Raw genomic sequence first — 72,089 nt, 5'->3', positions numbered from 1 at the left:
GCTATCCACGCCTGGGCCGGACAAAAGCCGGCTCCTCGCTCTAAGCGGCATAAGTCTTTAGGGACTCGCAAAAAACCTCTCGAACAGCGACCAGCTCTCGCCTCATCATGACGGTCAGTTTTAGCTTTCTCCACTGAGGCGCTCGCCCAACTCAACTGGGGTGCAATCGCAGTGGTTCTCCTAGTGCTACCTTAGCCGATACAACAGAACGTAAGGTACCAAAACATGGGAGCCGGGCAAACCCAACTATTGACCCAAGACATGATTCGGAGCCGACGCATATAATGCTATAAGTTCGGGGTGCCACACTTGTGAAAGTGTTCGGACTTATCACACCATGATGCGGGAAACATAAGCCCCTGGTGTATTTAGCCGTACCAAAATGTACGGATGCAACATGTCATAAATGAACATATGTATAAGAAAGAAATGCAATTGGAAGCAAAAAGGTGCTGCATTACTTATTCAAGAAAAACTGTTGTAAATGCAGAACGATACAAATGGTGCGATAAGCAAGGGGTGGGACTATTAAACATGTCCCCCTCCAGGGGTAGGCTGCGGAATGATGCATAAAAAAGATTTAATGCTCGTAATGGAGACCACCTGGATATTCGTTGTAGCCTTTCTCCTTCCCTGGCTGTTGCATCGTGAGTTCGGCAGGTCTGCTGCCGGACAGGGCCTCTGACGAACGGAGTCCTGTGGGTAAAAATAAAAAGGAAAAAGAAAAAAAAGAACGACACACTTGAGAGCCCCTAGTGTGGTTGAGCCGCAGTCTGGGCCTATCGTGGTCGTGCCCCTCTCCCCATGTCCATGGTATCTTCAGAGCATAATGGTGTACGCGAAGGACCTGTCTTAACGTTTTGCAGGGGCTGGGGTTGGGGCCGCACTGCTACACGTGCTCGAAACATGCCAGGTGGTCTTGTTGTAGGTTACTCTGGGCGCGTTTGGCCGTGTCCGGTCGCTTAACGGCCGGACTCGAGAATTGCCTTAAGAGGCTGCACTGTACTTCTGCCGCGAGAGCCGCTGTATGTTCCTCCGTTCGGAGAGAGCGTTCAGTGTTTTCGTTGACCGTGATGACTCCTCGAGGGCCTGGCATCTTGAGCTTGAGGTATGCGTAGTGCGGCACCGCGTTGAACTTTGCGAACGCGGTACGTCCGAGCAGATCATGGTAGCCGCTGCGGAACGGAACTATGTCGAAGATTAACTCTTCGCTTTGGAAGTTATCCGGGGATCCGAAGACCACTTCCAGTGTAACTGAGCCTGTACAATTGGCTTCTACACCTGGTATGACGCCTTTAAAGGTCGTCTTGGTAGGTTTAATCCTTGAGGGGTCTATGCCCATTTTGCGCACTGTATCCTGATAAAGCAGGTTCAGGCTGCTGCCACCGTCCATCAGGACTCTGGTGAGGTGAAATCCATCGACGATTGGCTCTAAAACCAATGCGGCAAATCCGCCGTGGCGGATGCTGGTGGGGTGGTCCCTTCGGTTAAAAGTGATCGGGCAGGAGGACCATGGATTGAACTTCAGGGCAACTGGCTCCATCGCGTATACATCCTGAGTGCATGCTTCTGCTCCCTTTTGGGTATGTGCGTTGCGTATATCATGTTCACCGTCCGCACCTGTGGGGGGAAACCCTTCTGTCCTCTATTGTTCGGTGGTCGGGTCTCTTCCTCGTCATCGCTATGCAGCCCCTTGTCATTGTTTTCAGCAATTAACTTGCCTGCCTGCTTGAATACCCAACAGTCCCTGTTGGTGTGGTTGGCTGGCTTTTCGGGGGTGCCGGTTATCTGGCACGAGCGGTCGAGTATTCGGTCCAAATTGGATGGACCCGGAGTAGTTCTTTTGAATGGCTTTTTCCGCTGACCGGGTTTAGAACCTCTGAACCCGGCATTGACTGTCGTATCTTCACTATTATCGCCGTTAATGCGGCGTTTGTTTTTGTTGCGACGCGACCTGCCATTACGGTCCTTGATATCCGGACTGCTAGAATTTTTGCTGAGGTTGTTGTTGCCTGCTAGCCAGCTGTCCTCACCTGCGCAGAAGCGGGTCATGAGTGATGTGAGGGCTGCCATGGATTTCGGCTTTTCCTGTCCCAGGTGTCGGGCAAGCCACTCGTTGCGTATGTTATGCTTGAAGGCCGTGAGGGCCTCCGCATCTGGACAGTTGACGATTTGGTTTTTCTTGGTTAAGAACCGTGTCCAGAATTGTCTGGTCGATTCGTCTGGCTGCTGAATTATGTGGCTTAGGTCATCAGCATCTGGTGGTCGCACATACGTGCCTTGGAAGTTATCAAGGAATGCGGCTTCCAGGTCTTCCCAACTCCCGATTGACTCTTCTGGCAAGCTGTTAAGCCAATGCCGGGCTGGTCCTTTAAGTTTGAGTGGGAGATATTTGATGGCGTGAAGATCGTCACCGCAGGCCATGTGGATGTGGAGGAGATAGTCTTCGATCCAAACCGCGGGGTCTGTTGTGCCATCGTAAGATTCAATATTCACGGGTTTAAACCCTTCGGGGATTTGATGATCCATTACTTCATCTGTGAAGCATAGTGGTGTGCGGCGCCTCTGTACTGAGCGTTATCACAACGAAGCTCAAAAGAGCTTTGTCTATTTTGTTCGGCCCGGCCGGACTTACTGTGTCCGGCGCGACGGTTGTCGTCGCGTATCATGGGGCACCCACGCGATCCATAGATCGATCTTGATTGTCTTGCCTTATCCTCCAATATATCTCGCAAGTCCGGAGCGTTCCCCTGTGGCCTTGTGCTTTTCGAGCGATGCCGGGGTACGGTTCTAGTGAAGGGCCTAGAGGCCTCTCTGTTGCGACCACGGGGTGGTCGGTCAGCCGTATTGTCTGCTGGTGATGCAGGTTCATACGCATTCTCCTCTAATCGGGGGAGCAGCTTGCGTTTGGGGTAGCTTTTGGGGGGGCGTTCGAGCTCACGCTCTTCGGCCGCGAGGACTTCAGTCCATCTATCGGCTAGTAGGTCTTGATCAGCTCTAAGCTGTTGCTGCTTTTTCTTGAGGTTGTTTGCCGTGGCCATAAGCCTGCGTTTAAAACGCTCTTGTTCGACGGGATCCTCAGGCACGATGAATTCGTCATTGTCGAGGCTTGCCTCATCTCCGGAGGGAGGCATATAATCCTCTACCTCTTCTTCTGCCGCTCTCTCCTGAGGGCTGGCGTCTCCGTCCTCCTGCACTGAATCTTGCTGGAGTGGGTTGTCTTCGGCACTGTCTGGTGTGTTATTATCTCCGGTGCCGGAATCTTCATTCTTGTTGTGGCGGGATTTAGAGCGGCGCCGCTGACGCCGGCGCTTGGGCTGTTTCTTGGAGGGGTCATCCTCCGCTGTTCCTTCGCCATTCCCATCCTTTGGGATATCCACCATGTATATGTCATATGATGAGGTGGCTTTCCAGTGCCCAATAGGTGTTGGTTCTTGGTCGTCTCCGGCATCGTCGTCCATACCGTCGATGTCTTCGGAGTCGAAGTCTAGCATGTCGGTTAGATCGTCGACAGTGGCTACTAAGTGGATGGTGGGTGGGCGTTGAATTTCTTCGTCGTCCGCATCCCAACCGTCCTGACCGCAGTACGGCCAGGGCTCTCCTGATAACAAGAGATACTTTAGCAAACTCAAGATGTCGCCGAAAGGTGAGTGTTGAAAGATGTCCGCTGCGGTGAACTCCATGACCGGCGCCCAATCGGATTCGATTGGAGGGGGCGCGGGAGGTTCGAAGTCCGGCAAGGAGTCCGGCACCTCAGAGTCATGAGCTTCATGAGGGACAAGGTCAGTGTTCAGCTCTATCGCCGTAGAGGTTGCAGCCCCCGAGGCGGTGTCTAGCCATCCGTCCTCGATCTGCACAGCTGGCTCCGAATTGAAGATCGGAGCGGGCTCGAGTGCGGCCTCCAGGGTACTGTCCGGCTGCAGAGCTAAATCATGCCCATCGTGACAGTGCGGCGCGCTTGGCTGTGGCTTGAATCCATCGAAGATCAAGTCCCCGCGGATGTCAGCCATGAAGTTCAAACTTCCAAATCTGACCTGACGGCCAGGGGCGTAGCTTTTGATCTGCTCCAGATGGCCAAGCGAATTGGCCCGCAGTGCAAAGCCGCCGAATACGAAGATCTGTCCGGGGAGGAAGGTCTGACCCTGGACTGTGTCGTTGATGATGATCGAAGAAGCCATCGAGCCTATCGGTGATGACACAAAGGAACTCTCAATGAAAGCACCAATGTCGGTGTCAAAACCAGCGGATCTCGGGTAGGGGGTCCCGAACTGTGCGTCTAGGCGGATGGTAACAGGAGACAAGGGACACGATGTTTTACCCAGGTTCGGGCCCTCTTGATGGAGGTAAAACCCTACGTCCTGCTTGATTAATATTGATGATGTGTGTTACAAGAGTAGATCTACCACGAGATCAAGGAGGCTAAACCCTAGAAGCTAGCCTATGGTATGATTGTTGTTCGTCCTACGGACTAAATCCATCCGGTTTATATAGACACTGGAGAGGGCTAGGGTTACATAGAGTCGGTTACAATGGTAGGAGATCTACATATCTGTATCGCCAAGCTTGCCTTCCACGCTAAGGAAAGTCCCATCCGGACACGGGACAAAGTCTTCAATCTTGTATCTTCATAGTCTTGGAGTCCGGCCGATGATGATAGTTCGGCTATCCGGACACCCCGTAGTCCAGGACTCCCTCAGCTACCAAGGTGTCGTCATAGCTCACCTGGTAAAACACCTTGTCGCCAAGCTCCACAAATATGTCCGGACCCTCTTCGAGTCCGGGGTCAAGGGACCGACTGTGGACCTCTGGCTGTGGAGGCGGGTTGTGGATCTCCCTCATAGCTTTCCGCCATTCCTGTTATGGACTAGCGAGGTAAATATTTGTGATGAAAGACTGCAGGAATGAATAGAGTTGAGTAAGAGATAGCAAATCACCCAGCTAGTGGGTTGTACATTGAAAATTCATCCTGTGGCTTAATGTGGATGAACTCCTCTTCTTCTCCTTTGTATAAATCGAACAGTATTTTCGCCAGAGCGGTGGCGGAGTCCGGACCTTTCCGACCACAACGGGTGCCATCGTCTTCTCCATTGAAGTGCCACATGGGACGCCCTCGATACTGGAGTGGTTGCACCCCCCGCATTATGCATATTGACATAACCTCGATTATTGTCAATCCGGATTGGGCAAGCGTTTTTATCCTGCCCATCAATAGAAGGATCTCTCTGCTATCTTCCTCCTTGGGGCTTCGGGGACGCCAGCTACGGTGCTTCTTCAATGGGGCATTTGTGAACTCAGGAAGACCCATTCGGATGGGGTCAGGAAGGGAGATGTCCTCTATATAAAACCACTCGGAAGGCCAATCTTTGGATGTCTTCTTCGGAGTGCCAGAAAGGTATCCGGTCCCGGCGATGCGCCATATCTCGGCTCCACCCACTTGGAATATTGATCCCTCTTGATTGCGAGGGACGAGGCAGAACAACCTCTTCCATAGCTCGAAATGAGCTTCGCAACCCAGAAATAACTCGCAAAGGGCGACATAACCTGCGATGTGTGGGATGGAGGCAGGGGTGAAATTGTGCAGCTGGAGGCCATAGTACTCCAGGAGCCCACAAAGGAACGGATGAATTGGGAATCTGACACCCCTTAGCAAATAAGGGACAAGGCACACTCGCTCCCCCTGGATGGGTTAGGAAAACTCTCCGCTTGCTCCCCACCTTCAAAGGTGGCTAATCCGGCTCGAACGGGGACAAGATATGCAGGTGGAAGAAACCCCTGGGTCTGCAACTTCACCAATTAGTCGTGGGGTACGGTACACTTCTCCCAATCACCTGACCTAGCGCTATAGGGGCGAGAGGAAGAGCTGCGGTGGCCGGCCATGATGGGATGGTATTTTCGGGCGCACTCTGATGAATCCTCGCTTGGGGAAGATGGTGTGTGAGGATCCCCGTCTCTTTAAAAGACGATTTATTTACATGGTCAGGGTGGCGAGTGTAAAAATGCCCCGGCTTCTCGCATTCGCTCGACACGTGGAGGCTGACACTACTAAGGTACAGAAGCCGATGAGTGTAACATTAAATGGGTAGTCGGACACTGCTCGTTACAACAGGTACTCTGGAGAATTCGGAGAAGGAACCCGCCTTGCAATGCCGAAGACAATCTGCGCGCCGGACTCATCGTCATTGAAGCCTGGTTCGGGGGCTACTGACGGAGTCCTGGATTAAGGGGTCCTCGGACAACCGGACTATATTCTTATGCCGGACTGTTGGACTATGAGGATACAAGATAGAAGACTTCGTCCCTTGACAGGGTGGGACTCTCGTTTGCGTCGGATCCGGAGCAGAGCATGGGAAAACGAACCCAATCTACACATACTCGGGTGGGATTAGGACCTATCTTTACCTATTAGCGTGTAGGTTGCATGGACGTAATAAAACTGACAAACTCCATTAACTGATGGATATGGTTTGCTTAATTATGTATATATTTCTTGTGTGTCCAGTAGGAAGTCAATATGAGTGATCGTGCGTGGATGTACACCGGTTACACTAGTTAGAAAGTTTGTACCGAGGAAAGGTTAACAAAAACCAAGGGGTTTGTTAGAGCCGCATTTGCAAATGGCCAGGAATTAAGCTGGTGCCCCTATGCCCGGTGTGACAACTATAAAAAGAGGGACGAGCTTGAAATGAGTAAAGACCTGTAGAAGTTTGGTTTTACGCCTGATTACACGGTATGGACATTACATGGTGAGTCTCCCCAACGTGCCAGAACCGAGGTGGTTCGTTGTCGCACCGACAAGCATGGTATCGAGACCGCAGACATGGTGCAAGACTCTGATGATGCTCGGGACTCGGACGAGGAGATGGAGGAATCTGCAAAGGCCTTCACTGAAATGTTGGAGTCCTCAAAACGTCCTCTCCACGTGCACACTGAGCTTTGTCAGCTGGATGCCATCTCACGAATAATGGCTTTGAAGCTCAATTCAACTAGGGCATAGAATGCTACAACGCGATTGAGGGAGTCATGGATTAAGGGGTCCTCGGACAGCCGGAGTATATGCTTATGCCGGACTGTTGGACTATGAAGATACAAGATAGAAGACTTTGTCCCGTGTCCGGGTGGGACTCTCCTTTGCGTGGAAGGCAAGCTTGGCAATTTAGATATGTAGATTCCCTTCTCTGTAACCGACTCTGTGTAACCCTAGCCCCCTCTGGTGTCTATATAAACCGGAGGGTTTAGTCCGTAGGACAACAACAATCATAATCATAGGCTAGCTTCTAGGGTTTGGCCTCTACGATCTTGTGGTAGATCAACTCTCGGAATACTCATATCATCAAGATCAATCAAGCAGGAAGTAGGGTATTACCTCCATAGAGAGGGCCCAAACCTGGGTAAACATCGTGTCCCCCGCCTCTTGTTACCATTAGCCTTAGACGCACAGTTCGGGACCCCCTACCCGAGATCTGCCGGTTTTGACACCGACAGCAATGATGACAGTATTTAGACGATTTCTACCCAAAGGCCATGTGCTACCTCCAAACCTGTACCAATCAGACAAAATCCTCCATGCTCTTAAGATGCCCTATGAGAAGATACAAGCCTGTGAGAAAGGATGTGTCTTATTTAGGCTTTAGTATGAGGACTTGAACTATTGTCCCATTTGCAATTCTTCCAGGTATGTTGTGGTAGACAACGGTATGGGTGAGAAGACGCAGACCAAAATACCCGTTAATGTTCTTTGGTATATTCCAATCGTACCAAGACTTCAACGTCTTTTCATGGTCGAAGAGACAGGCAGACAGATGACATGGCACAAAACGGGCAAAAGAACCGAACTAGATGCAGATGGGAATGTGATGATGGTGCACACATCGGATGGTGAAGCATGGAAGCGCTTCGATGCATTACATAAGGAAAAAACGGCAGATCCAAGGCATCCTCGTGTCTCCGTCAGCACAGATGGGTTCGGTGTGTTTGGTCAGATGGCAGCCCCATACAGCTGTTAGCCCGTGTTTGTCATTCCACTCAATCTCCCCCCCCCCTCCCCGGGCAAATTATGCAAAGAAAGAACATTTTCCTGACGTTGATAATTCCAGGGCCCTACTATCCGAGGAAGAATATGAATGTGTACATGCAGCCGCTTAAGGACGAATTGCAAGAAGCTTGGGATAATGGGTTCAAGACATACGACGCCTTTAGCAAAGAGAACTTCATAATGCGTGCCTGGTACATGTACTAGACGCATGACTTGCCGGCGTATGTGCTATTCGTTGGCTGGTGTGTGCATGGAAGGTTCCCGTGCCCCACATGCAAGGGAGCTCTTGAGTTTCGTTGGCTGACAGCAGGGCACAAGTATAGTTGCTTCGACTTGCATAGACCATTTCTATATCCTCGCCATAAGTTCAGGAAAGACAAGAAGAACTTCATCAAAGGTAGATTGTCAAACACTCTGCACCACCTGCATTGATAGGCCAACAGACCCTAGACCAGTTAAACGCTCTCGAGCCAGATCCAGAGCGTCCAGGGTATTTCAAGGGGTATAATAAGGAACACACCTGGACTCACAAGACATGCTTCTGGGATCTGCCTTACTTCAAAGACCTCCTTTGCCCACACAACATCAACGTGATGCACACTGAAAAGAATATCGCCGAAGCCATTTTTTGTACATTGTTCAGCATAGAGGGGAAATCAAAGGATAGTACTAAGGCTAGAGACGATCAAGAGGAGCTATGTGATAGACCATTACAAAACATGCAAGAACCAAAAGGAAAGCGGAACTGGACGAAGCCAAAGGCATGGTTCAATCTTGGAAGGCCAGCTATGAAGGAAATTATTTTGTGGGTGAAAATGCAGTTGATGTTCCCCGACGGGTATGCAACAAATCTAAAGAGGGGAGCGAGTCTTGAAAAATTGAAAATATTTGGTCTAAAAAGTCATGATTGGCACATATGGATTGAGCGGATAATGCCGGTGATGTTGCGTGGCTTCATCCCTGAGGATGAATGGCTAGTACTGGCAGAGATGAGCTACTTCTTCTGTGTTCTTTGTGTGAAAGAACTATCGCCTGGCCTCCTAGAAGAAATGGAACAGTTGGCGCCAGAGTTGATCTACAAGTTAGAGATGATCTTTTCGCCAAGCTTCTTTAATCCAATGCAACACTTGATTTTGCATCCCGACCGAGGCACGATTGGGGGGGGGTGGCGTGCAAAATCGTTGGTGCTACTCAACTGAGAGGATGCATAAGACGCTTTGAGCAAAATGTAAAAATAAACGTAGAATAGAAGCATCAATGGCCGAGGCATTCATCACTGAGGAGGCGGCAAACTTCGTGACAGCACACTACGAAGCCAAAAACTGTCATTTGCATAATCCGAAGCCTTGGTACAATGCTGACGACCCTAAAAAGGGTCAATCCAACCTCAACCTATTCAAAGGGAATCTCGCACCAGCCAGTTGTTCGAAACCAGTATTGTTGGATGTTGAAGAATGGCAGACCATTTCACTGTATCTCTTTAACAACCTAACAGAAGTGCGGCCGTACATCGAGTAAGATCTCGGTACATTGTTTCGAAACTTCTAATTCCTTTGAACTGCTCTTATTCCTGGATATTTGATGCAGTTGATACATCGCCATATTCTCGTATGGAGCGATGATCCAAAAGGATTCCATCAAAGAGTATGAGCTTCTGGCAAAGCAAGGAGCCGAATATCCCGGTTTCATCTCTTGGTTCAAAAAAATGGTAATTTCCATTAGACCCTTTCATTTCTTTGGCTAATTTGCGACTACTGCAACAATCCTTTCATATTAAACTTGTAGGCTAATTTAGAGATTATGGATGTTGAATTGGGACAAGTAGCTAATGGGTTTGACTATAAGGTCCGTTCATTTGACAATTACGACATCAACAGGTGTCGCTTTCGTACCTATGGCAAAGATCTATCTATGGCCGACCGAAAGTCTACAAATTGTTGTGTCTCTGCTATCGGCGAAGGACGTATCGAGTATTATGGAAGAGTTGAAGCAATTTATGAACTTCAATTCTATGGTGAAAACCCACCAAACGTCATAGTCTTCAGATGTTATTGGTTCCAGCCGAGGGAGACTAGAAGGACTCATGAACATATAGGGCTAGTCGAAATCAAACAAAGCACCCATTTGGATGTTCCCGATGTCTATATTATGGCTCAACAGGCAACCCAAGTTTTGTATCTTCCGTGGGCCTGTCAAAGTGATCCAAATCTCAGTGGTTGGGATGTCGATTATGAAGTGCCGCCACGTGTTAGACCACCTCCCCCTAATGAAGAGCATTATGAACCTCACATTAACCAAGACACATATGATGAAGGAGAATTCTTCCAAGAAACACGTCTTTCAAGAACCGCTCTACTCCACCCCAGAATATTGAAGTAGACAACGATAGTGAATCCGACTTCACCCCTAAGCGGGAACAACAAGAGCCGAAAGAAGAAGTTACTACTGCAGATGACCTGTCAATGCTTGAACGATTACGTAAAGGTGGCCTTCCACATGATGATGCATTTATTAATGATGATGATGAGCACGTCATTACCGATAGTGATGATGATGATGATGATGATGCATTTATTAATGATGATGATGAGCATGTCATTACTGATAGTGATTATTAGGTATTCAAATTTTTATGTTGTACTTGATTTATATAGTTATTTGTATGATTGTATGATTCATATAGTTGGTATGTATAATTTTCTTACTTTGTATGATTGTTTCTTATACATAGTGCCATGGTCTTTGATGTCCGTCCCCGTTGGCCCTCGCCCGCTTTATGATTCGGATGTGGTAAATTCTCTTTCATAACTATTTGTTGCATTTCGCATTTATGACAATTATGGCCATCAAGTTGACATAGAGATATTTTAATCTAGGAGGTATGTGAACCGGAATTTGAAACTGACCCTCTTGTCAAGAAGTTAAATTTAGTTGAAAAAGAAAATGAGTAGTTGAAAGAAAAAATTAAAAGAAAGAAGAGAAGATGACATTGGAGTTGTATGTTGCCGATGTCATCGATGATCACAAGATGAAGATGAATGCAATGCGCTTGAAGATGGATGCAATGCGCCTGAAGCTTAAGAAGATTAGAAAATATGCCATTGATAATGAGGCTTGGTATCATTATGCCGTTGGATCAATTGTTACCTTAGTTGCGATCTTCATCATATTTTTTATGATGAGGGTAAGTTTTCTCTAATGTTTTTCTTTACAAATGTATACTTAGCTTATTTTCCTCCTAAATGGCATAATTACCTAAGTTAGATAAAAAAAAATGAGCTATACTTAGCTTATTCAGTTCATTTATGACATACTTAGCATACTTAGGTCAAAAATGGCATGATAATCTTTGTTACCTCCAAAATGATATAGACTTAGCTTATTTTCCTCGAAAATGACATAATAAACTTACTAAGCTCCAAGATGACCTATTTACCTAGCTTAGCTCTAAAATGACCTACACTTAGCATTTTTACCTAGCTTAGCAATAAAATGGCATTTTTACCTACCTTAGTTAGAACAAGAAGAGGATAAAGAAGAGGAGAGGGGAAAAAGAAAGAGAAGAAAAAAATATTCTTCTTCTTCTTCTTCTTCTAACTAGTCTTCTTCTTCTTCTTCTTCTAACTTTCATCTTTCCCAATTTGCAGATTTGCTTTACATGAGGAAGCTTGGATTCATGGAGTGTACTATTCTTCTAGTGCTTCCTTATTGTTTATGAAAACTTGTTTGGATATGTATGTCTATATGGATATGTTGTTGGAAACTTGTTTCTGGTTATGTATATATGGATATGTTGGACTTTGTTGAACTATGTTGTTGGATTTGATGAAATATGTTGTTGGACATGTTGTTGGATATGTTGGATATGTATGCATGTATATCTGTGTTTGAAACCATGTCTAATTAATTGGATTTAAATAAAACAGGGGATGTATAGCCTCTTTGCCGTCCGATCGCCGACGGCAAAGAGGACACGTGGCAGTCACCTGTGCAAACTAGGAACACTGGCTGCCTATTTGGTCATTTTGCCGTCTGCAAGCGGACGACAAAGTGACCAAATAGGCCTAGCAAACAGGGCCATCTATGTCGTCTACAGGCAGACAACATAGCTGACGACGTGGTAGCTTCCCAGTCCTGCCCTAGCTAAGCTCTTTGCCGTCAGTCAGTGGACGGCAAAGAGCGCCGTTAACACCCTAATGGCTCTCACCCCACACTACTGTCGTCCGTTGTCTTTGGCGTACGCTGGACTCGAATGGCGGACGGCACAATCTTTTGCCGTCCGTTTCTCCAAAGCGGACGACAAAGAAGGCCTTTGCTGGCACGTGTTCAGCCGGACAGTTTGCAGTCCGCTGGCTGACAGCAAAGGAGTTTGCCGTCCGGGATCTATGTCTTTGCGTCCGCCATAGCGGACGGCAAGGAATCTGATTCCAGTAGTGTGTGCTTGTATTTGAAATTTGAATTATGCACACAAAGGTGACACATTCCCTCTCAGAACCACAAGCCTTCTTAAGAGAAGCTCCGGTTTGCAAGAAGCTTATACTAGAATTTGTTCCTATTTGGCCAATTTTTTTTACCACAGCATGGTACTACCATGACATGACACCATGCCAAGTTTCATGATTTTCAGGCGTGTTTTGGATTTACAAGAATTTTCAAACCAAGTTTCTCAATGTTCTTGGCCGAGCCACGGTGCCCAGATGTTTGAATTTTATTCCCATTTCTTGCATGGGACCTAGAAATTCACCCAAGGACACACATGTGATTTTTCAACCAACTTTGGTGCATGTGGGCATGTGCTTGTAGTTCAAATTTGAATTATGCACATTAAATGACCAGAAACTCAATTAATGTATAAAAAAGGCCAAACGAACCCGGAATAATTCCAAAATTTAACAGGGCACTCATGTAGTTCGAGGTTCCCTTTGTAAAGAAACTCAAGGGGGGCATCACATATCGTTTCGCACTCAAAATTGGCATGTTCCCTCTCAGAACCACGAGCCTTCTTGAGAGAAGCTTCGGTTTGCAAGAAGCTTATACCAAAATTCGTTCCTATTCGGCCATTTTTTTACCACAGCATGGTAGTACCATGACATGACACCATGCCAAGTTTCATGATTTTCAGACGTGTTTTGGATTTCCAAGAATTTTAAAATCAAGTTTCTCAATCTTCTCGGCCGAGCCACGATGCCCAAATGTTTGAATTTTATTCCCATTTCTTGCATGGGACCTAGAAATTCATCCGAGGACACACATGTGATTTTTCAACCAACTTTGGTGCACGAGAGCATGTGCTTGTAATTCAAATTTGAATTATGCACATTAAATGACCAGAAACTCAATTAATGTATAAAAAACGACAAACGAACCCAGAATAATTCCAAAATTTAATAGGGCACTCATGTAGTTCTATGTTGCCTTTGTAAAGAAACTCAAGGGGGGAAGCGTATATTGTTTCGCACTCAAAGGTGGCACGTTCTCTCTTAGAACCACAAGCTTTCTTGAGAGAAGCTTTGGTTTGCAAGAAGCTTATGGGGTTATTTGGATGGCAACCCCAAGCTGCCCTTCCAAAATTTTGGTCGTTAACCACAGGTTGGGCCAGTGTTTGGGTCACAGCAAAGTTTTTGGCTCATAACCAACTTTTAGGCCAACTGTTGTGATTCCACACTAGCGTATGGGCGAGTTCCCGGTGGCTATTTCCTTCGCAAAATTTTGGCATGCCGGCATTTTGGTCGGGCTGGTGTGGGCATAATCCAAATGGCCCCTATACCCAAACTTGTTCCAAATCGGCCCAATTTTTTACCACAACATGTTAGTGCCATGATATGACACCATGCCAAGTTTCATGATTTCCAGGCGAGTTTTGGATTTACATGAATTTAAAATCCAAGTTTCTCGATGTTCTCGGCCGAGTCACGACGCCCATATGTTTGAATTTCATTCGCATTTCTCCCATGGGACCTAGAAATTAAATCAAGGACACACATGTGATTTTTCAACCAACTTTGGTGCACCGGAGCATGTCATGTAGTTCAAATTTGGATTATGCACATTAAAAGTCCAGAAACTCAATTAATGTATAAAAAGGCCAAACGAACCCGAAATAATTCCAAAATTTAATATGGCACTCAGATAGTTCTATGTTGCCTCTGTAAAGAAAATCAGGGGGGAGGCAGCGTATATCGTTTCGCACACAAAGGTGACACATTCCCTCTCAGAACCACGAGGCTTGTTGAGAGAATCTCCAGTTTTGCAAGAAGCTTATACCAAAACTTGTCCCGATTCAGCCAAAAATTATACATATGAAAACATGGTTTAGATTATCCCGAACATCTCGCTACCTAGACCAATGTACTATGATTTAAATTCAACATAAAATGGATACAAATATTTGAACTGGAGATCGTATGGTACATGTAGTTCATAGTGAAATATGATTACTCATATGCATGTTTTTTGTTATCAAGATAATATTTAAATGATTGTATAACTTGACAACAATCCTATTCAAATAAGGAAAATTGTTTCAAATTTAGTCCATATGGTAGACGACAATATATATGTTCACAGGGTGGAGTAAAATGTTCATATTTGATGGAAGATCAAAATGTACGACTACATCAATTATGAACCGCAAGGTCACCTAACGATATATTCGAATTTAACATAACGTGGATTCAAAAATTGAAATTCAAGATCCTGGCATTTGTAATCATATAAAAAGGGACATTACTCTTTCTTTTGGTGGGAATTGATTTGCTTTTTGTTGTTGTTGAGGGAAGTGTGAATCGATTTGTTACTGTACAGGGTAATCTTGTTCTCCTGATTTTTTTTACATTTTTCTTGTAGTTTTTTCAATGGCATCTATAGCAATATAGTAAAAGGGGACATGAATCTCTTGCGTCTTGTATGAATTGTTTTTTTACATGTTAAGTTTGTTCTGCCGAACAAGGAATCCGCACCTTGTTATCCCGAAATTTTCAAGCTCGAGTATCTTTTGTCTCACCTGCTTTGAAACTCCCACCTCTTCAACCCGCGCCACGCCTTGAAATCCCAAAATTTTACGCGCGCGAAAACTCCCTCCTCATCCAAAATCGGTCCCGCATCCCAGACATGCGAAATCCCCCTTCTACCCCTCAGCCGGAAATGAAGCTCGATGTCGCGGTGCCAAAACCGGTGGGGGTACGCTGGTAACTTACCCTACATTTGAGACAAGCGCATCCCTAAGCCATGGCTCCCCCTCCCTTCCCCTTTGTTCCCCCCATTCATACATCGAGGCCGCCAAAACCCACGAAACCCCATGCTCCTCCGTCGGCCTCCCGACCGCCGCCCAGCTGGAGACTCTTCCCCGACTACATCATCCACCACAACAGCTCGACGTCCCTCATCCATCGCACCGGATGAGGATTCGTCATCGATCTTGTCGTACCGCCGGATCAGCCGCCTCATCCTCCACCTCCAAGGAGCTGCCCCGACGTTCGCCTCGTCTGTCGCACCACCTCCATCCCCACAGCACCGTCTTGACCTGCCCCACTGGAACCGCAACACCCTCACCAATTCCTCAAATGAAGCCTAGGCCAACTCGGTGCCACCAAGGAGGTTCTGCACTCACCGCTGCATTTTATCTTTTATTCGATCTCACGGGGCTGTCGGTGCTCGATACCGAGCAGCCATGGCGGGTCTCCATCGACGACGCCATCGCCGGCCACATCAACCACGGCTTCTCTCCCCCATGTTGTTGCTTCCTCAGCGGCGACTTCCACACCGGTACTAGCTGTAGCTGCTCCAGCTCTCGCTCGCGTTGCGGCTCTGTTCTTGCTATCGGTCGTGCTGCTGCTATGCTCTGCTATTGCTATGGGTCGCCCTGCTGCTTCACTCTTGCTCTAGTTCGTGTTGTTGCTCTGCTCTTGCTCTCGCTCACACTGATGCTGCCGCTGCACGACCTCTGGCAGCTACAAGAGTTGCTGCTTTAGCACTCGCTCGTGGTGCTACTGCACGACTTGCTCTCTGCTAGTGCGTTCCCTGCTCGAGCGTTTGCTGATTTAGATCACTACTTCTCTGCTACTAGTGCTCGAACACCCTAAACATCTATTGCAATGCTCTGCTACTAGTTCAATCAGTTTCGACTGTAAAGTTCAGTTTCTTCAGTTAAGTTCAGAGTGAACAGTACTTACAGCATCTGTCGGAGTGGCCGTGGCGCGGCTAATGCATTTTACATCTAGCACTTTTTGGTGATGTATTTTACATCATCTATTGCAGATGATATTAGAGTCCCACTTCATATTAACGTTGTCTGTCTTGTCCTGCTTCAGCCTCGCCGCCATACACCTCACCAGAGCTGCTCCAACAACGGAACCATCCAATACAGCGGAGCAATACCCTCGGTGCTGTTTCCAGAGGCCTCAGATCTTCTTCCCCGCCTCCGACAGTCACACCAGCATCACCATCCTCCACGTCCAACCCAATGATGCCGAGGTCCACAAGGCTATGCCAAAGAATTTGTACACTCGTCGCATCACTTTGTTACTCTGCATTCATGTCGATCCCTCAGGGATCCTTTGCTATGGAACTACTATGGTACTACTATTCATGCATTTGGTTAGAAGTAGTGGAGCAAAGCAAAACAGGAGGATTTTATTTCCTTTGGTGTCTCTTTCGAAGTAAAAATGTAGGAATTTTAATATTCACTTGGACGTCCTTTTCAAATTAATATGCATGAAGAACAGAACTAATCGCATTACTAGCATAATAAGATTCTTATTTTTTTCATTTTCACGTGGTTTGACTTTAATTTGACCACGTTTCTCCATTCCTGTGTTCTTCCGATTCATGTGAACCAAACACCCAGGTTGACTGAAATCCTATGTTTCCAAATGCTCTGTTTTGCACGTGCATTCCTATCCTATTCCTGTGTTTTGTCCTGTCCCAGCGTTTATAAAATACTCCAATTCTAAGGAGCCCTTACAGATTTACTTCATTTTCACATAGGCATCAAAGAAAACTCTGTGTGTTATGTCCTTCTCCTTCCATGTCATCATCCATCCCACCTGAGGTGCACGATCGACAGAAGTGTTCACTGCAGCAGAGATCCCCTGCAGACTTTGTTTTGCTGCCTCTGATCATCTTCCTCGTTGCCGACAGCCACGCCAACTGCATTACCATCATCAACTGAGCATATGAACCTGAGGACTACACAGTTCCGAAAGAGAGGTTGCAGTCTTTCATGTTTGCTAACGTTATACATCAGTTATTATTACCTGCTACTTTATCGTTCAAACTTGAGTTTTAAAATGCCCGTGGGTCTCATATCGAGGCAACAACGAATAGTATCTGTCTACTATCTGGTTCATCTGGGGTCTTCTATGTGGTTCATGTTGGGTGGGCAACAAACAATAGATGATCCATTGTATATCTTTTTAAACTGAAGCTATAATCTACCTGCTATCATTAGTTTTGGATCCATCCACTCATTTGCTACCATCGGTCTTGATTTTTTGCATGCACCCCTTAGGCCTTAAAAAATCTAACTATCTTTTTATTATGCATGTCAAATATTGTACACAATCGTACTGAACATGTAGAGAAAAAGAGAAGACTGTTGCGTGGGAATATAATGTCATGCAGACGCTGCTCCATGGTGGGCGAAGTGGGCCCCCCTCCTGCATTTCCAGATTGTATTCCAGAGGAAGATAACTGTTCAGATGGGGATTCAGAAGGAGCCGACCACTCCTGTTTACCACCTGAGGTGTTTGCTCTAACCTGGCATGCTGATGTTGGTCATATCATGCATATGGCGCCTCGCATTGCTTACATTATACATCTTTTATGTCATCAGCTTAGTTTAGATTTGCTTTATGTGAATGCCACCTGTTTGGTTTCTATATCATACTGTCACCGTTCCTAAATATTTGTCTTTTTAGAGATTTCAACAAGTGACTACATAAGGAGCAAAATGAGTGAATCTACACTCTAAAATATGTCTATATACATCCGTATGTGGTAGTCCATTTGAAATCTCTAAAAAGACAAATATTTACGAACGGAGGGAGTATATGGGAATTATGCAATGCCATCTTCTTTAGCCAGGCATCATATACGTGAATCATGCAATGCCATCCTGTTTAGCCAGTCATCATATATGTGAATTGTATCGTGCCATATTCTTTTCATAATGTATTCCATTTTTCAACAATGTTTATACATTCATCTACTCTTCCTGCGCATCAGCCATTTGAGTCGGTCATGGGAAAATCTGGAGTGAAAACAAGGTCTTTTGAGCAGTCAGTGCTACCTGTCGATGCAGATTTCTTGCTGGTTACAGATAGCTCCTCAGAGGAGGATTCAGAGACAGATGACCAGTTGTATCCCCCCCGAGGTGCATGCTCTAACTTGGCAGGGTTATATTGCTCATATCATGCATATGGTGTCTTGCATTGCCATGACATCTGCTTAGATTAGACATGCGTTGTGTGAATGCCTCCTGTTTGCTTTCTATATCAGATATGTGAATTATGCAATGCCATGTTTTTCAGCCAGTTATCATATATGTGAATTGAACCGCCATGTAGCCAGACATCATATATGTGCATTATCTCATGCCATCTATTTTTTTCATTACGTATTCCATTTGTCGACAATCTGTGTATATTGAACTACTCTTCATGTGTATCAGTCATTTGAGCCGGTTATGGAAAAAATCTGGAGTGAAAACAAGGTCTTCAGAGCAGGCAATGGTACCTATTGAAGCAAATATCTCGATGGTTATAGGGAGCTCCTCAGAGGAGGATTCAGAGACAGATGACCATTCCTATATCCCACCTGAGGTGTATGCTCTAAGTTGCAATGTTTATATTTCTCATATCATGCATATGGTGTCTTGCATTGCTTAGTTTAGACATCATATGCACAATATTGAATTCCATCTGCTTAGTTTAGAGATCATACATGCGAGTGCCAGCTGCTTAGTATATGAATCAATTATGTCAATTATATCATGCCATCCTGTATACTTAGACAACATGTATGTGAATTATTTCATCCCAACCTATTTTAGAAAGACATCATATAGTTTTCTCATGTCATCTTGTTTAGATACTGATCATATGTTGGATTATGCCATTATATCATGTTAAGTTATCCATCATATATCTGAAACTGTGTCATGCTATCCTGTTTAGTTTAGGCATCATATATGTGAAATTTTGTCATGATGTCCTATTTGGTTAGACAACATATATATGAATTACCACATCTGTCTATCATACAATGTCTGTACGTTCAATTTCTTTTCTTGTTTATCAGCCATTTGAATTGGAGGGGGTGATGGAAGTATCTAAGGGAGCAAAAACCCGTTCTTCACAAAAGACAGTGCTACCCGTCGATGCAGGTAGAACCATGGTTGTACTGGCCCACAAACTAGCCCCACCACACATAATCGAGACTCTTCTAGATTGCACACTTACACCGTTGGGCAGAGAACCAGCTACAACCCATCTAACCGCAACCCCAGCGGATAGTAACCCACTTCTAGTTGACAAAGCACCATGTCCACCACAGAGTACCCCCACACGAGCAGTTTGTAAAGCAACTTCGGTGCCCAAAGCACGAAGGCCACCACAGCTAACCCAAACTCCATGTTTAAAGCAGAAGAGCAACTGTTCTCAAGTCAGATTCCATAGCTATGGTCCATACTCCTTTGCTGTTGCATCACTGTATTTACTCATGCCAACTACTTTCGAATTTGAAGGATCCAATTGAAACTCCAATGGCGCAATAGGTATGTTTTAAACCTATTTCTTTAACTGGATTACTATTCTAACTTCTTGCTCTATGTTGATTTCAGTTTAAGTTGTATAAACAGTTATGTTCTCATGTGATGCACATTACAAGCGTTGCCAATGATGTGTAGTTTCTTACACTTATATTTTGTCTATGCTAATGTGTCTTAAAAATATATGAGTTGAACTATGTCTCTATCTCGATTAGGCAACATAAACTAGAATGATATGGACAATAAAGTGACCATAGTACATAGATATATGTTTGTTTCATGCTGTTATCCTGTCCACCTTACTACTGAACCGATTTACCAAAATGAGTTTCGTATACTACATGCTAAACCTGTGATGTGCCTGCTTGTTTCTCTTGTAGTATGCAAACAAAATATTGGAGAAGAGCACCCCACTATGCAATGGTAGAGAAAGTAATGCAGATAAGGTTCAAGATAGTGAGACAACCCTGTTTGTCTCCAAGAAAGGTGATAAAATGATCTTGTAGATAGTAAGAAAACCCTACAGTCCTGCGTTGATGTAGTGTTCGAGTTACTAGCTAGTACCGCTGGCACAAGCTCTTCGAACTCGCTGCTTGAATCACTTTGGCTTCTTTAGTCTCAGCTACAAGCTGAAAGGCATCAGTCAGTTGTGTTGCAGAAAGAAGCCGAAGGACTGAGGAAGTCCCTGCAGAATTCAGATGCGTACTTTCTTGTGCAACAGCAAGCGCTGGAGGATTTAAGAGCCAAACAAGATAAAGTTAATAAGGTTGCTAAGCATCTTGCCAACATTATGGGTACCCAGGATATTGTTTCTTGAGCTCTTCTGAAGCGGTTTTAGTTCTGGACTTGTTTTGCTGTGGCGTTTATATGCTGCTTTGTTCCCTATATTTGCATTGGTGGCGAACTTTGATGCCCAGTGGATGTAATATGTGTAATAGCAGTGATAGCCTAGCGTAAGTTGCTTGCTTATTTATTTCCTTGTTGTCTTGTTTATTTGTTTGCTTGTAGTCAATGCAGTTATTTTTCTGCAGTTTGCTAGTGGCCACAATAACCTATTTTTCAAAACTAGGCCACAATAACCATGGGCTACATATTTACTGTAGTGACACTGGGCCTCCTACCGGTTGTAGAAACAATAGACCTTCTACGGGCCGTAGAAACAATGGGCCTTCTACGGGCCGTAGACACAATGGGCCTTCTAAGAGCCATATCATTAATGGGCCTTATATGGGTCGTATGATCGATTGGCCAAACATGGGCCAATAACAAACCGTGTTATGGCCGTAAACGGGCTAGAGTTGGAATCGTCCGTTCGTGGGCCGACCATAACGGGTCATCATTAAAGGCCGTATTTGATGACGCTATGAAAACGACCCAACGTATTAATGGGCCACAAATGGGCCGACTGTAACAATGGGCTGAATTTGGCCCACAAGCAGAAAATGACAGTAACGGGCCATAGGTAACCGAATGCTGGAAATGAGCCCAAGAATAAATGGGCCCTGAGAAGGCCGAAAGATAACATGGGCTGGAAACGACCTAATTGAATAATGGTCCGTTAATGGGTATAAAGTGATACACTATTCATTACGGGCCAGTTTCACCATGGGTCGTTAATGGGCCAAGAGTTAGAAAGGGCCTCATGTGGACCGAAAGACTTCATGGGCCATACATGGGCCGGAAGTTAAAACGGGCTGGAATTATATTGGACAGCCTAGATGACGCTACTGGGCCTAATTTGGATAGGCCGTAACGGGCCCTGTGTTAGCAGGCTGTAAATGGGCTATATGCGAACAGGCCATTAACCTGCTTTTCATGGGCTGGCCCGCCACCTTTTGACCAAGTCAAAAGGGCGTGCCTTTTCACAGGAATGGGCCTCTGTTGGGTCGTGCCACGTGTCGACGTATCATAGGCGCCTTCGGTCCAATTTTTGGATGACATCTATCCCAACGGTGAGTCGACACGTGTTTCCTCCAGCCAATGATGATTTTACACGTGGAAAATCCCCATTGGTCGGGGCTGTTAACGGGTTATCGGATCCAAAACCGGACCCGATAGCTTAACAGCGTTCCATTACGGTGGATGCCACGTGTCAGTCACCCTTGACGAAAGCACTTCTGTGACGCGCGATTTATCATCATGGAAGTGGACACTTCCGTGATGATAATTTTGGTAATGTCATGGAACACTTCTACGACAGCACACTATTTTGATACTGTCATAAAATCGTCATGGATGTACATGCATGAAAAAAAACGCGACTTACTGTGACAAACATGTATCATCACGGAAGTGTATTTTTTTGTAGTGTATGGACACTATGTATTGTCTATGTATCCACACATGTACTAAGTTTCCGATTAATACAATTCTAGCATGAACAATAAACATTTATCATGATATAAGGAAATATAAATAACAACTGTATTATTGCCTCTAGGGCATATTTCCTTCATCCCAAAGGCTTTACTTTGCACTTTATTGAAACAAAAGCCATACAACATGATTAATACAAGTAGCATAACCATGTGAACACACAAAAACAGTAGGGGTAAATGTTGGGTTGTCTCCCACCAAGCGCTTTTCTTTAATGTCTTTCTAGCTAGGCATGATGATGTCAATGATGCTCACATAAAAGATAAGAATTGAAATATAATGGGAGCATCATGAAGCATATGACTAGCACATTTAAGTCTAACCCACTTGCTATGCATTGGGATTTTGTGAGCAAACAATTTATGGGAGCAAGAATCAACTAGCATACGAAGGCAAAACAAGCATAACTTCAAGATTTTCAACACATAGAGAGGAAACTTGATATTATTGAAATTCCTACAAGCATATATTCCTCCCTCATAATAATTTTTAGTGGCATTATGAATGAATTCAACAATATAACCACCACCAAAAGCATTATTTTCATGATTCATAAGCATAGAAATTTTACTACTCACCACATAAGCAAATTTATTCTCATCAATAGTAGTGGGAGCAAACTCAACAAAATAACTATCATGTGAGGCATGATCCAATTGAAAATTAAAATCACGATGACAAGTTTCATGGTTATCATTATTCCTTATGGCATACATGTCATCACAATAATCATCATAGATAGCAACTTTGTTCTCATAATCAATTTGAAACTCTTCCGAAATAGTGGATTCATCACTAAATAAAGTCATGAACTCTCCAAATCCACTTTTATCAATATTGTGAAAATATTCAACACCCTCCAAAATAGTGGGATCATTAACTAAAGTTGACACTCTTCCAAACCCACTTTTTATCAATATAATTATCATAAATAGGAGGCATGCTATCATCATAATAAATTTGCTCATCAAAACTTGGGGGACAAAAAATATCATCTTCATCAAACATAGCATCCCCAAGCTTGTGGCTTCGCATATCATTAGCATCATGGATATTCAAAGAATTCATACTAACAACATTGCAATCATGCTCATCATTCAAATATTTAGTGCCAAACAATTTATTGACTTCTTATTCTAGCACTTGAGCACAATTTTCCTTTCCATCATTTTCACGAAAGACATTAAAAAGATGAAGCATATGAGGCAACCTCAATTCCATTTTTTGTAGTTTTCTTTTATAGACTAAACTACTGATAAAACAAGAAACTAAAAGATTCAATTGCAAGATCTAAAGATATACCTTCAAACACTCACCTCCCCGGCAACGGCCCCAGAAAAGAGCTTGATGTCTACTACGCATCCTTCTTGTTGTAGACTCGTGTTGGGCCTCCAAGCGCAGAGTTTTGTAGGACAATAGCAAATTTCCCTCAAATGGATGACCTAATGTTTATCAATCCGTGGGAGGCATATGATGAAGATGGTCTCTCTCAAACAACCCTGCAAAAAAATATCAAAGAGTCTCTTGTATCCCCAACACACCCAATACAATGGTAAATTGTATAGGTGCACTAGTTCGGCGAAGAGATGGTGATACAAGTGTAATATGGATAGTAGATATAGGTTTTTGCAATCTGAAAATATAAAACAGCAAGGTAGCAAGCATAAAAGTGAGTAAAAACGGTGTTGCAATGCTTGGAAACAAGGCCTAGGGTTCATACTTTCACTAGTGCAAGTTCTCTCAACAATGATAACATAATTAGATCATATGGCAATTCCTCAATGTGCGACAAAAGTCACTCCAAAGTTCCTATCAAGGAGAACATAAGGTGAAATTGCTTGTAGGATATGAAACCACCTCAAAGTTATTCTTTCCGATCAATCCATTGAGCTATTCCTATAAGTGTCACAAACAACCCTAGAGTTCATAGAAAAATAACACCATATGACACACATCAATCAACCCTAATGTCACCTAGATACTCTAATGTCGCCACAAGTATTCGTGGGTCAATTATACTATATGCATCAAACAACTTCAGATTTATAATATTCAATCCAACACAAAGAACCTCAAAGAGTGCCCCAAGATTCCTACCGGAGAAACAAGAGCGAAAATGTGCATCAACCCCTATGCATAGATTACCCCAATGTCACCACGGGAATCCGCGAGTTGAGTGCCAAAACATACATCAAGTGAATCAATAAAACACCCCATTGTCACCACGGATATCCCACGCAAGACATACATCAAGTGTTCTCAAATCCATAATAGTATTCAATCCGATAATAGTGAAACCTCAAAGGTTAAACTCAATTCATCACAAGAAGATAGAGGGGGAGAAACACCATATGATCCAACTATAGTAGCAAAGCTCGCGGTACATCAAGATTGTGCCAAATCAAGAACACGAGGGAGAGAGATCAAACACATAGCTCTTGGTACATACCCTCAGCCCCGAGGGTGAACTACTCCCTCCTCATCATGGAGAGTTCCGGGATGATGAAGATGGCCACAGATGATGGATTCCCCCTCCGTGAGGGTGTCGGAACAATGTCCGGAGAGGATTTTTGTGGCTACAGAGGCTTGCGATGGCGGAACTCTCGATCTAGGTTTATTTCTGGGGGTTTCTATATTGATAGGAATTTTTGGCGTCAAGAAAAAGTCAGGGGGGGGGTCCACAAGGCGACGACAAGACAGGGGGCGCTCCCTCCACCCTTGTGGAGGCCTCGTGGCTCTTCTGTCCCAACTCTTTTGCTTCATGGGCTTTTTCTGGTCCATAAAAAATCATCATAGATTTTCAGGTCATTTGGACTCTGTTTGGTATTCCTTTTCTGTAAAATTCAAAAACAAGGAAAAAACAGAAACTGGCACTGGGCTCTAGGTTAATAGGTAGTCCCAAAAATCATATAAAATAGCATATAAAACATCCAAGATGGATAATATAATAGCATTGAACAATAAAAAATTTATAGATACGTTGGAGACGTATCAAGGAGGTCGGAGCAGACTAGCCGAAGGGGCCGGAGCTGCAGCTGCCGCCCATGCTGCCGGAGCCGGGCATGGAGATCGTCGATATCTCCAACGACGAGTAGCTAGGTGATCGACATAGTATGTAGGTTTCTTTTAGTTTGCATATCTTTGTATGGATTTGAGAAACTAGTATGAGATGTTCGGTTGCAACTGTGAAAATTTGAGGGGTGCCCGGTCAGTGCCCGCGGACGCGCCCGGACGCATCGCGGGCATTTGAGAGGCCGAATTTGCCAAGTCCGACTGTAGATGCTCTAAGTCCCGAAGAATTTAGCTAAGGGCACCTCATTTGCTTCTCGGACATAACTAAAAGGTGTTTACCAATTTAAGGAGTACTTACCAAGCTGCTTGGTGATTTCAGGGTTCTCCGGGTTCGGAAATGCAAAAGAAATGAAAGTAGAGACTCACATGATTTCATTCCAATAACTTAGTGGATTTGTCATTTAGTTGTCACTATAGACTTACACAGAAAAGCCTACCATGTTCGAAAATTACATAGTTTAAGACCCTGTTCGGAGACCCGCCACTCCACCACTCCACTCCCGAAGCTGGAGTTAAAAAGCACGGAGCTGGGAAACAGATGCTCCACAGCTCCTCGTATTTTTAGGAGCTGGAGTGACTCCTAACTGAGCCTAAATATTGATGAAATCACTGCACACATGTCGCTATGGCTGAATCATCATTTCCATTAAAATAACATCGCAAGTGTTAGACACCAAAGTGTGTCAATGTTGTGCTGCTAAATATTGGTTCAAGGTAAGTTAGTTCGTAATTGTATTCTAGCTTTTGACGCACCTACTTCTAGGGGTTATGAAGTGGCGAAGAGAATTGCTGGATAAAAATGATTACAAAGTTGATCGAGATAACGAGAGTATTTGACAAAAAACTACTATTATTTCCCTGCAAAAAAACTATTATTATTGGGTTGGCATCTCACATGACTACAACTTTCAAAATGTTGATAAAAGCCTATCACTTTTCTCGTAATTCATCTCTAGAAACTACAACTTTCGATTGATAACCGTTTTAGAAGATTTAAACACGTTTATGACAAGCGGGGCCCACCCGCCAGGCGCACGAAAAATGACGTCTAAAATAGAGCCTAAGCTAAGCTTTTACCACTGATGATGTTCAAAATATTTAGGATATAAAGGCACATATTTGTGTGTACTTAAGTATCTTGAACACATTATAACTAATTTTATTAATTGATATACATGCGATATACATGTAATACATACTAGTAATAAATTTACATTCTAGGGGGAATTCTTTAGGAGAAAATTAGAACGAGTTTAGAGTGGCTAACTTAGGTAACTTATCCATCATATGAAGCGTGGATATAGAGACTGGACAAGCGACATTAAACCCATTAAGTGTCGCGTGAATGGCGGCCAACCAGCTGTGCCATGTGGTGCAAGCTGGTTGGCCGCGGTGAAAAAGCTTTTGGGATATTATTTTTAGATGAAGGTGATGGCCCCACACATTAAACCCATTAAGCATTGCGTAAAGGGTGAGGGAGTCCTGGATAAGGGGGTATCCGGACAGCCGGACTATATACTTTGGCCGGACTATTGGACTATGAAGATACAAGATAGAAGACTTCGTCCCGTGTCCGAATGGGACTCTCCTTGGCATGCAAGGCAAGCTTGGCGATTCGGATGTAGATCTCCTTCTCTGTAAACCGACCCTATGTAACCCTAGCCCCCTCCGGTGTCTATATAAACCAGAGGGTTTAGTCCGTAGGACAACAACAATCATACCATAATCTAGCTTCTAGGGTTTAGCCTCTCAGATCTCGTGGTAGATCAACTCTTGTAATACTCATATCATCAAGATCAATCAAGCAGGAAGTAGGGTATTACCTCCATCGAGAGGGCCCGAACCTAGGTAAACATCGTGTCCCCCACCTCTTGTTACCATTAGTCTTAGACGCACAGTTCGGGACCCCCTACCCGAGATCCACCGGTTTTGACACCAACATTGGTGCTTTCATTGAGAGTTAATCTGTGTCGTCGCTATAAGGCTCGATGGTTTCTCCAACCTTCAGCAATGTCGTCCTGGGTGAGACTTTTCTCCCCGGACAGATCTTCATGTTCGGCGGCTTCGCACTACGGGCCAACTCGCTTGGCCATCTGGAGCAGATCGATAGCTACGCCCCTGGCCATCAGGTCAGGTTTGGAAACCTAAACTACACCGCCGACATCCGCGGAGCTTTATCTTCGACGGATTTGGGCCTATGTCAGGAGCACCGAACAATCACGACACGCATGACCTATATCTGCAGTCGGACAGTATTCGGAACATCGCACCTACCACAGCTCCGGACTACATTCCAGAGCAGGTCGTGCCTTCCAAGGACGGGTGGATGGACCCCGCCCCGAAGGACGCACACTCATTGGCGTTGGAGCCGAACACAGACTCCTTTCCTCAGGAAATCTGTACCTTCGGAGCCCCGGACTCATCTCTGGTAGCGTATTCCGGACCGCGTGCATCCGTGCCCATCGAATCTAACTGGGCTCCAGTCATGGAGTTCGCCGCCGCGGATATCTTTCAGCACTCACCCTTCGGAGACGTGCTGAATTCATTAAGGTCTCTCTCTTTGTCAGGAGATTCCTGGCCGAACTATGTCCGGCTCGAGTGGGAAGCTGGCGACGAAGAAATTTGTTACCCACCCACCACCCACTTAATAGCCACAGTCGATGACTTGACCGACGTGCTTAACTTTGACTCCGAAGACATCAACGGTATAGACGACGATGCGGGAGAAGAACAGGAACCACCGCCCACAGGGCGCTGGACTGCCACCTCTTCATATGACATATATATGGTGGATACTCCCAAAGAAACTAATGGCGATGAGGCAACGGGAGATAACCCCTCGGGGAAGAAAGCACAACATGGGCGTCATCAGCGCCGCTCCAAGCCTCGCCACAACAGTACCGGCACTGGAGAAGAAAATCCACATGGTGCCAAAGAGGAATACGATCCTGATCAAGCCACCTTCGAGCAAGCCCAACGGGAACACGGGCTGGCTAGCCCAGACGAACAGGTGACGGACGGATACTTGGAGAACGATAACTATATGCCTCCCTCCGAAGACAAGGGGAGCCTCGGTGACGACGAATTCGGCGTACCAGAGGATCCCATAGAGCAGGAGCGCTTCAAGTGCAGGCTTATAGCCACTGCAAGAAGCCTGAAAAAGAAGCAGCAGCAGCTCCAAGCTGACCAAGATCTGCTCGCAGACAGATGGACCGAAGTCCTGGCGGCCGAGGAATACGGACTCAAACCCCCAAGTAGGGGATACCCAAAGCACAAACCGCTAGAAGAAGAGGCTGAAGAGCCTGAACTTCCGGCACAAGATGAGGCTGACCGGCCACCACGTGGCTGGGATAAAACGGCATATTAGGCCGGATACCAGCCCGCACCCCCACGTCGGTTCACTACGGCCCGGGGCAATATGCAGGACCTGCGAGACATATTGGAAAACAATGCAGGACAACCAAGATCGATCTACGGATCACGAGGGCATGCCACAACTCATGACACTGATCGTCACGTCGGATACAATACTGATAAAATCCGGCCGGGCCGGATATTATCGACCAGACCTAATCGGACTACACCGCGGCATAGCCCGGCACAGAGGCGCCGCACACCCCCTCTGCTTCACTGATGAAGTAACAGAACATGAATTCCCAGAAGGGTTTAAACCCATCAACATCGAGTCATACGATGGCACAACAGACCCCGCGGTGTGGATCAAGGATTTTCTTCTCCACATTCACATGGCCCGCGGTGATGACCTACATGCCATCAAGTATCTCCCACTCATGCTTAAAGGGCCAGCCAGACACTGGCTGAATAGCCTGCCAGCAAACTCCATTGGCAGTTGGGAAAATCTCGAGGATGCATTCCTCGATAACTTCCAGGGCACATACGTGCGACCACCGGATGCTAACAACCTAAGTCACATTACCCAACAGCCCGGAGAGTCAGCCAGGAAATTCTGGACTAGGTTCCTAACTAAAAAGAACCAAATTGTCGACTGTCCGGACACCGAGGCCCTGGCGGCCTTCAAGCATAATATCCGTGACGAGTGGCTTGCCTGACACCTCGGCCAAGAAAAACTGAAGACCATGGCGGCACTCACGACACTAATGACCCTCTTTTGCGCGGGTGAGGACAGTTGGCTGGCTCACAGCAACACCGTGCCAGGGAACCCTGGCACTTCAGATATCCGTGATAGTAACGGAAAGCCACGGCGTAACAGACACAAGCGTCGAAACAATGGCGACAATACTGAGGATACGACAGTCAATGACGGATTCAGCAACTCCAAATCCGGTCAGCGGAAGAAGTCATTCAAAAGAAACAATCCGGGATCGTCCAGTCTGGACCGCATACTCGACCGCTCGTGCCAGATTCACGATACCCCCGATAAACCAGCCAATCACACAAACAGAGATTGCTGGGTGTTCAAACAGGCCGACAAGATAAATGCCGAGAACAAGGACAAGGTCCTGCACAGCGATGATGACGAGGAGCCCCGGCATCCGAACACTGGAGGACAGAAGAAATTTCCTCCCGAGGTAAAAACGGTGAACATGATCTATGCCACTCACATCCCCAAACGGGAGCGAAAGCGTGCACTCAGGGACGTCTATGCGATGGAGCCCGTCGCCCCAAAATTCAACCCATGGTCATCCTGCCCGATCACCTTTGATCGTAGGGACCATCCCACCAGCATCCGTCACGGCGGCTCAGCCGCATTGGTCCTTCACCCAATCATCGACGGATTCCACCTCACGCGAGTTCTCATGGACGGTGGCAGCAGCCTGAACCTGCTTTATCAGGACACAGTGCACAAAATGGGTATCGATCCGTCACGGATCAAACCCACAAAAACTACCTTCAAAGGTGTAATCCTAGGGGTAGAGGCCCGCTGCACGGGCTCAATAACACTCGAAGTGGTCTTCGGATCTCCGGATAACTTTTGAAGCAAGGAGTTAATCTTCGATATCGTCCCTTTCCGTAGTGGCTACCATGCACTACTTGGATGAACTGCGTTCGCTCGATTCAATGCGGTACCACACTATGCATACCTCAAGCTCAAAATGCCAGGACCTCGCGGGGTCATAACAGTCAATAGAAATACAGACCGCTCCCTCCGCACGGAAGAGCACACTGCGGCCCTCGTGGCGGAACTACAAAGCAGCCTCCTCCGATAAACAACCAATCCGGCAAACCCGAACACCGTCAAGCGAGTCCGGAGCACCCCGCAACAGGATCACCAGGCACGCCAGGAGCTCGATTAGCAACCCGGCCTCCACCCTAGCCCCATTCAGGCGGCGTTCGTGCCATGCATACATAAATACGCGCTCAAGATACCATGGGCATAGGTGGAGGCGAGACGACAATGCAGCCGGAGTGCGGTTCAGCCGCCATGAGGCCCGCATACCATTTTTTCTTTTTCCTTTTTTTAGGACCCCACTTTTGGGCAGCCCCTTCAAAGAGATCGGATAACCGGACTCACTACAGAGGGGACACCAAGGAGGCAAAAGGCTTTGCACACAAGGGAATACTCAGGTGGTCTTCTTTAATGATCATTATACTTGTTCTTACATACCCACATGTAGCCTGCCCTTGGATAGGACATGTCAACTAGTCCTATTTCTTTCTACTCAATGCATTAACTGTATAACTACGCCTTGCCGCATTGTCCAAATAAATTGGAAGCAGTACACAGCGTCAGCTTTTTATTACTATCTTCATATTTTCCGTTGAATATTTATCCAATATTGCATCCGTACATCTTGGTACGCTCAGTTTGCCAGGGGCTTCTTATGCAACCCCATAATATGGCAAGAAAAGTCCGAACACTTTCGACAGTGCGGCACCCCGAACTTATAGCACTATATGTGTAACGCCCCAGATTCAATGCACTAGGTGTCTCCTAGTTATTCGTCGTTGTTGCCATGTCATTTGCTTGCTTGTTGCATTTTGCCATGTCATCATCTGCATTTCACCTGCATCTTTTTCAAAAACTTGCATCCGTTCGTGTTCCCCCGGATCTCTCCGTTGTCCGTTCTGAGCACAGGCACTCTCGCATGCGCCCGTCGCCCCTCTTAGACTTTGTTTTGTGAGCCGCCGAAAAATGTTCTCGGAATGGGATGAAACTTGGCGTGCGGTGTTGTTTTAGAGTAGGTAGACCGCCCGTCAATTTTCGTCGCATTCAAAGTCCATTTGACACCCCAAAGGTTAACCGCGTAGCCCAAAACCCCTCTCTCTTTGCAGCCCAGCCCCTCTTCACCACAACCCATGAGCCCATCCAAACCCCCTCCATGCTCTCGGTCGTTCGATCACGATCGTGTGGGCGAAAACCGCTCCCCATTTGGACTCTCCTAGCTCCATCTTCCTATAAATTAGCCTCCTCTCCCGAAATTCGAGTCCAAACCCTAGCCGTCCTCTTCCTCGTGCCGTCGGACACGTCCAACCCCATGCCGGACATGTCCGCCGCCCGCAGCCACCTCGCTCCGGCCAATCCAGTACTGCTACGTCACCCTGTCGCCGCTCCCGGCCAGTGGCGTCGCGCCATGTTGCCCCCAGCTCCTCTCCCCGCGCCTCCTCTCTCTCCTCGCCGCCCGCTACTCGTGCGGCCGGAGGCCGGCCCGCCCGGGCCCGAATCCCCGCCGTCCACGCCCGCAGGCTCCCGGCCGCGCCGCCGCCCGCCGCCCACTACTCCGCCCCTCCGCCCGACGCGCCTCGCCTCCTGCGGTGGCCAGGGCCGCCGCCGCGTCCCCGCCGGTTCCCCAGCTCGCGGCCGCCCACCGCCGCAGCCCGCGGCCGCGCCCGCCGGCACACTGCCTGGCGCCACCCTCGGTCGTTGCCGGCCCCCTCTGTCCCCGACCTCCGGCGCCGCCCCGTCCCCGGTCGTCGTCCTCGTCTCCGGCCCCGCCTCGATCTGTGTGCCACGATCCCGAGGTCCAGATCTGAAGGTTGACCCCCGTTTTTCCTCCAAGACCCTGAGATTGTTGCATTTTGGTGCCCCCTGTGACATGTCGTAACTCCTTACATATAGCTCCGATTCATGCATATGATATATCGAAATGTTCATCATGAGATGCTCTTCATTTTGTTCCATTGTGCCATGATTGTTTGAGTCCATATTGATTCCCTAATCATCGTCACAAGAGTGCTATATGATGTTAACTACTGTCTGTTAACAGAACATGATGATTTGTCTTTTTCATTGCATTTTGTGTGTGCATCCTATGAGCGTGAGCTCTACATGTGTTTTGTACTACATCATGCCATCTTTACAGTGGTGCCATCCATGTATTTTTGTGAGTCTTGTAGTGAGTGCATAGAGCTCATGCAGTAGGGTACTTGTTGTTACTGTTTTGCTAGGCTGAATCTGTTATATGATGATGCTATGTAAACCTGCTGCTACAAGTCATTCTATGCATAATCTGGAGGTGTTCATTAAGGATGTTCTGTTATACATGTCATGATCTATTCATTTATGCCCCTGGTTGCATTTATAGACGGCTGTAGCTTGTTGTTATCATGATCCAAAGTTGCTAAATAATGTTGTTGTCAGCCTGTTAACATTAAGTTCAGTTTTGCGATGTGTTTTTCTAGTGATACATGCACCCCATGAACTTGATCTTGCCATGATTAGCTTTATAAATGTGTATTCTTATTGTTGGTCACCTTGTTATGCCATGTATTTCTCTATGGTGAGTGTTACAAGCTCACCAACATGCCTACTTATCGTTGTTCCTGCCATGTTTGAATCTGTCATATCATTTGCCATGTTTGCACGGATGCTACCATCTTTTCTGTTGGTGTTTGGAATTAGTTCAGTAAGGGAGATTTGTTCTTTGTCTTTAGTACTAGCATGAAATGTGTTTGTTTGCCATGATATCTTGCTGTAACATATTGTTTGATAGCTCTATACATTGCAACCTGAATTTATTTCTGCTAAGTGTGTGGAACTGTTATTATTTGCAATCTTGACATGTCCTTTTGGGCATGTTATAGTGTTTTGTGGAGATAGATCAGTGTTCATGTTTTGTTATGCTTTACCTGTACTTCATGTCCGTGCCTTTTGTTTTCACATTGAGGTGTTGTAGCATATTGTTTTGATGCTTGCTAGATGCCTAGTTGCTGTTTTGGAGAGATTGTTGCTATATCTTGTTTGGAGTGTATGGGTTGCACCGTTGCTCCGTTTTGAGTGTGCTTTATATGAAACTTGCTTGGATTTGCATATAGTTTCATGTTATCATGTTGCATCCTTGTTTTGAGAGTGTTTTCTTGATGTTTGGATGCATTTTGAATCAATGCCATGTTTATCTTGATTTGCTCATATCTTATAGGCCGTAGCTCCGAACTAAATGAACTTTATACGTAACTTGACTAGAATTTCGTGTAGACCCTCTTGGTGCTCTTAACTTGCTGTTTAACAACTCAAACATAAGGTTATTTCAGTTCTTAACTTCTGGACCAATTTCTAAATTTGCATATGAGGACTTACCGGAATTGTTATATGTTGTTTCCGGCCTCATTTAACCTTGCTTTGATGTGTTCTTCTTGTATGCATCATCTCTTGCCATGAGTAGCTTCATCTAGCTTTGTCATGCATTATAGTTGGTTGAGCATCATGTCATGTCCATGTGTGGTGTGTTTACCATGTTGTGTGCTTCTTCTCGATAGTTCCTGTTTCGTTGCGATCGTGAGGATTCGTTCGTCTACGCTTGGTTCGTCTTTGTGGCTTCATCTTCTTCATGGACTCGTTCTTGTTTCTTGCAGGATTTCAGGGAAGATGACCATCACCTTGGATCTCATTACTATCATTGCTATGCTAGTTGCTTCGTTCTATCGCTTTGCTGTGCTACCTATCACTTGTTCTTCAAGCCTCCCAATTTTCCATGTCAGCCTCTAACCTTTTTCACCCTTCCTAGCAAACCGTTGCTTGGCTATGTTACCGCTTTGCTCAGCCCCTCTTATAGCGTTGTTAGTTGCAGGTGAAGTTGAAGATTCCTCCATGATGGACGGGATTATGTTGGGATATCACAATATCTCTTATTTAATTAATGCATCTATATACTTGGTAAAGGGTGGAAGGCTCGGCCTTATGCCTGGTGTTTTGTTCCACTCTTGCCGCCCTAGTTTCCGTCATATCGGTATTATGTTCCCGGATTTTGCGTCCCTAACGCGGTTGGGTGATTTATGGGACCCCCTTGACAGTTCGCCTTGAATAAAACTCCTCCAGCAAGGCCCAATATTGGTTTTACCATTTGCCTACCACCTATACCTTTCCCTTGGTAGTAATTAACACGAGGGTCATCTTTATTTTAGGCCCCCGGGCCAATGCTTGTCTAAGTGTTGGTCCGAAACGGGCAAACTGCGGGGCCACCTCGGGGCAACTCGAGGGCTGGTTTTACTCGTAGGCTGACCTATCTGGTGTTGCCCTAAGAACGAGATATGTGCAGCTCCTATCGGGATTGTCGGCACATCGGGCGGCTTTGCTGGTCTTGTTTTACCATTGTCGAAATGTCTTGTAGACCGGGATTCCGAGACTGATCGGGTCTTCCTAGGAGAAGGAATATCCTTCGTTGACCGTGAGAGCTTGTGATGGGCTAAGTTGGGACACCCCTGCAGGGTATTATCTTTCGAAAGCCATGCCCGCGGTTATGTGGCAGATGGGAATTTGTTAATGTCCGGTTGTAGATAACTTGACACCAGATTCGAATTAAAATGCATCAACCGTGTGTGTAGCCGTGATGGTCTCTTTTCGGCGGAGTCTAGGAAGTGAACACGGTTTTCGGTTACGATTGACGTAAGTAGGAGTTCAGGATCACCTCTTGATCATTGCTAGCTTCACAATCGTTCTGTTTTCTTCTCTTCTCGCTCTTATTTGCATATGTTAGCCACCATATTTGCTTAGCCGCTGCTGCAACCTCACCACGTCACCCCTTCCTTACCCATTAAGCTTTGCTAGTCTTGATACCCATGGTAATGGGATTGTTGAGTCCTCGTGGCTCACAGATTACTACAACAACAGTTGCAGTTACAGGTTATGTGATGATCTTGACGCGAGAGCGATGTTTGCTTGTCTTGGAGTTCTTCTTCTGCTTCTTCTTCGATCAGGGGATAGGTTCCAGGTCGACAGCCTAGGCTAGCAGGGTGGATGTCGTTTGATCTTCTGTTTGTGTTTCATCCGTAGTCGGATGTTGTTCTCATGTATGATATATTGTTGTATTCATGTGTCATTGGATGTATCCCCACTATTATGTAATGTTGATGTAATGATATCCACCTTGCCAAAGCGTCTTCAAGATGCGCTTCTATCCTTGGTGGGACCTTCGAGTTCCTTTAGGATAGGGTCGCATCTTTGGCGTGACAAGTTGGTATCAGAGCCTCGACCGACCATAGGAGCCCCCTTGATTGATCATGTAGTTTGGTCATTGTTGAGTCTAGTAGAAAACTTGTTCGGAGTCTAGTTATATTGGAGAGTAGGAATTCTTTTTACTCCTCAGCCCCTTCGTCGCTCTGGTCAGGAATCTTGACGTAGGTGTTTTGACTTACTCCTCTTCCCCTTCAATTTTTTCTTTAGGATCACGCAGTTGGTTTTTCAGTCGTTGTTCCTCAGCTCTTTTAGTCGGTGCATTTCTCGTGAAGTTGATTGGAGCCTCTTCATCTTTGCCAAGTTCAATCCTCAGTTCGCTCTCAATGAAGTTGTTTCCCCATCCTTAGTTGTTTTCTTTTCCCACCCGCCCACCCCTTTTCTCCTCGGAGATAGAGTCCGTAATCGAGTATCCATCCTACTCGTGCAAAGTCTTTGATTTCTTTCTTCAATGATTTCAATCGGTGTTTTCTCTTCAAAATATTCGTCGGTTTCCCCTTCCAAGTTGCCTTTGTTTTTCCCGCCCTCCCACCCTCCTCTCCCCAGAGTATGAGTCTGTTTCGAGCATCAATTTCATTCGTGTGGAGCATCTTCAGTCTTTCGTCAATTGTTTCAACCGGTGAATTCTCTTTTGTTTGACATTCTTCATCTCTTTTCCGGTGGACTCAATTCAAGTTTTTCGGATTTTTCACATTCTTTTTCTTGGATCAAGTGTTCTCCTTGCTCGTTTGCCTCTCGCCATTCAATCATTCCGCAGTTTGGAAGACATCTCAAGAGATTTGTCTGTGGTCCAATTAATTCAACGTTATCACCTCATTCAAATATTTCAAGTGTTCCGGTGTATCATCTACCTCTTCAATAATCCTTTCCAACCGTATTTTTTCTCTTTAGTGGGCCCTAACCCACAGGTCTTTTCCTAGGATCTTACCCGACTCTTCTAATTCTCCCGGAGTTATTCTCAAATTCTTTTCAAGGTGACGTAAGAATGGATTTCATCAGTCAGATGTTCTCCCAGATCTCGTTCAAATTATTTTCATTGTTGGCTCAACCTTTAAATTTTTCATTCTCCTGGAGTATCTCAGTAATTTTGGTGGTGTTTTCCGTCGTCATTTGAAGACCGAAGAAGAGTTTTTCCTCTAAATTTTGCTTGTTCTCTCAAAGATTCGCGGGTCTAGCTTCATGTTATTCTCTCGAATTATTCCATTTGTCAGATATTCCGTTTCTTACCCATCCGAAGTATTTCAGGATTTAATTTCTGTTTTGCTTCACGGAGGCAATCGTTCCAGAAGAATTCTTTGTCCTCATATTTCAGCTACCGTTATCAAATTACCCCGGTGCTTTGTTCAAGTGTTCTTTAATCGGCTCATGATCTCTTTGTTCTTTTGCATCTAAATACCCTCTAGCATATTTGTTCTTCTAATTCTTCCCGGTGATTCTTTCTCTTTCATCAGTCATTTTTGAAGTCTTACGGTGGTTCGTTCAAGATTCTTTTTCTTTGATGATCATATTAATACATTCGTTCTTTCCAATCCTACCAGTGGTTCATGAAGACTTTCTCAAGTTTTGTGCTATACCTCCCTTAATCCTTTTCAAGAAGAATAAGTAGTATGTAAAATCCATTGCTTGTCATCAATTTAATTTGATGAAGGATAAGCATACAATAAATCTTATTCTTATTTCATCCAAGTGAGTAATCCCTTCCTTCGGAGTTTGTTCTTGATGAATAAATTCTAGTTCCAAGTGTTTTCATCTTTTCTTTTCTTGAGTTCAAATTTCCTTGGCCATGTCGTCGAAACCCCCAGCTAAATCACCGCAAGGCTCATCTTATTCTTTCATCCTTCATTCTATCTCATCATCCTTTTGTCACCGGAGTTCTTCATGGTGGTTCTTCATGACTTAATTCATTCTTCAAGAGTTCATCAAGACTTTGTTGGAGAAATTCAAGTATCTTCTCTTCTCGCGTCTCGAAGTGTAATTAATTCTCTGTATTCTTCTGAAGTGGAGTTTTGCATTTCTTCGTTCTTCTCAGCTATCCAATCATTTCCGTTTGTGGCCGGTTGTCACCTAATGATCTTGAGATGTTACCTATAAGACCACAACAAGCTTATTCTTTTCGTTGTTGATTTTCTCAACAACTCCGTTTAAACCTTCCTTCGAAAGATGCTTTCAATTTCATTTGTGGCACAAGTTGTCATTTTCTTCTCCGTTCTTTTCATTCAACTCTTTCAATTCTTTCCAGAGGTTTTGTGCGATGTCTTCATCAAGTATCATTTCATCCTCTCAAGCTCGTGTTCTATTTCTCCATGTTTCAGCCGGAGTGTTGCCTAAATCCTTTCAGTCTTATTCGTTTCTTACCTCGTTCTAACCGGAGTGGCTTCAGAGTCTATCTGATTCTGTGAGCTTTCGATTCTCGTCATTCTCGTCGTTCCTCTCTTCTTCTCGAGTGCTCTCGATTCTTTGCTTCTTCTCTTGAGTTCTTGTTTCACCTCATCCCTCTTCCTCTTTCTCTCCTGTCTCGGTCCTAAGTTCTCGGGACGAGATCTCTTGTTAGTAGAGGAGAGTTGTAACGCCCCGGATTCGATGCGCCGGGTGTCTCCCAGTTATTCGCCGTTGTTGCCATGTCATTTGCTTGTGTGTTACATTTTGCCATGTCATCATCTGCATTTCACCTGCATCTTTTACAAAAACTTGCATCCGTTCGGGTTCCCCCGGATCTCTCCATTGTTCGTTCTGAGCATAGGCACTCTTGCATGCACCCGTCGCCCCTCTTAGACTTTGTTTTGTGAGCCGCCGAAAAATGTTCTCGGAATGGGATGAAACTTGGCGTGCAGTGTTGTTTTAGAGTAGGTAGACCGCCTGTCAATTTTCGTCGCATTCGGAGTCCGTTTGACGCCCCAACGGTTAACCGCATAGCCCGAAACCCCTCTCTCTTTGCAGCCCAGCCCCTCTTTACCACAGCCCATGAGCCATCCAAACCCCCGCCATGCTCTCGGTCGTTCGATCACGATCGTGTGGGCGAAAACTGCTCCCCATTTGGACTCTCCTAGCTCCATCTTCCTATAAATTAGCCTCCTCTCCCGAAATTCACAGTCCAAACCCTAGCCTTCCTCTTCCTCGCGCCGTCGGACACGTCCAACCCCACGCCGGACATATCCTCCGCCCGCAGCCACCTCGCTCCGGCCAATCCAGTGCTGCCACGTCACCCCGCCGCCACTCCCGGCCAGTGGCAGTCGCACCATGTCGCCCCCAGCTCCTCTCCCCCGTGCCTCCTCTCTCTCCCCGCCGCCCGCGGCCGTGGGGCCCGAGGCCAGCCCGCCCGGGCCCGGATCCCTGCCGTCCGCGCCCGCAGGCTCCCGGCCGCGCCGCCGCCCGCCACCCGCTAATCCGGCCCTCTGCCCGACATGCCTCGCCGCTCGTGCTGGCCAGGGCTGCCGCCGCGTCCCCGCCGGTTCCCCAGCTCGTGGCCGGCCGCCGCCGCAGCTCGCGGCCGCGCCCGCCGGCGCGCCGCCCAGCGCCGCCCCGTCGCCGGCCCCCTCCGTCCCCGACCTCCGACGTCGCCCCGTCCCCGGCCATCGTCCTCGTCTCCGGCCCCGCCTTGATCTCCGTGCCACAATCTCAAGATCTAGATCTGAAGGTTGACCCCCGTTTTTCCTCCAAGTCCCTGAGATTGTTGCATTCTAGTGCCCCCTTTGACATGCCGTAACTCCTTGCATATAGCTCCGATTCATGCATATGATATATAGAAATGTTCATAATGAGATGCTATTCAGTTTGTTCCATTGTGCCATGCTTGTTTGAGTCCATATTGATGCCCTAATCATCATTGCAAGAGTGCGATATGATGTTAACTGCTGTCTATTAACAGAACTTGATGATTTGTCTTTTTCATTGCAGTTTGTGTGTGCATCCTACGAGCATGAGCTCTACATGTGTTTTGTACTACATCATGCCATCTTTACAGTGGTGCCATCCATGTATTTTTGTGAGTCTTGTAGTGAGTGCATCGAGCTCATGAAGTTGGGTACTTGTTGTTATAGTTTTGCTAGGCTGAATCTGTTAAATCATGATGCTATGTAAACCTGCTACTACAAGTCATTCTATGCATAATATGGAGATGTTCGATAAGGATGTTTTTTTATACATGTCATGCTCTATCCATCCATGCCCCTGGTTGCATTTATAGCCGGCTGTAGCTTGTTGTTATCATGCTCCAAAGTTGCTAAATAATGTTGCTGTCAGCCTGTTAACATTAAGTTCAGTTTTGTCATGTGTTTTGCTAGTGATCCGTGCACCCCATGAACTTGCTCTTGCCATGATAGGTTCACAAATTTGTATTCTTACTGTTGGTCACCTTTTTATGCCATGTATTGCTCTGTGGTGAGTGGTACAAGCTCACCAACATGCCTACTTATCGTTGTTCCTGCCATGTTTGAATCTGTCATATCATTTGCCATGTTTGCACGGATGCTACCATCTTTTCTGTTGGTCTTTGGAATTAGTTCAGTAAGGGAGATTTGTTCTTTGTCTTTAGTACTAGCATGCCATGCCTTTGTTTGCCATGATATTTTGTTGTAACATGTTTTTTGATAGCTCTATACATTGCAACCTGATGTTATTTCTGTTAAGTCTGTGAAACTGTTATTATTTGCAATCTTGACATGTCCTTTTGGGCATGTTATAGTGTTTTCTGGAGATAGATCAGTGTTCATGTTTTGTTATGCTTTACCTGTACTTAATGACCATGTCTTTTGTTTTCACGTTGAGGTGTTGTAGCATATTGTTCTAATGCTTGCTAGATGCCTAGTTGCTGTTTTGGATAGATTGTTATATCTTGTTTGGAGTGTATGTGTTGCACCGTTGCCCCGTTTTGAGTGTGCTTTATATGAAACTTGCTTGGATTTGCATATAGTTTCATGTTATCATGTTGCATCCATGTTTTGAGAGTGTTTGCTTGATGTTTGGATCCATTTTTCATCAATGCCATGTTTATCTTGATTTGCTCATATCTTTAGGCCGTAGCTCCGAACTAAATGAGCTTTATATGTAATTTGACTAGAATTTCGTGTAGACCCTCTTGGTGCTCTTAACTTGCTGTTTAACAACTTGAACATAAGGTTATTTCAGTTCTGGACCAATTTTTAAATTTGCATATGAGGACTTGCCGGAATTGTTATATGTTGTTTCCGGCCTCATTTAACCTTGCTTTGATGTGTTTTCTTGTATGCATCATCTCTTGCCATGAGTAGCTTCATCTAACTTTGTCATGCATCATACTTGGTTGAGCATCATGTCATGTCCATGTGTGGTGTGTTTACCATGTTGTGTGCTTCTTCTCGATAGTTCCTATTTCGTTGTGATCGTGAGGATTCGTTCGTTTGCGCTTGGTTTGTCTTCGTGGCTTCATCTTCTTCATGGACTCGTTCTTCTTCCTTGCGGGATTTAAGGCAAGATGATCGCCACCTTGGATCTCATTACTATCATTGCTATGCTAGTTGCTTCATTCTATCGCTTTGCTATGCTACCTATCACTTGTTCTTCAAGCCTCCCAATTTGCCATGTCAGCCTCTAACCTTTTCACCCTTCCTAGCAAACCGTTGCTTGGCTATGTTACCGCTTTGCTCAGCCCTTCTTATAGCGTTGTTAGTTGCAGGTGAAGTTGAAGATTGCTCGATGATGGACTGGATTATGTTGGGATATCACAATATCTCTTATTTAATTAATGCATCTATATACTTGGTAAAGGGTGGAAGGCTCGGCCTTATGCCTGGTGTGTTGTTCCACTCTTGCCGCCCTAGTTTCCGTCATATCGGTATTATGTTCTCGGATTTTGCATCCCTAACGCGGTTGGGTGATTTATGGGACCCCCTTGGCAGTTCGCCTTGAATAAAACTCCTCCAGCAAGGCCCAACATTGGTTTTACCATTTGCCTACCACCTATACCTTTCCCTTGGGAGTAATTAACCCGAGGGTCATCTTTATTTTAGCCCCCCCGGGGACAATGCTTGTCTAAGTGTTGGTCCGAAACAGGCAGACTGCGGGGCCACCTCAGGGCAACTCGAGGGCTGGTTTTACTCGTGGGCTGACCTATCCAGTGTTGCCCTGAGAACGAGATATGTGCATCTCCTATCGGGATTGTCGGCACATCGGGCGGCTTTGCTGGTCTTGTTTTACCATTGTCGAAATGTCTTTTAGACTGGGATTCCGAGACTGATCGGGTCTTCCTGGGAGAAGGAATATCCTTCGTTGACCATGAGAGCTTGTGATGGGCTAAGTTGGGACACCCCTGCAGGGTATTATCTTTGGAAAGCCGTGCCGACGGTTATGTGGCAGATGGGAATTTGTTAATGTCCGGTTGTATATAACTTGACACCAGATTCGAATTAAAATGCATCAACCGTGTGTGTAGCCGTGATGATCTCTTTTCGGCGGAGTCCGGGAAGTGAACACGGTTTTGGGTTATGATTGACGTAAGTAGGAGTTCAGGATCACCTCTTGATCATTGCTAGCTTTACGACCATTCCGTTTGCTTCTCTTCTCGCTCTTATTTGCGTATGTTAGCCACCATATTTGCTTAGCCGCTGCTACAACCTCACCACATTACCCCTTCCTTACCCATTAAGCTTGCTAGTCTTGATACCCATTGTAATGGGATTGCTGAGTCCTCGTGGCTCACAGATTACTACAACAACAGTTGCAGGTACAAGTTATGCGATGATCTTGACGCGAGAGCGATCTTTTCTTGTCTTGGAGTTCTTCTGCTGCTTCTTCTTAGATCAGGGGACAGGTTCCAGGTCCACAGCCTAGGCTAGCAGGGTGTATGTCGTTTGAGCTTCTGTTTGTGTTTCATCCGTAGTCGGATGTTGTTCTCATGTATGATATATTGTTGTATTCATGTGTCATTGGATGTATTGGATGTATCCCCACTATTATGTAATGTTGATGTAATGATATCCACCTTGCAAAAGCGTCTTCAAGATGCGCTTCTATCCTTGGTGGGACCTTCGAGTTCCTTTAGGATAGGGTCTCATCTTGGACGTGACAATATGCATCAGCTCCGAATCATGTCTTGGGTCAATAGTTGGGTTAGCCCGGCTCCCTTGTTTTGGTACCTTACGTTCTGTTATATCGGCTAAGGTAGCGCAGGGAGAACTACTGCGATTGTGTCCCGGATCTTCCGAACGAGCACCTCAGTAGAGAAAGCCGAAAACTGACCGTCATGATGCGGCGAGAGCTGGTCGCTGTTCGCGAGGTACTAAATCCCTAAAGATTTTTTCCGCTTAAGGCAAGGAATCGGCCTTGCCTGATTTAGGTGTGTATAACGCCCCAGTTCGGCCTTCAGAATACTAGGGGCTTTGCCGAAATTTAAAATTATAGACTTCTATGGCCAAGTGAGAGTTATAAAGCCGAATAGTCTGATTGCCTCGTTCGCTGCACTAAACACCTCCTTAAGGGAACACAGACTTGGAAAAAGAGTGTTTGGGTTTTCCACGAACACCCTAGTACTAGTTACAAGGGGGTGAAAGCCGACGACTGGCCTACTTTCAGGTTTTTGATAAACGGTCGCAGAGAAGGTAATATTTTAAATCAGACAAAGCGTTATATAGCGCAACCAAACTCGTCCTTACATTAAACAGACGACATGAGTACATTTACTCGAAAATTATGTTCTTAGGACATTCATTTGCCACAAGCCGAGCGCCTTTCATAATGCCATCATAATATTTTTTGGGGTAGCGATGCTCCTTATCCTTCGGGGGTCCATCCTTCACGAGCTTCTCAGCATCCAGTTTGGCCCAATGCATCTTCGCGCGGACAAGGGCCCGTCGGGCACCCTCAATACATACGGATTGCTTGATAACTTCTAGTCGTGGACAGGCATGCACCATCCGCTTCACCAGGCCAAAGTAGCTATCGGGCAGGGGCTCGCCCGGCCACATCCGGACTATGAGGTCCTTCATGGCTTGTTTGGCCGCATTGTGGAGTTCGACCAGCTGATTTAGTTGGTCACTTAGAGGCATCGGGTGTCCGGCTCCAGTATATTGGGACCAGAACAGCTTCTCCGTATAGCTCCCCTCTTCAGCGCGATAGAACTCCGCGGCATCCGAAACACTGCGTGGCAGATCTACGAATGCCCCTGGAGAGCTCCGGATCCGTGTAAGTAAAAGAAATGACTCCTCGACATGCTTGCTTTGCATAAAGAATGCCTTACCCTCCGCTATCTTCTTGGCCGCCTAGATTTCCTGGAGGGCCTTTTGGGCTTCGGCCTTGGCATCGGCCGCGCTCTGGAGGGCCTTCGCAAGCTCAAACGCTTACGTCTTGTAGTCACGCTCCAGGGAGTCAAACTTCTTGCCGAGCTCCTGGAGCTCTTGCTATACCTCTCCCATCCGAGCTTCTTGCTTCTCATGCTCGGTGCGCTCCGTATCCGCCTTGGCTTCGGCTGCGGACAGCGCTTCCTTCAGGGCCGCCACTTCGGTCGCGGTCCCTATCAAAAGCCATGATGCTTTTTGTTAGCATCACCAACTTTTTATCCTCTATACAATATATGGACATGGTTTCACTTACGTTTGTTATCCTCGAGCTGCTTCTTCACGAGGCCGAGCTCTTCTTCGGCCTGCCCCAGTTTGCGCTCGAGTCCGGCAACCTCAGCCATTCGCGCAACAGCGGTTAGCAGCAGTGCCAGTTTGATCATACAGACAAGTACTATTAGCTTCCTGTGGTTTTTAGTTGACCCTCCGTTTGGCTTTTCTTTCCGAACACCAACCAGAGTATCAGGGGCTACTGTCTATTGGGTGATATTTCCTCACACTTTTTTACTTACCTCAAAGCCTGTTAGTAGGTTGGTGCAGGCTTCGGTCAAATCGCTTTTGGCAAACCGAACCTTCTCAATCACCGTACCCATAAGTGTACGGTGTTCATCATCGATGGAAGTGCCTCGAAGTACTTCCAACAAATTATCCGATGCCTCCGGCTGGGCGGAGGTCATCGGCACGGTCGGCTCGCCCTCCTTCACGAGGGATTGCTTACTGGAGCCCGAAACCTTTTTAGGCTCTGGCGCAGTAACCGGCTGGGAGCTAGACTTGCTGTGGCTCCCGTCAGCATAACCCATGGGGGTCTCACCCCCCCCCCATGTGTCCGGCGCCAGGGATTTGGCCTTGGGGCGTCTCCAGAACCGTCGCCTCCTGCTCTGGTATCCTTCGGGACAACACCTCGGTGTCATCCGCGGGTCGCGGGGAGGTGGCCGTCGGGAGTGAATTCATCTCCGACTCGTCCAGAGACTCCCCCGAAGAGGACACCCGAGGGCGGACCGGGCCGGACTGCATACACGTGTTCAGCATCATTACAAACCATGAAGTCAAAGTTGCAGGAAAAATATTATGGAATGCGGATACTTACGACCTCGCCCGGGGCTTGTCCCTGGGCAGCCACTCCTCGTCGCTATAGGCAGCGGTTGAGGAGTGTTCGGGAAGGGACGCTTTTCCCTTCTTCGGCGTCCCGACCTCCCCCGATGGGGCGGCCCTCCTTTTCTTCTCCTTCCTAGTGCGGGGAGGGGGCATTTCTTCATGTTTCCCCCTGTCTTCGGGAGGGGGGGATCTTCCTCGTCATCTTCGGATGACGATTCTATCATGGCCTTGCGCCGGGGACCTTTTCTGGTCCCCACGGCCACCTTCTTGGACCCTTCGGGCCCCTCAGTTGAGGCGGCCTTCCTCTTTCTCTCCTCCCCTTCGTGGGAGGAGTGCGCCTCGTCATCTTCTAGCGAGGCAATTGGTGTGGCCTCGCGCCGGAGACACTTCCGGGCCCCCGCGGCCTTCTTTTCGGCCCTTTTCTCCGGCACCTTGTAAGGTGCCGGAACCAGCATCTCCGCCAGGAGTGCGTCTATTGGGTCCTCGGGCAATGGAGTTGGGCAGTCGATCCACTCCGCCGTCTCCACTCAATCCTGTTCAGTCAGCATGGTGACTTAAGAATCCTCTCGTGAATATACTAGAGAGGAACATCTTGCGACAATCAAAGGACTTACCAGACTGGCGAGGCGCTTTGCGTTGAGCCCACGGTCCTCAGAAAGGGGAGGAGGAACTTTACCAGTCTTGAACAGCACCTTCCAGATTTCTTTGTGCATTGTGTCGAAGAGCTCTAGCAGCATCTGGTGTTCGGCCGGGTCGAACTCCCACATATCAAATGCCCGTCTTTGACACGGGAGAATCCAGCGGATGAGCATGACCTGGACCATGTTGACGAGCTTGATCTTCTTGTCCCTCATACTTCTGATGCAGGTCTCGAGTCCGGTCAGCTCTGTGGGTTCGCCCGAGGCTAGGCCCTTCTTCTCCCAAGAAGTGAGCCGCATGGGGATTCCGGATCTGAATTTGGGGGCCGCCACCCAGTTGGCGTCGCGTGGCTCGGTGATGTCAAACCACCCTGATTGCCACCCCTTTACGGTTTCCATGAAGGAGCCGTCAAGCCATGTGACGTTAGGCATCTTGCCTACCATGGCACCTCCGCACTCCGCCTGTTGGCCGCCCACAATCTTCGGCTTCACGCAGAAAATTTTCAACCACAAGCCGAAGTGAGGCTTGATGCGGAGGAAGGCCTCCACACGACGATGAACGCCGAGATGTTGAGGACGAAATTCGGGGTCAGATCATGAAAATCTAGCCCGTAGTAGTACATGAGCCCGCGGACAAATGGGTGGAGTGGAAATCCTAGTCCGCAGACGAAATGAGGGAGAAATAATACTCTCTCTCGAGACTTCGGAGTGGGGGTAATCTGTCACTCTGCCGGAAGCCTGTGCGGGATACCCTCAGCCAGGTATCCGGCCTCCCGAAGCTTGGTGATGTTCTCCTCTGTGACAGAGGAGGCCATCCACTTGCCTCCCGCTCCGGACATGCTGCGGTCCTTTGGAGAAGGTGAGAACTTGGGCGCTGGAGCTCGAGGGTGCGAGAACGGATGAGCAAAGGAGGAAGAAGGCGTGGGTGAAAACGGGAGATCTCTGCCCCTTTATAAAGGCAATATAGAATGTACGCCTCCCCACTTGCCTCTCGAAATCTCTTATTTTTTTCAAGCGCCTCGATTAATGGCGCTGGTTGGGTTACCCATACCCGCATTGATGGAGATCCCGTGATAAGGGGACATGATCTCTGCTTTGACAAGACATGCCAAAGAAACCTCCTCGCGAGGTGTGCGGAAGCAGGTCGAACAGTTTGAATCATTACCGACCGTGGCGTGATGTCACACTACGAAGGGTTGTCAGCAGATCAGATTCGCGGATTATTATTCTCTCTACGGTGGTATATGGAATTTGTCTTGCAGTGCCAGACACGGTTCTTGTGTTCGGAGCTTATCTTGGAGTATTTGAAGATGGAACCCGCCTCGCAATGCCGAAGACAATCTACGCGCCGGACTCATCGTCATTGAAGCCTGGTTCAGGGGCTACTGAGGGAGTCCTGGATAAGGGGGTATCCGGACAGCCGGACTATATACTTTGGCCGGACTATTGGACTATGAAGATACAAGATAGAAGACTTCGTCCCGTGTCCGGATGGGACTCTCCTTGGCATGAAAGGCAAGCTTGGCGATTCGGATATAGATCTCCTTCTCTGTAAACCGACCCTGTGTAACCCTAGCCTCCTCCGGTGTCTAAAAACCAGAGGGTTTAGTCCCTAGGATAACAACAATCATACCATAGGCTAGCTTCTAGGGTTTAGCCTCTCTGATCTCGTGGTAGATCAACTCTTGTAATACTCATATCATCAAGATCAATCAAGCAGGAAGTAGGGTATTACCTCCATCGAGAGGGCCCGAACCTGGGTAAACATCGTGTCCCCCGCCTCCTGTTACCATTAGTCTTAGACGCACAGTTCGGGACCTCCTACCCGAGATCCGCTGGTTTTGACACCGACAAAGGGTGGCCAATCAGCTATGCCACGTGGCGTAACCTAATTTGCCGCTGTGAAAAAGTTGTTGGGATATTATTTTTAGATGGAGGTGAGGAATTTTTTAAAATGTTTTTTCCTTTTAGATGGAGGTGATGACCCAACACATTTTCTTAAATGGAGGGCTACGCAAAGTGGTGCTCGCTGGTATGCTGTGTTGGTGATTTTTTTTCTTTTTTACTTCTTTTTCTAGATGAAGGTGAGGATATATTTCAACATATTCTCCTAGATGGAGGCGATGACTCCAGCTAATTTTTTAAATGAAAATGTGCGCACAACTTTCTCTCAAGCGGCGCCACAGGGTGGCGCCCCAACCACTAGTACAAACTCAGAGTCGCCATATCTCAGTCTTCACATATATATTTCACATTCAAACACTTGCATTCCCTAGAAATTAAAATGTTCAGCACATCAAACAAGTATGCACATAGTTTTTGACAAGATGCATGAACAAAAACATTTCATCGAATGATCAAATCTCGCGCCGCTGGATCCATTAGGTTCAGATCCAACATGATGAACTGATTCTTCTCGGCTATTCGATCATTTCTCGCCTAGTCCTTCTTAAATCGGAGCTTACGCCCGTTCATCTCCTGCTGCATTCGGAGCCGAAGCGCCTCCATCTCTTTCTGGCTCGGTCTGCTCTATTGCATTTCATCCCATCTCGCCCTCTTCTCTTGGTTCTTCTTCTCCGGCCTCCATCACTAACTTTTCTTGTTTCTTCTCGGCGTACTTGTCCTCATCAACTCATATGTTTTCCTTTTTCCATCGCCTCCACCTATTTCTCTATGTTGAGTCTCAACTTTTCTGATTTCTCCCGTTAGGCCGACTCGTGCTTGCCGTCGGAGTGGTACTTGTAGGCACCTTTGCCCTTTCCTGTCCATCAACATCATCTCCACCGTCATCCATTTTCGGAGAGGAATTCTCGCACCTTTCAGCTGTCTGACATCATCATTCCTCTTCTTCCACTTTTCGTGCTCTTCCAACTAGTCCCAACAATGTTGGAGGCCAAACGGTTTGCCCTTCGATTTGGGCATTTGTTTATACCTCTCTTGGGCTATCTCAGCCTAAAACAAAAAAATGCACAAGTACAGCTTGCCCAACGGGTGCACATCTTTTGAATCGTATCCCATCGGTTTTGTGAGAGATTTGAGGGTAAGATTCATACTCCGTTCAGGATGAGATCTAGAACGCTCCTTGATGTGCTTTCAATACTTGGCCGCCGATTGATCTTTCCCTGTGATCACATCAAGAGAGGTATCTTGTCATGCCAGGACAAGCACAACGTCCTCATCAGGCTTAAAGTTGCTTCATCGAATTGGCTTCTTCTTCGATGAGCCGGTGGGCTAGAATTGATCAGATTTCGTATCATGGGCGGACTGGTGATCGAAAAGTGACAATGATGCACCATCAAGATCAACATCATTTATCCCAGACTGGCCCATCATCACATTGTGAAATGATGAGTCATCGAAGGTTGATCCCTCCAAATTAAGAAGAAAAAAACACCGCTAAATCATATACATTGCATAGATGCCAACGAATTTTCATGGTCACCTCACATTCGATCAAACAATAATTGAATACAAGGCACATGATCGCTTGGTATACATCGCCATCATGTCTTCTGTGACGTACGACTGGGAAGGCAGCTCAGTTTCGTCCGCCTCCGGGACGAAGCGAGGCGGGGGATGGGCCACGAGCACCTAGGTTTCCCATCTTCTTCTTCCGTCCCTTTGGCACCTACTAGGGGAGGCGGCCACCTCCACGCAATGTCGTAGGTTTTGACACCTCTTTGGCGGCAACATGGATGAGATGTTGGCCTAGGCAGTGATGGCCTGTCGTCGGAGGCGCGGGAGGCATAGGAGGTCTGTCGATGGAGCCTCAGGAGGCGTGGGGTCCGACTAAAAAAATGATTGATTTAGACAAGGGGGTTGAGGCGGCGTTCATGACATCGTCAACGAGGATTGGGGACGGCCGGAAGCGGTAGAAGGCGGTAATACGGCGAGGGAAAGGAGGCGACAAAAGGAGTGGGGGAGGAGGGGGGGGGTGTCGTTCGCGTGAAGCTGTTTTTCGGATGGTATGCGCTCCAAATATCCCCCACAAACAAACACAAAATATGAAGGATCGCAGGTGATTTGGAGAGCGCTCCATAAATTATGTCGATCAAGGACGAAATGACAACTCAATTAGAGCGATCTTTTCCGCCAAAATCATCATATCAAGGGCCAATATGACGACTCCGACATAGTTGCTCTTAGGTGTGTAAGGAGGTGTGACAGCCCTCAGAAACTCGAAGATATTTCCGAGAGCATTTTCGACGCAGAAGTATTGGTCGGGTTCCTTCGGATGGCTGCATAGGTGCCGAGTGAGCTGAACCAGGGTCGACATCCGCCTGAGGCACTCAGATCCCTGAAGTTGAAGTACTGGCCGGCTAACCTCACCCGTACTGTACTAAGCACACGCAATCAAGAGGGGCGGTCACGGCAGCTAAAGCCGGTAAGCAATACGCGGAACTTGCATCGCCGGTGCAAATCCCTGGGGAACCCGTACTATTCTGGAAGACGTGAGTCCTGAGGTGACGGTGTCGGGACGTGACTGAGGCAGCACCAACATGGTCCGGCAAGTACTGACCTCTAGCCGCTGGACACGAGCGCACGGCGTGGATGCTAGTACTCGACACCAACCAGTGCCTCTCGTGATCCAGCACGATACTTTGTCCTCGGTGATCTTGACGGCGTCACGGGGTCGGCATGGACTCATTTCCATCATCTTTCCTGGATGAACGAGACATCTCATGGCGGTGCAGAGTGGACGCCACTGTTCCTTCCTCAACGTAGAATCGTAGACACCACTTTTCCTTGCCGGCCCATCGACACGGCAACTCCTAGCCCGACATCGTGCGCTGTGGCGAGACAAAATTCTAGAAAATTGTTCGCGTTGTAATTTTCTTTTCTTTGTGGGTGGTTTTGTACAGTTATTTTGCCCGGTTTTCTACTAAAATGCTTCCAAAATTTAGAAAATTGTTCAAAATTTTGAAACAAATGTCCCTGATTTGAAAAAGCTTGCTATTTAAAAAGATTCTCTCAATTTTGAAAAATGTTGCCGACGTTAAAAAATATTCGCTAATCCAAAAGAATTCCATGATTCTGACAAATGTTCATGAATTCAAATATCTTCACGGATTTTAAAAATATTCATGATTCGGAAAAAGATAATTAATTGAAATAAGTTAGCGACTTAAAAAATGTTTACAAAGTTTTTTTTTTTGCAAAATGTTCATGGATTCAAAATTCATTACTAATTTTTTTAAAAATCAAGAAATGTTTGCATATTCAAAATATATTTACAAATTTGAAAAATTATTCATGATTTCAAAGATTGTTTCCAAACATGAATAAAATCAGGAATTCAAAATGTCTGTGTATCTAAAAATATTATTGAATTTAGAAAATGATTATAAATTCAAAAAGATGTTCATGAATTTTAAAGGACAATGAAAAATAGAAAAGTAAAATAAGAAAACCAGAAGAAAATCAAAAGAGTGAACGCGGAAAAAAGAGAAAAACCGGTGGGGAACACACAAGAAAAATAGTCAAACCAGGGTGGCCAATACAGTGTGCGGTTGCGGAAGGGTGCATGTTTGGTCAACCTATGTGGGGAATCGGGATGGCTTGCTATGACTGGGTACCGCTATATATGAGCCAAGTGGTCCATGCGCCCAATTCGGTTGTTGGCCCTTTCCACCTTGGAAGGCGACGGCCGCCAGAAGGCAGGGACCGCAAGAATGCTTGATCACTCTCTCCATTACCCCACCTTTGGGAGCAACTTTTTTTTTTTTTGAGGATACCTTTGGGAGCAACTAATTAAGGGGTACCCTTTGATGGGCTCTCGCATAGGTCATTTTTTTGACTTGAGAGCGCGCCAAATATTGAGCCCAGCCGCCGCCATGTGCTGCACGCTAGGGGCGCCTTTGGGATTTCATTTTTCCCACGCATTTTTTAGTTTTTTTTGTTCTTTTGGCTTTTCGTTTTTTGTTTGCTTTTACCTAGATTTTAAGGATTTTTTTCCGAAAAGAAAAAACACGATCTGCGCTTTCACGATAAGTGCTTCTCACGAGAAGCACAACTGTTTTCTCCGAAAAAAAAGTGCTTCCAAAAAAGTGAAAAAAACATAAATGTGGTTTTGGGTTTCGTTTTATCCGGATTTAGTTTTTGTTTGTTTGTTTTTATTATTTCCGGTTTTTCTTGATTTCTTTTTTTCATTTTTTTCGTCAAAAATAAAGTTTGCCAGAACGTATTAACATGGGATCTGATTTCAAAGATCTCAATATGAGAATTCCAACGGTGAAAACAGTTTGTAATTTGGGCGCATGGTTCAAGAAATAAAATATTTTGGAAAAAATATATCTACGAAAATGGGGAAAAACTCCAATGTACGACAAATGGCCCACATGCAGTGTGCCATTTCTCAACACCAAAGAAGGTGAGAGTAAACTTTGCAAGGAATACATCTCAATTAGTTATCTAGCCCATGTTTTCTTTTTTTCGTGGTCTTGCTCTTAGAGTTAATTACTCAACCATAATGAGACTGATAACGACTAATCGCAACCATTGTATCTTAAGAAAAAACAAACATTCTTCAACTAATCTTCAGGAACAAGCCCAATTGTCATGACTTGGCCCGTTTGCCACCCAATTCTTCGGGTCAGGATTACCACCAAATAAGGGCAAATCATTTGCTGAAGCTGGCATGCAAACAGGCCGGCCCATTCACAGGCGTTCAACGGATGAATAGATGTCACGATAAAATGGCAAGCGTGGGAGTCCAACTCCCGACGTCCCAATGGATAGCTGCTTTGATAGCCAATAGAGCTAAATACAGCGGCAATTTCATTTTCTAAAGAAATTGTCAACATTTCTCTGTAAAAATGAGAACTTTTTCTGAAAAATTTGAATAATCTTTGAAAGTTGTGAAAAAAAGAGAGTCAAATCCGAACAAGCTTTTAAAACATGAATACATGTTTTTTAAATAAAGTGAACAAAAAACTGAAAAACATGGACAAACTTTTAAAACTGCGGACATTTATTGAAATTTTTATAGACGATTATTTTTCTTAAATATAAATTGAAAATTTTTATAACATATGCAGAACAATTTATAAAATACATACCGAACATTTTTTAGATGTAATCTGAACAATGTTTAATCACAAGTTGACATTTTTGGGATATACGCTGAAAAATATTTCATTGAACTATATCGCTATATGCAGTGAACAATTTTAAAGTGCACAATGAAAATTCTTTAGAATATATGTTGAACATAGGGTGAACATTGCCATAAAATATATTGTGACCATTTTATTTATGAATGGAAAAGAAAAGGAAAGAAACAAAATGGAAACAAAAAAATAGAAGAAAGAGAAAAATAAAGAAACAGAAAAGAGAAGAGACAGCAGAGAGACCGTGGACTGGCACAAACTAGCCGAGGCCGAGCTTCAGCGAAGCACGTCGTTTTGACGATCTTGAGGGTCAAATAGTATCTACGGCTGATCGTTACGTCCAAATGTCACTTCTTTTTAACAGAGTACAAGCGCACCAATTTTAACACTTAAAAGATTGGACGTTGGTTATGATTGGATACATTCTTGGAGGTTTCTGTCCAATTTTTTACCGGTTTGGGGAACCTTGTTGAAGGTTCACAAACTGGCTTTTATTTTTTCGGTTGTTCTCCTTACTGGTTTTCTTGTATTTCTGAATAGCATAAAAAGATACTTGTATAAGAATTTTTAAATAAAAGACTTCGGTAAAACTACTTATGTATTGGGCATCAAGAATAGATCGAGATGCTTAATAGGACTATCACAAAGCAATAACCTTGACAAAGTTTTAAAGAATTTCAAAATGGATCAGTCAAAGAAAGGGTTCTTGTCTGCATTGCAAGGTACGAAGTTGAGTAAGACTCAAAACCCAACCACAGCAGAATATAGCGAGAGACTGAAAGTCATTCCCTATGCCTCAACCATAGGATCTATATAAAGTATGCCATGATGTGTGCAGACCTATTGTGTACCTTGCCATGAGTTTGGCGAGGGGATACAATAGTGATCCAGGAGTAGATCACTGGACAACGGTCAAAATTTATCCTGAGTTACCTAAGAGGACTGAGGAAATATTTCTCGGTTATGGAGGTGGTAAAGAGTTTGTCGTAAAGGGTTACGCTGATGCAAGCTTTGACACCAATTCGGATGACTCAGAGTCTCAATCTGGATACATATTGATAGTGGGAGTAATTAGCTAAGTAGCACCATGCAGAGCATTATAGACATAGAAATTTGCAAATATACATACGGATCTGAATGTGACAGACCCTGACTAAACTTCTCTCACAAGCAAAACATGGTCACACCTTAGTACTCTTTGGGTGTTAATCACATGGCGATGTGAACTAGATTATTGACTCTAGTAAACTCTTTGGATGTTGGTCACATGGCGATGTGAACTATGGGTGTTAATCACATGACGATGTGATCTATTGGTGTTAAATCACGTGATGATGTGAACTACTCCCTCCGTTCCTTGATATAAGGTGTATAGATTTTTGAGAAAAAGTCTGAAATATAAGGTGTATTGCGTTGCACCACTCGTTTGGATATTTTTTTAAGAAATTTGATTACATTTCCTTATATAGGGCAAGCTCCTCTATTTTCTCATGTCAATTAGTCAGGTGTAATCTCTCCCAAAACTTGTAAAATTTTCCCTCCACATGCGTTCTTTAATTTCCGTGCCAAAAACTATACACCCTATATTTAGGAACAGAGGGAGTATATTATTAACTGTAGTACAAGTGGGAGACTGAAGAAAATATGCCCTAGACGCAATAATAAAGTTGTTATTTTATATTTCCTTATTCATGATAAAGGTTTATTATTCGTGCTAGAATTGTATTGATCAGAAACTTAAATACATGTGTGAATACACAAACAAATACAGTGTCCCTAGTAAGCCTCTACTAGATTAGCTCATTGATCAAAGATGAATAAGGTTTCCTAACCATGAACATGTGTTTTCATTTGATAATGAGATCACATCATTAGGAGAATGGTATGATGGACAAGACCCACCTGTTAGCTTAGCATAATGATCGTTCAGTTTATTGCTATTGCTTTCTTAATGTCAAATACTTATTCCTTCGACTATGAGATTATGCAACTCCCGGATCCCAGAGGAATACCTTGTGTGCTATCAAACATTACAACGTAACTGGATGATCATAAAGATTCTCTAGAGGTATCTCTAAAGGTGTTTTTTGAGTTGGCATAGATCGAGATTACGATTTGCCACTCCGAGTATCGGAGAGGTATCTCTGGGCCCTCTCGGTAATACACATCATAAGCTTGCAAGCAAATGACTAAGGAGTTAGTCGCGAGGTGATGTATTATGGAACGATTAAAGAGACTTGTTGGTAATGAGATTGAACTAGGTATGAAGATACCGACGATCGAATCTCAGGCAAGTAACATACCGATAGACAAAAGGAATTACGTATGTTGTCATAACGGTTCGATCGATAAAGATCTTCGTAGAATATGTAGGAGCCAATATGGTCACCCAGGTTCCGCTATTTTCTATTAACCGGAGAGGAGTCTTGGTCATGTCTACATAGTTCTCGAACCTGTAGGGTCCGCATGCTTAACGTTCGTTGACGATATAGTGTTATATTAGTTATATGTGTTGGTGACCGAATATTGTTCGGAGTGCCGGATGAGATCATGGACATGACAAGGAGTCTCGAAATGGTCGAGAGGTAAAGAATGATATATAGGACGATGGTATTTATACACCGGAAGTGTTTCAGGACGTACCAGGAAGTAATTGGGTCACCGAAAGGGGTTCCGGGCACCCCCAGCAAGTTATGGGCCTTATGGGCCAAATGAGGGAACAAACCATCCCACAAGGTCAGGGGCTGGTGTGCCCTTCCCTTGGTTGGCTATCCCTAGGAAAGGAAAAGAGGGAGGGCTAGCGCCTCCTGCCTTTCCCTCTCATGGGAGAAAGGAAAGGGGAGGCGCCACCCTCCCTGCCTTTTGTTGGGTAACGTAGCACAAATTCAAAATTTTCTATGCAACACCAAGATCAATCTATGGAGATTCTAGCAACGAGGGGAAGGGAGTGCATGTACATACCCTTGTAGATCGCTAAGCGAAAGCGTTACAAGAACGCGGATGAAGGAGTCGTACTCGTAGCGATTCAGATCGCGGTTGATTCCGATCTAAGCGCCGAACAACGGCGCCTCCGTGTTCAACACATGTGCAGCCCGATGACGTCTCCCGTGCCTTGATCCAGCAAGGGGAGAGGGAGAGGTTAGGGAAGACTCCGTCCAGCAGCAGCACGACGGCGTGGTGGTGGTGGAGGAGTGCGGTACTCCAGCAGGGCTTCGCCAAGCACTACGAGAGACGAGGAGGGAGAGAGGTAGGGCTGCACCTTGGGAGAGAGAGACTCATGTGTTGGGCAGCCCCAAAACCTCCACTATATATTGGGGGAAGGGAGAGGGGGAGGCGCCCTAGGGTTTCCCCTAGGGGGGCGGCGGCCAGGGCAAATGGGGTCTCCCCTTTGGGTGACTTGGCCCCCAAGCCAGGAGGTGGGAACCCTAGATGGGGCGGCCCGAACCCCCTGGTCACGTGGGAATAGGTGAGGGGGGCGCACAGCCCCTTGGTGGGCTGGTTTGCCCCCCTCCCCTTGGCCCATGAAGCCCCCCAACACTTGCCGGGGCTCCCGAAACACCTTTCGGTCATGCTGGTCATCACCCGGTACCTCCGGAACACTTCCGGACTCCAAAACCCTTCGTCCAATATATCAATCTTCACCTCCGGACCATTCCGGGACTCCTCATGACGTCCGGGATCTCATCCGGGACTCCGAACAACATTCGGTAACCGCGTACATACCTTCCCTATAACCCTAGCGTCATTGAACCTTAAGTGTGTAGACCCTACGGGTTCGGGAACCATGCAGACATGACCGAGACAACTCTCCGACCAATAACCAACAGCGGGATTTGGATACCCATGTTGGCTCCCACATGTTCCACGATGATCTCATCGGATGAACCACGATGTCAAGGATTCAATCAATCCCGTATACAATTCCCTTTGTCTACCGGTATAGTACTTTCCCGAGATTCGATCGTCGGTATACTGATACCTTGTTCAATCTCGTTACCGGCAAGTCTCTTTACTCGTTCCGTAACACATCATCCCGTGATCAACTCCTTGATCACATTGTGCACATTATGATGATGTCCTACCGAGTGGGCCCAGAGATACCTCTCCATCACACGAAGTGACAAATCCCAGTCTCGAGATACCCGTAGTGCACCTTTATAGCCACCCAGTTAAGTTGCGATGTTTGGTACACCCAAAGCATTCCTACGGTATCCGGGAGTTGCACAATCTCATGGTCTAAGGAAAAGATACTTGACATTTAGAAAAGCTTTAGCATACGAACTACACGATCTTGTGCTAGGCTTAGGATTGGGTCTTGTCCATCACATCATTCTCCTAATGATGTGATCCCGTTATCAATGACATCCAATGTCCATGGTCAGGAAACCATGACCATCTGTTGATCAACGAGCTAGTCAACTAGAGGCTCACTAGGGACATGTTGTGGTCTATGTATTCACACATGTATTGCGGTTTCCGGTTAATACAATTATAGCATGAATAATAGACAATTATCATGAACAAGGAAATACAATAATAACCATTTTATTATTGCCGCTAGGGCATATTTCCAACACCTTTCCCCGCACTCCAAATAAGGAAAGGGGGCGCGGCTTGGGAGAAATCCCAAGTAGGCTTGTCCTTTGCTATAAAAAGGATTGGGCCACCTTGCTACACCTTAGTTACTTTTGTTACTTGTTACGAATTAGCTTATCACACAACTATCTGTTACCAATAATTTCAGTGCTTGCAGAGAATAACTTGCTGAAAACCGCTTGTCATTTCCTTTTGCTCCTCATTGGGTTCGGCACTCTTACTTATCGAAAGGACTACGATAGATCCCATATACTTGTGGCTCATCACTTCACCGTCACCATCACCACGTCGTTGTGTTGTCGGGACTCATCCACTACCTCGCCGTCTTGCTGGATCAAGAAGGCATGAACGTCACCGAGCTGAACATGTGTTGAACGCGGAGATGTCGTACGTTCGGTACTCGATCGGTTGGATCACAAAGAAAGTTCGACTACATCAACTACGTTGTGAAAGGCTTCCGCTTACGGTCCACAAGGGTACATAGACACACTCTCCCCTCTCGTTGCTATGCATCTCCTTGATAGATCTTGCGTGGGCGTAGTTTTTTTTTGTTTCCATGCAATGTTCCCCAGCAGTGGCATCAAAGCCAGGTCTATGCGTAGATGATATGCACGAGTAGAACACAATGAAGTTGTGGGCGGTGATGTTCATACTGCTTACCACCAACGTCTTATTTTGATTCGGCGGCATTGTGGGATGAAGCGGCCTGGACCAACCTTACATGTCCACGCACATGAGATCGGTTCCACCGACTGACATGCAAATAGTTTTGCATAAAGGTGGTCGGCGGGTGTCTGGTTCTCCTACTTTAGTTGAATCGAATTTGAGTGTGGCCGGTCGTTGAAGAAGGTAAAAATAGCAACTTGATAAATCACCATTGTGGTTTTTGCCGTAGGTAAGAACAGTTCCTGCTAGAAACCCGTAGCAGCTACGTAAAACTTGCAACAAAAAAGTAGATGACGTCTAACTTGTTTTTACATGGTATGTTGGGATGTGATATGGTCAAGACATGATGTGATATACATTATTATATGAGATGATCATGTTTTGTAATTTATTGGCAACCAGCAGGAGCCTTATGGTTGTCTCTTTATTGTATAAAATGCAAACGCCATGTAATTGCTTTACTTTATTGCTATGCGTTAGCAATATTTGTAGAAGCAATAGTTGACGAGACAATCACGATGCAACGATGGAGATCAAGGTGTCGAGCCGGTGATGATGGAGATCATGACGATGCTTTGGAGATGGAGATCAAAAGCACAAGATGATGATGTCCATATCATGTCACATATTTTGATTGCATGTGATGTTTATCTTTTGTGCATCTTTTTTTTCTTAGAACAACGGTAGCATTATAAGATGATCCCTTCACTAAATTTCAAGATATAAGTGTTCTCCCCGAGTATGCACCATCGCGAAAGATAGTCGTTTCAACACACCGCATGATGATCGGGTGTGATAGACTATACATTCACATACAACGGGTGTAAGACAGTTTTGCACATGCAGAATACTTGGGTTAAACTTGACGAGCCTAGCATGTCACTACACCACAACACTGATGTAAGGACAGAAAAACTGCCAGGAGAAGGCTATTTAAAGGGTAGATAAACTGCCGGGACACTAGTTCTCCCAGCAAATAGAACTGCCATGAGAACGGCTGCCGGGGATTACTTGTCCTGGCAGATAAACTTCTCCTGGCAGTTTTTCTACCCTGACCCATGAATTTGCCGGCAGTTTATATTCTCCCGGCAGATACCATTACCGGAAGTTCGACTGCCTGCATAAGCATGTTTACCCAGCAAATATTATGCCTGCAAGTTGATTTCACTAGCAAAATGTTCTAGGTATCCATATTATGTAATATCGATCCATTATATATGTCTAAGAAATCAGTTAAGATCACACAATTTATACCTTCCATTCAATCAAAGTAAAATATAGGCTTCATTGAAAACCTTAAAACTTCATTCGACCATATATAAGGAGGTTGTGCCACAAAAGGAGTACATATATGTTTGCCGCACAACCAAAATAAAATAGTGCCACAAAAGGAGATGTACATATGTTTCTTGATGTGTGCCACACAACCAAAATGAGCTTAATAACCAACAAAATGAACATATCAACTCTATAATTTCAACAAACAAGACAAATGACATTATCACTCCAACTTAATTGTAGGTCTTCCAAATCTTCAGCAACTCGAAGATACTCCAAACCGTAGTGAACTTGTGTACCTTTGGGAAATCTGCATTAGATCAGAAGATGTTATTGCATTCAAAACTTTGGGAAATCTGCAATAGATCAGAAGATGTTATTGCATTCAGAACTTTGGGAAATCTGCAATAGATCAGAAGATGTTATTGCATTCAGAACTTAAGGAAAAATGTTACAATAATCACATACAACAACCGCATATGTTCTATGTTCTGAAATATAGAGCAATAGTAACATATCTAGAGTAATCTCTACTATAGTAGAGAAAATGTCCATTTCTTATCATCTTAACAAGTGGCAAGCTAATCTTACTTCTCATCAAAATGTAGTGTGCAAAGTCTGTACAAATATTAACAAGAAGGTGCTACAACAATCACATACAACAGCCGCATGGCCACATACAACAGCCGCATATGTTTTGAAACCTATAGAAAATAGTAACATCTCTAGAGTAATCTCTTCTTTAGTAGAGACCATGTCCATTTTTTATCATCTTGACAGTAGCAAGATTATCTTACTTTTCGTCCAAATATAGTGTGAAAAGTCTGTACAAATATTAACAGTAACTACTAGGTGTACCTATCTTGCACAGAGAAAGTGGTATAAGCAAGTTACATGCACAAAGTTACTGTACTAGCCAGCGAAAAAAGGAAAACTAAATTGAATCCTTATCAGCTTGAGGATTGCCACTACAAGATGACAGGGATTTTGAGAAGGAATTTTGACAGGCTTGCAAATATCTTAAGAAAATAATAATACAGAACTTCTCAAGATGACGAGGGTGTTACCACCAGAAAAACTTGAATGCTAGCACGTTATCATCAAACGACACTTCTAATAAGGCAGAGACACTAAAGATGTCCACAATTAGCTTTAATTTAAGAAACTGAATCATATTAACAATTCTAAGCTTTCAAAAGTGCAGAAGCAGAGTGGTAGTTATATATTAAGTTTTAGGACAATACTAACAATGAATAATAAGCATGTGGTTCCAAACTCCGATTCATTGCCATAAGTAATTCATAAACATCTTATGGGAAAATACTTTGTTAGTCAAGTAAACTTCTTTCTCAAGATATACATTGGAATCTCCAACATGCAGAGACAGATAATGCCTGCCAAACATTGATCTCAAAAGAACATCTTCCAAGAAGGAACTTACATTACCTTATGGAGTTATTCATAAGTGATATGGCTGTAAGGTTGGTGTTATTATCGCCAAAGTATTATAATCCACCTCCATCTGAAAAAATAAAACAATGACAAAGTATATACTTCTACATGTACATAAGATGGTATCGCTCGAAGCTAAGGAAGATACTCTAATGTCATATGTATAACATTACTTGACACCTGGACGTTGCCCTTGTTTTTATCGAAAGAAATTTCACATTTGCAATTCATATATGTAAGGAAAAACTGGAATAAGAACCAAACATCCACATGAAGGAAGCCCTTGCTTATTTCTAGCTAGCTCTGTCCAAAAAGAACAAACCTGTATTTATGTATAGCAAAGTTGAATAAGAAAACAACTGCAGGTGCAAGGAAGCACTTACAAATATCTTAGTTTACTTCTAGATAGCTTTCTGCCCAAAAGAAAAAACAAATTCATATCTATATCTGGAGCATACCTCAATTAATTGAATCCATCTTAGGAAAAAGCAGTAGCATGGACACAACTAAACTGCGAGTGTCTCATGTCTCCTGCAATAGACAAAGCAAGCACTAGAGGCGAAGCAAATGCAAAAGGACAACCAACAGAAGAGAAAGCAAAAGGAACCCAAACGCGGCCAAAACAACACAAGAACTATATTGCTGGCTAGAACCTAAAAACAAACAAAAGAATTCCCTGCCCAACCTAATTTCTACTTTGACGTTGCTATTACTAAAATGACCATATGTTTCAGGTCAGACAAGATACCAGGCACAACAACTATTAGTAAAACATGCAGCTGAAAATATCATTTTGTAAGGCTGACGGTTCCAGATATATTCTTCCATTCGAGTGCTCTGCTATTTTCTTCAAAGCAGAGGAAGAACATTTGGCATATAAGCTCATGTGGTGTCATTAATCATTGAAAAATTTAAATGGTATTACCTGTATTTTGAACACCAACATCTGTTGACCTGTGATTCTGCAAGGCACACGCATAAGTAAATGTAAGCATAAGTTTCTCACAAGTGTGCCAACTATTTATTATTGCTACATTAATAGAAAAAACAGAAAAGAATCAAGAGAATAGGAAGCAGGGAAAAAATTATATGAGACCAGGTCTTATAAAGCAGGTGAGACCCGTCCTGATGGATGACACGTGGCATTCACAAATCACAAAACATCTAATCTCTTCCCCCTGATTTCAGGTGGGGGTGGGGCAAATGCTTTGTGATTTGTGAATGCCACATGTCATTCATTAGGATGGGTCTCACCTGCTAATCCATGAGACCTGGTCTCATAGAATTTTTTTCCAGGAAGCACCAGGGGCAATACCTTAGGCTCGAAGTACAAGAGGGGGAGGCCGTAGAAGCACGAACTAGGGGATCACGGACAAAGGATGATGGGCGAGCATGACGTCGAGGTGGACCAGGGGCGGAGGAGCACACACCAGAGTAGGATGACCAGGAGGGTCAGCGGCGCCAAACCCTAGCCCGGCGCATGCCTCATCTCGGCAATTCGGGAGAGATGCCAAGGAGACGGTGCTGCGAGAGGAGAATGCGTGGATAGAGACCACATTTGGGCGGCGCTGGGAATGCGGTGAAGGGCGGACGGGATCTGAGGATACTTGACAGCGGCGAAGGGTGGACCAGATCTTCGGACGAGGGTACTTGACTATGGTGGAGTGGCTCAGTGACGGGGCCGGTCAGTGGGGGCTTAGATCGGTGTTAGTTGGTGCTCGGCGGTGCTACGGTGGAGTGGCGGTGGTTGCAGGGCGGCGGCGAGGGGTGATGGTTGGGGGCGGCGGCGTGGGCACAATAGACTCGATTTCGGGGCGATTTGGAAGAGGAATCTCGGAGATTGGGGCCGAGTCTATACTTCGTTCGGTGGCAAAATTTTCGCCTCTCGTTAGCGTGCGCTTTGGCCCAATATTATTTGAGTCTCCCGCTAAAATACAGTCCCAACAGCTAATGGGCCATGGTTTGGTTGTCCCGGCAGATAGTGCGCCCTTTAACGTGGACATGATTAGTGGCAGTTTATGCGCCTTTGTTCGCCAAGTTCTACCGGCAATTTTTCTGCTCTAAAGTACTATAGTAACAAGCTTTCCGGAAGATCTTTTTCCATTATTCACATACTTCTCCCAGCAGTTAATTGCCCCCAATTAAGTGTTGTGGTGTAGTGTGTATAGACATGGTCTTGGAACACTGGAGACCGAAAGGTTGAACATGAGTTATATAGTAGATATGATCAACATAGAGATGTTCACCATTGATGACTACCCCATCTGATGTGATGATCGAACATGGGTTAGAGATTTGGATCATGTATCACGCTGATAACTTGAGGGATGTTTATTTAAGTGGGAGTTCATTAGTATTTTGATTAATTGAACTTTAATTTATCATGAACTTAGTCCTGATAGTATTTGCAAATTATGTTGTAGATCAATAGCTCGCGTTGTAGCTTCCCTATGTTTTTGATATGTTCCTAGAGAAAACTAAGTTGAAAGATGATAGTAGAAATGATGTGGATTGGGTCCGTGATCTGAGAATTATCCTCGTTGCTGCACAGAAGAATTATGTCCTTGATGCACCGCTAGGTGACGGACCTATTGCAGGAGCAGATGCAGACGTTATGAACGTTTGGCAAGCTCGATATGATGAATACTTGATAGTTTAGTGCGCTATGCTTTATGGCTTAGAACCGGGACTCCAAAAATGTTTTTAACTCCACAGAGCATATGAGATGTTCCAAGAGCTGAAATTGGTATTTCAGACTCATGCCCGTGTCGAGAGGTCTGAGACCTCTAACAAGTACTTTGCCTACAAGATGGAGGAGAATAGCTCAACCAGTGAGCATGTGCTCAGAATGTCTGGGTACTACAATCGCTTGAATCAAGTGGGAGTTAATCTTCCAGATAAGGTAGTGATTAACAAAGTTCTCTAGTCACTATCACCAAGCTACCAGAACTTCGTGATGAACTATAATATACAAGGGATAACGAAAATGATTCCTGAGCTCTTCGCGATGCTGAAAAATCGGTGAAGGTATGAATCAAGAAAGAGCATCAAGTGTTGATGGTTAACAAGACCACTAGTTTCAAGAAAAGGGCAAGTGAAAGAAAGGGAAATTCAAGAAGAATGGCAGCAAGTTGCCTCTCCCATGAAGAATCCCAAAGTTGGACCCAATCCTGAAACCGAGTGCCTCTACTGCAAACGAAATGGTCACTAGAAGCGGAACTTCCCCAAATACTTAGCGGATAAGAAGCATGGCAAAGTAAATAAAGGTATATTTGATATACATGTTATTGATGTGTACCTTACTAGTGTTTGTAGTAGCCCCAGGGTATTTGATACCAGTTCAGTTGCTAAGATTAGTAACTTGAAACAAGAGTTGCAGAATAAACAGAGACTAGTTAAGGGTGAGGTGATGATGTGTGTTGGAAGTGATTCCAAGGTTGTTAAGATCACCATTGCACACTCTCTCTACCTTCGGGATTGGCATTGAACCTAAATAAATGTTATTTGGTGTTTGCATTGGGCATGAATATGATTAGATCATGTTTATTGCAATACGATTATTCATTTAACTTAGAGAATAATTGTTGTTCTATTTACATGAATAAAACCTTCTATGGTCATACACCCAATGTGAATGGTTTATTGAATCTAGATCATAGTGATACACATATTCATAATATTGATGCCAAAAGATGCAAAGTTGATAATGATAGTGCAACATACTTGTGGCACTGCCATTTAGGTCATATTGGTGTAAAGCGCATGAAGAAACTCCATGCAGATGGACTTTTAGAGTCACTTGATTATGAATCATTTGATACTTGGGAACCATGCCTCATGGGCAAGATGACTAAAACTCTGTTCTCCGAAATAATGGAGCGAGCTAATGACTTATTGGAACTAATACATACCGATGTATGCGGTCCGGTGAGTGTTAAAGCATGTGGCAGTTATCGTTATTTTCTGATCTTCACAAATGATTTGAGTAGGTATGGGCATATTTACTTGATGAAACACAAGTCTGGAACATTTGAAAAGTTCAAAGAATTTCAGAAGAAGTGGAGAATCATCCCAACAAGAAAGTAAAGTTTCTATGATCTGATCGCGGAGGCGAATATTTGAGTTACGAGTTTGGCCTTCATTTAAAACAATGTGGAATTGTTTCACAACTCATGCCACCTGGAACACCACGGTGTAATGGTGTGCCCGAACGTCGTAACCGTACTTTATTAGATATGGTGTGATATATGATGTCTCTTACTGATTTACCACTATCATTTTGGGGTTATGCATTAGAGACAGTCGCATTCACGTTAAATAGGGCACCGTCTAAATCCGGTGAGACGACACTGTATGAACTATGGTTTGGCAAGAAACCTAAGCTATCGTTTCTTAAAGTTTGAGGTTGCGACACTTATGTCAAAAGGCTTCAACCTGATAAGCTCGACCCCAAATCGGAGAAGTGTGTGTTCATAGGATAGCATAAGGAAACAATTGGGTACACCTTCTATCATAGATCCGAAGGCGAGATCTTTGTTGCCAAGAATGGATCCTTTCTAGAGAAGGAGTTTCTCTCGAAAGAAGTGAGTGGGAAGAAAGTAGAACTTGATAAGGTAACTGTACCTTCTCTCGAATTGGATAGTAGCACATCACAGAAAAACGTTCCCGTGATGCCTACACCAACTAGAGAGGAAGCTAATGATGATGATCACAAAACTTCAGATTGAGTTACTACTGAATTTTGTAGGTCAACCAGAACATGTTCCACACCAGAGTGGTATGGTAATCCTGTCCCGGAAGTCATGTTACTAGACCAAGGCAAACCTATGAACTATGAAGAAGCTATGATGAGCACAGATTCCGATAGATGGCTTGAAGCCATGAAATTTGAGATAAGATCAATGTTGAGAACAAAGTGTGGACTTTGGTGGACTTGCCGACATAGAGAATAAATGGATCTTCAAGAAGAAGATGGATGTTGATGGTAATGTTACTGTCTACAAAGCTCGACTTGTCACAAAAGGTTTTTGACAAGTTCAATGGGTTGACTATGATGAGACTTTCTCACCCGTAGCGATGCTTAAGTCTGGCCGAATCATGTTAGCAATTGCCGCATTTTATGAAATCTGGCAAATGGATGTGAAAACTGCAATGCTTAATGGATTTCTTAAAGAAGAGTTGTATATGATGCAACCAGAAGGTTTTGTCGATCCTAAAGGTCTAACAAAGTGTGCGGCTCCAACAATCCATCTATGGACTGGTGCAAGCATCTCGGAGTTGGAATATACACTTTGATGAGGTGATCAAAGCATATGGTTTTATACAAACTTATGTGAAGCCTGTATTTACAAGAAAATTAGTGGGAGCTCTGTAGCATTTCTGATATTATATGTGGATGACATATTGTTGATTGGTAATGATATAGAATTTTTGGATAGCATAAAAGGATACTTGAATAAGAATTTTTCAATAAAAGACCTCGGTAAAGCTACTTATGTATTGGGCATCAAGATCTATAGAGATAGATCGAGACACTTAATAGGACTTTCACAAATCACATACCTTGACAAAGTTTTGAAGAAGTTCAAAATGGATCCATCAAAGAAAGGGTTCTTGCCTGCATTGCAAGGTATGAAGTTGAGTAAGACTCAAACTCCGACCACGACAGAAGATAGAGAGAGAGACTGAAAGTCACCCTATGCCTCAGCCATAGGTTCTATAAAGTATGACATGTTGTGTACCAGACCTATTGTATACCTTGCCATGAGTTTGGCAAGGGGGTACAATAGTGATCCAGGAGTAAATCACTGGACAGCGGTCAAAATTTATCCTTAGTTACCTAAGAGGACTAAGGAAATAATTCTCGGTTATGGAGGTGATAAAGAGTTCGTTGTAAAGGGTTACGCCGATGCAAGCTTTGACACCAATTCGGATGACTCGGAGCCTCAATCTTGATACATATTGATAGTGGGAGAAATTAACTAGAGTAGCACCATGCAGAGCATTATAGACATAGAAATTTGCAAATATACATACGGATCCATCACCATCACCGTCACCCTGCAGAGATAACTTCACCGTCACCATCACCACACCGTCGTGTTGTCCGAACTCATCCACTACCTTATTGTCTTGCTGGATTAAGAAGGCACGGACGTCACCGAGTTGAACGTCTGCTGGACGCGGAGGTGTCGTACGTTCAGTACTCGATCAGTTGGATCACGAAGAAAGTTCGACTACATCAATCGCGTTGTGAAACGCTTTGCTTACGGTCTACAAGGGTACGTAGACACACTCTCCCCTCTCGTTTCTATGCATCTCCTTGATAGATCTTGTGTGGGCGTGGGATTTTTTTTGGTTTCATGCAACGTTCCCCAACAACATATTCCCCGATTTGGTAATTTTATACAAGTTTCAGAGATCACCTTAGTCTACCAAGTAGTTCTAGGGTTCTAAAGCTAAGTTACTACAACTTGTAGAAGAGGAAGATACCATCCACTGATCATGATGAGAGTTTACAACGAGAGAGAGAGAGAGAGAGGAGAGATCATAACAACTAAATAGGGGAACCCTTGGTCAATACCAGTCATTGACCGCCCTTTACTCAAAGAAATCATAAGTGTCTATCCAATGATCATACATGTTCATCTCTATCTCTTCTGAGGTGCCGAATTCTTTAGTGTTCATATGATGCAGAGGATTGAAAGTCATGACACTTGGATCGATGTTGTTTTAGGAGTGGCAGTACGCAACGACACATGTTGTTGCAAGGACGAAATGTGGGGTACTGACGATAAGCCACTATACAATGTTGCGGAGCTAATGCTTGTTGATGTTATAGAAATGAAATCATGGACGCGGGCAAGTGGACTTAGTCGTCGCCTTCTAATGAGGACACTACAAAAAAAAGACACATCCGTGACATTTTGGGCCGAACGAAAAAAAATTTTGTCATACATATGACACTTCTATGATGATAATTGTGACAAAACCCGGTATCATCATAGATGTGGTGGGCTCCTACTTCTATGACAAAAAATCATGACATAAAATGGGCTTTTCATCCTGGGCGGGCCAGAGACGCAGCTGCATGACATTCTTTGGGCCGTCCATGACGGAAAAAACCATGGTAGAAGCGAGGGCGAGGAAAATTTCGGGGAGTTCCCGGTTACGGTGAGCGGTCGGGGGCCGAGTGATGCGCGTTTCTCTCATACACGTACACGCGTGTGTGCGAGGCGTTGGCTCTAACTGAACCCGAGCGAGGGCATTGGGCTCTAACTGAACCCGAGCGATTGCACTGCAGGCTACGCGTTACTGAACCCGAGCGATCGATCGATGGTTGTTAACTGAATCTGATCGAGCGATTCCTTCGCTACTGCTGCTAACTGAAGCCGATCGATTGGATGAACAGTGAGTGTTGCGGGGGGGGGGGATGAACAGTGTGCGGTGGCGTTGCCTCTGGATGAACAGGACCCTGTAGTGTGGAGGGCTGGATGAACAGGACGACCCCGTGGAGGGCTGGATGAACAGTAGATGGTGGAGGGGTGCCCGTGGAGGGGTGGTTGAACAGTAGCCGGTGGAGTAGCGCGCGGTGGAGGCTGGATGAACAGGAGCCCATGGAGGCTAGAGGAGGTCGACGGTAGCCCGTGGAGGCTGGAGGAGGTCGACGGTGGAGATGAACAATATCCCGTGGAGTCTCGTTTTGTGGTACGCCACACCCCTCCCAATGAACAGGACCCCCGTTTCAACCATAGCACTCCAACACAAGTCCGTTTCGTCCATTTTGCGGTACGCCACACCCCTCCTGATCAACAGGACCCCCGTTTCGACCGTAGGAGGTCCGTTTCCTCCGTTTTGCGGTACGCCAAACCCCTCCCGATGAACAAGATCCCGTTTTGAACATGGCCAGTCGAACACAAGGCCGTTTCCTCCGTTCTACGGTACGTCAGGCCTCGTTTCCATCGCCTGTTCCATCCAAGCCCTCCCGATGAACACGACCACGCATTACGTTCTGACCTAGCCGGTTGGCTCCCCATGAACACGACGACGACGTTGTTTCTCTGTTCCGACCCAGCCATGTACACGAGCCCTAGCCGTACGTATGCGCGAGTAGGCGTTCGAGACCCCGCCCGTATGTACACATATGTGGCCGTATTTTCTTTCTTGCACCCTGGTCGTTGTACATACGTGTACATGCTACATGCGCGCCTCTACTACGACGCGTGCGCGCCTCTACTACGACACGTGCGCGCCTCTACATCCACTAGTATGTACGTACACGTTCGCGACCAGAATGACAACGCTACGTACGTTTCGACCAGGTGGGTCCCGACTGTCACGCACTTCCTTGCGTGCGAAGATGTAGCGGGTGGGTCCCAGCAGTCAGGGGGGCGAATCGTTTTTTTTCGGACGCACTTCCTTGTGTGCGAAGGTTTAGCTGGTGGGTCCCAGCAGTCAGGGGGGCAAATCGTTTTTTCGGACGCACTTCCTTGCGTGCAAAGATGTAGCTGGTGGGTCCCAGCAGTCAGAGGGAAATGTTTTTTTCGTGAAATACGATGGCCCGCCCAGTGGGTCCCCGCTATCAGGTGGAGGAATAATTATTTTGCGCGTAATAAGGAGGCACTTCCTTGCTGCGGCCGTGGACCCAGCTGTCAGCCTCTCCATGTACAGTCCACATTCGATGGAAGCCGTTCCTTGACCACGTTGACCATGCCGCGCCGAGAGCACCAGGGCAGTGGACGACGGTGAGGCCTAGGAAGGGGATGACGCGGAGCCTGGGAAGACGCGGCAGTGGATGCCCACGTGTAGAGGAGTATGAGGGTTCACTCATTCGGCTGCGGTGTGAGGCTGCCGTCGCCGCAGAATAATAGGGGGTGTGGGTGCATAGAGGGATGGTCTGGCCAGTGGTGGGAGTAGTAGGGGCAGTTAGGCCTCCGCGGCATCACAGCCGGCCACGGGCGGCAGGAGCAGGCGGCACGACCGGCGCTGCTTTGGGCGGCTGGAGCAAGAAGACTAGAGGTTGAAGAAGCACTACGGCCGTTGGATGGACATCATACGATCACTGGAGCTAGAATCGTTCATATATTAACTAAAGTTGACAAAGGCCTCCGTCCCAGTCAACTTAGTAGGCCCACAAGTCAGCCTCCCACCAAGGTGGGTTCCAGCTAGCAGGGAGTATTCATTTTTTGTGTGTAATAAGGAGGCACTTCCGGTGGGTCCGAGCTGACAGCGGGGGGAATGTTTTTTTCACGAAATACGGTGGCCCGTCCGGTGGGTCCCAGCAGTCAGGGGGAATTTTTTTTCATGAAATACTGGTGGCCCGTCCGGTGGGTCCCTGCTGCCAGGTGGAGGAATAATTATTTTTCGCGTAATAAGGAGGCACTTCCTTGCGGCTGCCGTGGACCCAGCTGTCAGCCTCTCCACATACAGTACTCTTCCGATGGAAGTCGGTCGTTGACCACATTGACCACGCCGCGCCGAGAGCACCACAGCGGTGGACGACGGCGAGGCCTAGGAAGGGGACGACACGGAGCCGTGGAAGACGCGGCAGTGGAAGCCCACGCGGAGAGGAGTACGAGGGTTCACCGGTTCGGCTGCGGTGTGAGGCTGCTGTCGCCGCAAAATAACAGGGGGTGTGGGTGAGTAGCGGGATGCCCTGGCCAGCGGTGGGAGTAGTAGGGGGCGCTGAGGCCTGCGTGGCAGCACAGCCGTCCACGGGAGGCGGGAGCAGGCGGTCCCGCCAGCGCTGCTTTGGCGGCTAGAGCAAGAAGATCAGAGATTGAAGAAAGATGACGGCCGTTGGATTGACATCCAACGGTTACGTCTGCTAGAATCGTTTGTTGACATATATAATAACTAAAAAAATCTTGCATACGCGTCAACTAAATAGGCCCACAAGTCAGACCACTCCCTCTTTTTTTAATAATTTATATATAGCTCATGGCAACTTCTTATGCAATTTATTGCAGTCGTTTATTTTTTGGTTGGCCAGGGCCAATTTCGCATATTTCTGTGGGTTCCAAACTATTTTTAATACCGAAATGTCGAGCCAGATTTAAAGTACTTTGAAGATATATTTAAATTAGGTTAATGCCCAGTGAAATAGGATTCTGAAAATGTGAAAAAATTCAGAAATTATAAATTAATTGCCAATTTGTCATCTGTTTTTATATTTACAACCCATTTCATATTACTTTCAAGATTTGCAGGCGTCTTGAAAGAGTTGCAGCCCATCAAGGCGTAGAAAAATAAGTAGGCCTGGATTGGGTATTCTTCAGAAAAAATAAACTGGGCTCATTTTCACAAAGAAAAAATAGTTGGGCTGGTCACATGGTGAACATAAAATATAAGCCTGGGCTAGACGGGCCACAACCCAGTTCAAACCCTGATCCATCTCAACAATAACAAAAAAAACTGCTCGAGTAGCTACGTCCCAGGTGTCAGCCGATCTTGCGTTGTTCTCTTGTCTATTGACTATATACGCTCACAATGTCGTGGGTCCTAGATGTCAGGAAAACACTAGGAGGAAGCATTTTATTTTTCCATACGCTGACATGGTGGGCCCCTACTGTCATCCTCTCCACATACTTCTGCCGATTCTTGTTGTTTGTTGACATGTTGACAATGCGAGAGGCGGCGCCGCGGCAAGCGCACCAAAGCGCACGGAGGACGTCGGCGTTAACGATTTAGGAGACGGTGGGGCGGTGATGCGTGCCCTGAGGCGCAGCCAGCCGTGGGAGGCGGAAGCAGGCAGCCCCGCCGACGCTGGTTTGGTTTTGGCAGCTAGAGGAAGACAGGACTGAAGAAACACGACAGACTATAAAAGCAGCAGGAGTACTTAACAACCTTAATTGAAACTAGCAGGGTCACTTAACAACCAAAGCTGAAAGCAGTATGAGTACTTATACAGGTTCAATCGTACAAAGCACGCCCCGAACAGTTCTACTTTGCCTACAGTTAACCAAGGGTGAGGCCTCCAAGCCCCAAGACAAGGCCCAGGCGCCACCCCGCGCATCCACAACCTTCTGAAAGCGGCTTCATCTCGCAACGTGGTCAATAAACAGGATATTCGCTTTAGAGCCATGGAAAAGCATGAACATAATCTTCTGTCCTATTCTCCAAGATGGACGAGCCTTCATTATTTGAGACCACCCATGAATAAGTATCTTTTCACCTCCAAGGGGAATTGAGTAGGTCGACATAAACATCATGTTGTGACCAAGCACAAGTCTGACCCAACCATGGTCAGGCATCTGTATAGGAACAATAGAACTGGGCAGTTCCTATTTCAAGAAGATCACAGCTGTAAAACTGTGTATAACAATAGTTTATGA

This window comes from Triticum dicoccoides, chromosome 7B (genome assembly GCF_002162155.2).
Source record: "Triticum dicoccoides isolate Atlit2015 ecotype Zavitan chromosome 7B, WEW_v2.0, whole genome shotgun sequence".
NCBI classification, from domain to species: Eukaryota; Viridiplantae; Streptophyta; class Magnoliopsida; order Poales; family Poaceae; genus Triticum; species Triticum dicoccoides.
The sequence above is the reverse complement of the archived record's forward strand: the minus strand, read 5'-3'. Positions refer to the sequence as shown.